Source organism: Choloepus didactylus, chromosome 5, assembly GCF_015220235.1.
Source record: "Choloepus didactylus isolate mChoDid1 chromosome 5, mChoDid1.pri, whole genome shotgun sequence".
NCBI lineage: Eukaryota > Metazoa > Chordata > Mammalia > Pilosa > Megalonychidae > Choloepus > Choloepus didactylus.
Window position 1 is genome coordinate 104,856,926 of NC_051311.1, and position 72,089 is coordinate 104,929,014.

Here is a 72,089-nt window from a genome sequence, read left to right on the forward strand (position 1 = left end):
GAATAAATTGAGGTAAAGTGCTTAACACGAGTTTGACACGTGGTAAGTACCCCATAAAGGGTGGAACTTGGCAGTCACAGGAGCCTGTTGTGGCACTCATACAAATAGATCTGTTACGAGTTGAACAACATTCATCATGGGACTATGAGACATCATTAGAATCTGAGGGAGTGACCAGGCATCCTAACAGCTTTTTATACCTTCCTATTTAAATTAAAAAAAAAAAAATGTGCAGAATTTTCGAATTCTCCCTGACGAAATGCTTGGGTGGGGAGAGGGGGGCTTGGGGGGTATCATTACAACCTTCTGACAGGCAGGAAGCTCAGGGGCAAATCAAATCATGCCACTTTGAAACAGCTTCTCAGTCAGTGAATTCTGGTTCTTTCTTTAAAATCTTGTCCTAAGAAATCTTTTCAACAGCTGATTTTCAAAGAGGCAAGGGAAGAGCAAGTTTGTTTTCCCTGTTGCCTTGAACAGTGCTTATGTTACCACAGTCTAGTTAAAGTTGGTGCCCTAAAAAAGTGATTATGAAAGGAATCATAGAGATAAGTACAGAAAGAGATATTTTGAATAGAAAGAAAATATACAAATGGAAAGAAAATATATATTATAGTTACATAAATGTAGTCCTCTTGGGAACAATGTGGCATGTTAAACCAGTGTAATTGAAGAAAGGGATGAGAGGTGAAACTATTTTTTAAATCCCACTGTCCTTATCTTTTTTACACTTTGGCCTAATTCTTTCATCTGCAATTAACTTTCATCCATAAATTAACGGGGAAACACATGGATAGCGATATTAGAAGACAAAGGAGGTAGAGCTTGAAGTATCTGCTAATATATTTACATGAAAATGAATGGAAAAAAATGGTTCTTAACACAGAAAATGGCAGCAGATCTAAACTAAATGTGAATATTCAACCTAAATTCCATCTTCTGTGTCCAGGCAATGAAGAAATGGGGAGTTCTGGGCTCTGCCTTTAGTGACAGAGTTATCAGGCATGTTGTGGGGTGAGGAAGCCCATGGAAAGTGTCCGGCGCTTCTCCGCCCCGCCTCGAGTCCTCGGTCGGCCGGCGATGGGGACCAGAGAGATAAGGGGAGAGAGGGTGCGGACAACGTCTTACCCGGAGCACTTGTGATCACTCAGGACTCGCGGTGGTAAAGCAGATAAACTTTTAATGGGACTAGGCAATCATCATCTTTACAGGTTCCACCCGGGGCGAGACACCTCGGGGGAGAACAACCTCGATGCGGCCGTCAGGTACGGCTCCTTGTGGGCTGTCTCTCCGAGCTTTGCCCGGGAACTTTCTTATAAACCTTGCGTGTATCCAATGGGCTAACGCCACGCACACAAGCATGATTGGTGAATACAGCGGGTGGTTACATACATCAGAAGCCGGAAGCAGGATGTGGGCGCCATCTTGGCACCACTCGATGGGCGGGGGGAACTCAAGGGCAGGCTGCAGCTTGTCTACTAGGCCAAATCCGGAAGGTGGCTGCTCACATCTCCCCCTTTTTTGTTTTTTATGCCCCAGTGTCTCCAGTGATGAATGTGCTCCCGTGGACCAAGATGGCCCACAACGTATTTTTTGGTGCTTTGGGGAGTCTGGACTAGGTCCCGGCCATACCAAGGTGGGACCTCTGGCACCGACCAGAATGCTCACTTCATATAGAGACCGGAGAACCCGTGAGCCGGAAACCACGTGGCCCTCCTTGCAGTACTCAGTCTCGCAACTGGGGGACAGGAGGATTAGGAGAAGGTAGCCAGTGCCGAGGGCGTCACTAGGAGCCTCTGTGCAAACGCCAAGGGTCCCGTCTGGCCACAACTAGGACTCTGCGTAAGAGGTCCACCTGAGACAAAAATTAGGGCCACTGGTACCGAATGTTTATATACGAGATTTTTTCATATACTTAGCTGCGAACCTTACCCCCGAATGCCCAGCTTCGAGTGGTTGGGATGGGTGCTGGGCAGAGGGACTATAGTTATCAGGAGGGTTACAGGCAGAGGACATGGCCATCATGGCGGTAACACGTAATTGCTGTTGTCTTTGAAACAAACGCTCCAGCAAACTCTTAACAATGATCAAACCTACTAATAACCCCACAGCAAGAAGAACCCAGTTGGTCAGATTAGGCCAAGAGAACCAGGAGGGAAAAAAGGTCAATATTCCTGGCCCTCTTCCCGGTCTGCTGGGGAGTGGTCGACACCGTCGACATCATTTGACCGCTCATCACGCGAGTTGAGGACTGGATCCAACAGGTCACGTTGGGGGTTTAACGACCCGTCAGGCTGCAGTTCTTTGGTGTTCTCAGGCGACTGCACGGTTCTCACCAATCTCTCCGGTACCCACACTGGTTGGCGTCCTGGTTCCTGGGGAAAGACACAAACAGAGCCTCTGGCCCAGCTGAGCACTGGGTCAGGACCTTTCCATTGCCCCGACAGAACATCCCTCCAACGGACCAGGCCTCTATGCGGAGGACCTGGGGTGGTATGTTGTAGGGCAGGCGTCATGGTTGATGCGTTTTCATTTAAATAATTGTATGTAAATAGGGCGGCAGACAATTGGGCCCTGGGGGACAGACCATGACCTATTCCCTCCTTTTGCTTTTGCAATAGTTCTTTAATGGTCCTATGCGCTCTCTCGATGACACCCTGCCCCTGAGGGTTGTATGGGATGCCGTGTTTTAGGTTAACTTCCATAACATCACAAAACTTTTGAAAAGCTTTGCTAACGTAAGCCGGGCCGTTGTCTGTCTTAAAGCAAATTTTGAGGCATCCTCAGGGTGAAGTGGGATAGAAAAGAAGCAATCTCTAATGTCTATGACAACAACAGGCCACCGCTCCGGCAGAGTTGAGAGAAGGGGCAACCCCATCTGGACAGGTCCTAGAGGCTCCATGCAACTATTTATGGCCCTCAAATCATGTAAAAGCCTCCACGCACCTGATTTCTTTTTGATGACGAAGATAGGGGTGTTCCAGGGTGACGTGGAAGGGACGATGTGCCCCCTCTCCAACTGATCTGACACCAAAGCATGCAATGCTGAAAGTTTTTCCTGAGGTAAGGGCCACTGAGGTACCCAGACTGGAGCCTTAACTTTCCATGTTAACTTTATAGGTGTAGGCGGGTATGCACCCTCAGTGGCCCCTAGGAAAAACCCAGGCCTTGTCTACCGGGGTTAGAGTCAGCCTGAATGGGCTTCACGCGCCCTTGCAAGGAGGCTCCCAGCCCCCTGCCCGGGACATATCCCATTCTATTCAGCAACTGTTTAGAAGTTGGAGAGTAACCAGTGGTTAAAGTCACGTCCATTTGAGCTAGAATATCTCTTCCCCATAACGAAACAGGCAGGGCCAGCACATAAGGCTGAAAACTGCCTTGATGCCCTTCCTCATCCTCCCAATGGAGAGTAATGGCGCTCACCATGGGCGCTGAGATTTGGCCGATCCCTCTGATGGTGTCTTCTGCTTGGTTCGTTGGCCAAGCGGGGGGCCAATCTTGCTGTCTTATAATCGACCTATCGGCTCCAGTATCTAACAGACCTAGGAAGGCTCGGCCTTGTACTTTAAGAGTCAGCATGGGTCGAGACTCTAGGGACATCTGAAGACCCTCAAAAACTTCTCCGGAGGACCCAAATCTTTTATTCCCCCTCTGTCCTGGCTTGCTTGGAAAGACTGAATGCAGGCTGGGCAAGAGCAGAAGCTGTGCCAACCTATCGCCCTCTGCAATGACCAGAGTGCCCTGCAGAGACTGCACCATAACCTGGACATTACCCGTGAAATCTGAGTCTACAACACCTGGCACAATTGTTAATCCTCTTAACGCTATGGATGCTCTCCCTAATATAAGCCCCACGGTTCCTACTGGAAGGGGCCCCCTGAAAGAGGTCCCCACCAATTGGACTCCCATAGCTGGGGTTAGCACGAGCCCGGAGGTGGCACGGAGGTCCAATCCTGCTGATCCGGGAGATGCGCGGGTCTGGATGGGGGCCGCATCGTCCGTTGGTGTGTTTGGGGGCCCACCGCAAGGGTGGACCCCCCCTGCCCGTTTTTTGAATCTTGCTCAGGACGACCAGAAAGGCGTACTCCTTGCGCATTGAAGACTAACTTACAGTCCTCGGCGCGGTGAGGCCCCTTGTGGCAGCGGCCACACAGCCTAGTGACTGCACGTGGCCCGCGGAGGTGCTGAACGGCAGGCGGTTGATCTTTATTGGGGCAGTCTCTCTTAAAATGCCCAGACTGGCCACAGCCATAGCATCTTTTTGGCTTTACCTCTAAAGCTCTGGGGTCCTTTGTGTTTACTTGTAAGGAGCTGGCTAACATAGCAGCCAGCCCCGCATTAGTTAACGGGCTGCCAGCGTCCCTGCAAAGCCGAACCCACTCTGTCAAGCTCTTTCCCTTATTCTGTGCCAGGATAACCTTGCACTCCTTATTGCATTGCTCAAAAATCATCTGCTTAACCACAGTTTCTGCAACCATTGGATCTGAGAAAATCCTCTCAGCCGCAGTCTGCATTTTCGCTACAAAATCTACAAAAGGTTCTGTGGGACCCTGGTGTATGCCGCTAAGCGAAGCCTGCGCCTCTCCTTCCCCTGTCAATTTTTTCCAAGCCCCTATGAAACAGCGAAAAATTTGGGCATAAACCTCCTGGGGGTATCCTGTCTGATTCTGGGCGTGAGCACCTTTCCCTAAAAGCATATCCGCATTCCACCCGCCGTGCCTTGCCACAGCGTTTCTTGCGGCTTGTTCCTCAGCTAACTCCTCAAACCACGCCTTCCAATCGATAAACCTGCCAGGAGGCAAGCAAGAGCGAGCCAGCTGAAGGATATCTGCAGGTGTATGATTTAGGGCGGAGAGGTTTTCAACCATATTCAGGGTGTAAGGGGCGTTAGGGCCGTACTGATGGACGGCTTGCCTCAGCTCCTTCAAGAGCTTGTAATCATAGGGTTCATGATTACGAGCTTGCTGATTGATAATGACTGGGAACATCTCGGAGGCTGGTTCGGGTTCATTGAGCAGCGGTCGGTAGCCGCCAAGAACGCCAAAAGGTCTGAATGTGGTAAAAGGGCTCCACCTCCAAAAATGCCTCCTATTGGGTGAAGGGTGCGGAGGGTCCGCGTAGTCGGGTGGGGATTCTGGGCATTGCGCGGGAAGGTTAGGGTATGTACTCGGCATGTCCGCCAGAGGGAGCCCTCTATAAGGGCCCTTTACGGAACCGCTGAAACCATCCACCGGATGCAGGTGCATCCTCTGAGGCGCAGCAGCCGTTGCTGGTGGGGCGGAGGGCCGCGTGGGTGAGACAGGAGGCCCCTCTAGGTCAATCAGCGGAGGCGCTTCCGGCCCTTCATCTGCCTCACTTTCAGATTCTGAGTCAGAATTATCAGAACTAGCACTCGACTCCGGCGGCTTGCCCTTATGGGAGCCCTCCGCAGATGAAACAGACTGAGCCTCTTGGAGTGCATGTCGCGCCTGCAACAAGGCGGTAGGCGTAGTTAGGCCTGTGGCTGATTCTAACTCAAGTACTGCACGAACAGTCTCCCATATAAGGACTAGAATCGGGTCCAAACAGACACCCGTTTGGCGCGCTCGGTCTATATCACGACCAAGTTTCATCCAAGAGGGCAGATTAAGGCTGCCAGAACAAGGAAACCAGGGGGCAAAAGTGGCCACATCATCAAAAAATCGCTGGAGAGAGCTTCTCTTAACTGAGATACCCCACTGTTTCAAAAGGGTCTTTAAGGGGGTTAGTAGGGGTGAACTCCCGGACTGCCCCATGCTTGCAGCCGGCACTGTCTTGTAATCACTCGGAGAGCTCTTCCGAGTCCCCGGGGCTACCTGAACGCCCACGGGCCCTAGTCCTCGTATGGAAAGGGGGTGCTTACCTTCTCGCGGTGATCAGTCGCGGAGGTCAAACCACGGATCCCGGGAGCACGTCTCCGTCGGGGCGAGGGGAACGCAAATGAGGTTGCGGGTTCGAAGTTCCCCGTACGGGCCACCACTTGTCCGGCGCTTCTCCGCCCCGCCTCGAGTCCTCGGTCGGCCGGCGATGGGGACCAGAGAGATAAGGGGAGAGAGGGTGCGGACAACGTCTTACCCGGAGCACTTGTGATCACTCAGGACTCGCGGTGGTAAAGCAGATAAACTTTTAATGGGACTAGGCAATCATCATCTTTACAGGTTCCACCCGGGGCGAGACACCTCGGGGGAGAACAACCTCGATGCGGCCGTCAGGTACGGCTCCTTGTGGGCTGTCTCTCCGAGCTTTGCCCGGGAACTTTCTTATAAACCTTGCGTGTATCCAATGGGCTAACGCCACGCACACAAGCATGATTGGTGAATACAGCGGGTGGTTACATACATCAGAAGCCGGAAGCAGGATGTGGGCGCCATCTTGGCACCACTCGATGGGCGGGGGGAACTCAAGGGCAGGCTGCAGCTTGTCTACTAGGCCAAATCCGGAAGGTGGCTGCTCACAGGAAAGTCCAGGACAAGAGCTTTTACTGCAGGCCTGCTAGATTCAGTGTCCCTGCTGCACGTCCTGCTCCACTCAGCGCTGCTGAACATGCCTAAACCCTGCCCTCTTCCTCCCTACCTCTGGTGGCGAGAGGATCACTGGTCCTTGTGAGCCTGAAACAGCAGCTTCTTCCTGCCAAACAGAAGTTTCTGTTGCCCAGACCAATGAGGGCTTCTCTGTCAGTACCCTTTGACATGTTACAGAAAAGGGAAACAATCCCTGTGTATTTAGGTTTTGAAGACTGTGGAGATATTGCATAGGCTTCAGTAGATCCTGCTGTAAAGAGTGGCTTAAATTCATTCATTCAAAATGTGGTTATTTTGTAACTATTATGCACTGTGCTGGGTACTAGACATGCAAAATAGAATAAGACATGGCTCCTGGTCTCAGACTTTAACGGGAGAGATGGGCAGAAACAAAGAAGTTATTACACGGCCTGCACACCTGATATATAATTAGCCTACTGTTTTCCAGGAGTCATTCTCTTTCAGAGCTGTGGAGGTTGGTGATGAATTAAATGGTCAGGTGGTGTGCTGGGGCAAGGGAAGAAAAAGGAAGTAATTTAAACCCCACACATTATGTCAAGAGATACTCAGCATTGCACATCACAGAACAACCTTTCTAGCAAAAAAAAAAAAAAAAAAAAAAAAAAGTGGAGAGTGGGCCCTACAATTTATTTTATTAGTATCCATGATGACTCTGATGATTCAGAAATGAATAATTTTTCTTTGTCAATTACTGTCTTTCTCTGGAACACCCATCACTGTATTTACTACGTATTTTCTAAAATAAGAACCAAGATCTTAAGGAGGAAAATACAATTTTCATTTCCTCTATTCAACTGGAAGGAGGAGAAGGAATTGGTTAGGATTTGGGGATTCTAGGGTCACTGATTTATTGTTATGGATACCTGGTATGTGTGATTTTTGAGAAATTTCTGGGATAGCTCAAATTTTCATTTTCCATTTTGAAATGGAAAATTCAGATATGTGAATAGGATTAATTTTCTTATAATAGTATAATTCTCAAAACATCCTAAATAAAGGTCAGTGTTGGTACAATATTTGGTAGTAGGTTTTTGGGATAATGTCATTTCCAAGTGTGGGGTTATTGTTTTGTCCTCCCTTTTCTCATAGGTAATCATAATTTTACTCTACACATCAGTATTATTTTAGTGTTATTCATGTTGTTTTGAATGAACTATTAAACACTGAGAAGATCTAGGCTACCATCTAGGACATTAGAGAGAAACAGAATCAGGTTACCTAGGTACATAAATAAATAGGGACCATCCATCTTTCTTGCAGAAACCCATACAGAGGTTGACTTTTGGATGTTGAGAACAACTGACTATGAGCAATATGCTTATATATATTCTTATATTCCAAAAGTCAATATGTTTCTGCTGCCTTTATTAAAAGCCTTTAAATGTAAAAATATGAAGAAACATATTTATCTGAAGCATGGAGCAATCCCCCAGGAAAATCTTTCAAAACTTCATCTTCATCATAACACCCAGGAAGTATCAAGTCATTCATCGTGTATAATTAATACATCCTTTCTTCTATTTCTTCCCCTAGTGCAGGCATTGCAAAATGAGTCATGCAGGTTTATAGTAAATAACACTGTTTTCAACAATTTGTTTCCATGTCTGGACAGATGTATCACTTAATTTGTCAGTTCTGAATATTTATTTATTCTGCTCGTTTTTTGTTCTAGGATGCAAACATAAAACTATACAAACTTGCTACTGAAAATATGGAATAAGCATCTTTATTTTATAATATGAAAAATAGCATTGTTTACAAATTCTTTCATTTTAGTATGACAACATGATTTTTCAAAAGCATCACTATATTTAAGTAAGGTGGGACATTTTTATGAAATGCAGGAAGGCCTTCTAGTTGAAGAAGGTTGTGGAACTAGTATGAGCATTTAGTCCATTCAGTTTTCTGTTTGTGTGAGTGATTTTCCTCCTCCAGAAAGGATTTCAAATCAGAAGTAAATTTCAGCATTTAGTGTCTTAAATTATCATGGAGAATATGTGCTCACTCATACTTATTTAAAGTCAATTTTGGTTAATCTTCCTTTAGGGAAAGTAGCATTTGTATAGTTAATCCACAAGTATGGTATCTGAATGTGTGTTCAGAAGTTTATTTATTGGAATATGTGGGAATTCAAAACTTTGTATACAGCAATTCAGTCATCTCACTGAAAATTTAGTTGGTTTCTTGGCTTCCCAATCCATGTTGGAATTCGTGTCATTTCTTAGGGAAATACCAGTTGTCAACCTAAACTCTGCTCATTACGCTTTTAACCAGGTAAGAGTAGGTGACAAATGTTCTAGTTTAAAATTATAAGCAAAGGAACAGAAATACAAACATAATAGAAGAGTAGTTGGCAAATGATTCTGTTAAATCATGGCAGTGAAAGTCTAAAAGTAAAACAGATTCTCACATTGTTAGTGTTTTTTCCCATGAATAATTAAAAAGTAGCTATATTATTTTTAAAGTTCTTCCCAGGCTTTAGGAAAAGGAACCATAAATGATAGTAGGTAACTGAAGCAGTTATTTTGCATTACACTATCAAATATTCTAACCAGTTATATCCATGGTACATAATTGAGGCAAAGGCAGATATTTTAACTGAAATAGATAAATGGTATTTTTGGTTTGCTAGTGTGATTAACATTTATCTGTATCTGAAAAGTGCATTCTTTTTTTCAATAAGTTCTTATTAACTTCAGAAGGAGCGCTCTTGTTTTTAGAGAAATATGTAAATTAAATTCAGTGTTTCATTTGTCCTTAAAACACAACTGCGGGCCATCTAGATGACAAGTACTATCAACCACGTGCTATTGAAAGGTGAAATTGGATTTTATAAACTGCCTTGAAAATTAGAACACATTGAATTACTTGCTCTAGTGGATAGCCAAGATCTCACACTACTATGTCAAATGAATCTTTGTCTTGTCTGTTGGATGAGTAACTCCTTTTCCTAGAAACCTTCCTTGGTAACCCCAGAATTATAAATTACAGGAAGGAGGGCCTGAACAAAGTTTCCCCCATACATTTCTCCCATTCTCTAGGGCTCAAACTTGGGGTTCTGCTCATATCCCCTGTGTTCTGTTCAGATATTTTGAACTGAATGTTTAGCCAAGAATAAAGAAAGAAATGCAGAATTCTCATAATAATATCTAGAAGTTATGTTGGTGTGCATTGGTTTTATGGTTCTAGATTTCCATAAGAACATGGAGAATACATAATTAGTCAAAGGAAGACATTGTTATAAAAATGTCTTTCTCTCTGACCCCGAATAGTACTGTCCAGAGCTGTAATCACTGATAATAGGCCCCATTCTCATCCCTTCCACATGGCTGGCTTTGATTTTTCTGCAAGTGGGAAAATCCCAATTGTGTTCTGACTGATATCTTGGTGTATTTTTAGGACCCTGGGTTTCTGACAGGGTGTGGCAGGCAGTTTGGTTTTCTTCTCTTGAATCATTTCCCTTTCGAGTCCCTGCTTAGGAATGGCTCATTATCAATTTCAGCCTTGACACTGTGTGAACTTTTGGCCTGCAGCATACACTAGGGTTGCTTGTCCTTCATTCACAAAGATCCCCAGGTCAGAAATGATCTGAACTCTTTTTTCCTTTTGAGTGTATATACTTTTAAATGAACAAGTGCAAGTTCCTGTGTTTTCATAACTTCCGAATGGATGTCATAGAGGATACATGGCTGACGTGTCTATGACCCCAATTTATTACTCGTAGTCTGTTCTCACACTTTACCAATAAAAAAGGAAAATAATTCTATTACTTGATAGCATGCTGCATTTAGGAGTCTCAGATATATGGATGAATTAATGTCCTAAGGACAAGTTGCATAAACTGGAGTCATGAAGAAAGTATACTGCTGAGACTGTCCTTGAAAATGTACAGCATAGAATAAAGGGTCTGACTTTGTCATGGCAGTGAAATTGCAGCAGGTCAACTCCCACAGTTTTGATTGCTGCTTGGAATTTCAGAATTCAGATGTTATGAAAATGCAGGAGGTATCACGTGTGCACTTAAAAGCCATACACTTTAAAAGGAAAAAAAAAAGAGTTCAGATTACCATTGAATATCTACTTGTGCAAAATGTAATATTCTCTTATTTATTTATTTATATTTCAAACTGGGCTTTCTTGAACCTTGGCAGGTGAGAAATTGAAAGGCATGGGAATTGCATAATTTAACATTAAACTTTTTCATTTGCCAAGACTAGGAAAATTTCATATGGAAACAGGACAGCTAAATATTACATTATATAATACCATACTTCACACAATAAACCAATTTCAGCTTAAGGAATTAGTTTTGCATAAGCCCAGTTATTACTGTCAATTTTCAGGAGACTGATGTGTTTCATTATTTTTATTCTCCCTTGTTGAGATTTTACTGTAGTGGGATTTCTGCACATGAGCACTTGAGTGAGTAGAAAAAATGGTGAAGGGTGGAATGTATTTCTCTGAAAGGTATGAAGATTGCAGAATTTGACCTTGGCCTCAGTGGAATGCTTAGAGAGATCCCAACATTATAGGGTGCAACAAAATTCCTTCACACCAAAGGCTAACTACTGAAAAATCAGGAACTTTCCCTATGGAAAAAATGCATTGTTAGGTAAAAAAAACAAGCAAGTTGACTATTCATCTTCAGTGTTCCCTCAGGAAATGGCTGTGTTTTTTTGGATATTGTATCCTCAGGAGAGGGAATTAATCAGTAGCAAAGGAATCTGGCTCTTGACCGGGCTCCGCCTTTTTGGTTCACTGTTTCATTTGAAGCAAGCTTACATTTAAAAAAAAATGCTATCTGGTGATGTTACCATGGTAACCAAGTCTTGGCAACCATCTGTGAGTACTGCCCAAATAGTGTTCAAAAATCAGAGGGTGGAACCATAATGCCAACATAGAGAAACTGTCCCCTCCCTCACCTATGGAACCTCCAGACAACAAACTGCAGAATGTAAAGATGGCGAAATGGGCGAGTCTGGGGGATTATAAATCTTGAGTAGAGACAATCAAAAGCCAAAGAGATTGAAAAAGAAAATGGTTCTTTCCCTTGAAGTAATCATGAGATTTTAAAAGTTAAACTGGAGCTAGTCAGAAAAACTGCATGGTGTGGTTATGGCATGGACACTTCAAAAAGCAATTTCAGTAAAATGCCTGTGGAACTAGCCAGGCTGGGGGTGGTTGATGGGGGGAGAGAATGCCTAGACCACAGTATGGGTAACGTGGTTTGAATAGATACCTTTCCTGGTTGGATTTTAAGGAGACAATCTAATCATATTGCATGTGAATGTGTGTGTGCACATATGCACAAGTACGTGGAGGGGATGTTTCTCTAGTTGAGTCCAAACTGGGCTTCATGGTACGGTTGTGTTTGACAGAGGTTTGTATTCCCTTTTCTTCCCAAGCATACATTTACATGTGGGTGTAATTCAGGAGGAATTTATTTTTATTTATTTGTTTGTTTTGGTGCAGGGGTGTTAGGAGAAGGCTATGAGGCACTTGGTTGTTATTTCCTAATGTAGAGTTCCCTGGTAGAAAGGACGATCTGCTAATTATGTCCCATGTATCCCTTGAGTCCATTCTCTTTTCTTTGTTCACACCATCATTACTTTTTAGATTTGGTTCTTACACCTTCTGCTAACAATTGGTTTTCTTGTCTTCAGCATTTTCTCCCTAGAATCCATCCTTCTATCAGTTGTTGCCAAAGTGATTGCTCTATAATGCTAGATTGCTCATGTCACTGACTTAGTTAAAATTTTTTAATGGCTTCTGACCATTTAGGACCCTATCCTTATCTTGCCCCTTCATGACTAGTTCTGGCCCCATGGCTTGGTTATTCCCCTCCCCTCATAATTTACTTTTTTTTTTAAATTCATTTGATTGAGATATATTCACATACCATGCAGTCATACAAAACAAATTGTACATTCAATTGTTCACAGTACCATTACATAGTTGTGCATTCATCACCAAAATCAATCCCTGACACCTTCATTACCACACACACAAAAATAACAAGAATAATAATTAAAGTGAAAAAGAGCAATTAAAGTAAAAAAGAACCCTGGGTGCCTTTGTTTGTTTGTTTGTTTGTGTTCCTTCCCCCATTTTTCTACTCATCCATCCATAAACTAGACAAAGGGGAGAGTGGTCCTTATGGCTTTCCCAATCCCATTGTCACCCCTCATAAACTACATTTTTATACAATTGTCTTCAAGATTCATGGGTTCTGGGTTGTAGTTTGATAGTTTCAGGTATCCACCACCAGCTACCCCAATTCATTAGAACCTAAAAAGGGTTGTCTATATTGTGCGTAAGAGTGCCCACCCGAGTGACCTCTCGGCTCCTTTTGGAATCTCTCTGTCACTGAAGTTTATTTCATTTCCATTCACATCCCCCTTTTGGTCAAGAAGATGTTCTCCATCCCACGATGCCAGGTCTGCATTCCTCCCTGGGAGTCATATTCCACGTTGCCAGGGAGATTCACTCCCCTGGGTGTGTGATCCCACGTGGGGGGGGGGGCAGTGATTTCACCTTTCAAGTTGGCTTAGGTAGAGAGAGAGGGCCACATCTGAGCAACAAAGAGGCATTCGGGAGGAGGCTCTTAGTCACAATTATAGGGAGGCCTAGCCTCTCCTTTGCAGCAACAGTCTTCCCAAGGGCAAATCCTGTGGTAGAGGGCTCAACCCATCAAACCACCAGTCCCCTATGTCTGTGGGCATGTTAGCAAACATTGCGGTGGGGCAGGCCATTACCCCTGGATTCTCCACCAGCTCCTCAAGGGGGCTCTGCATATTTTTTTCCTTGTTTTTTTTTTTAACTTTTTTTTTTAAATCAACTGTATGAAAAATAATAAAAAAATAAAAAAAACATACAATAAAAGAACATTTCAAAGAGACCATAACAAGAGAGTAAGAAAAAGACAACTAACCTAAGCTAACTACTTTACTTCCAACATGTTCCTACTCTACCCCAAGAAAGTAACCTAATATAGCAACATTTCTGTGAACTTGTTCCTACTATACGCATCAGAAATTAACAGACCATAGTCATTCCTGGGCATTCCCAGAACATTAAATTTACCCACGATAGCTTATCTGTTCTTATTGGATTATTGTTCCCCCTTCCTTAATTACTCTCTATTGCTAGTTCCCCTACATTCTACATTATAAACCATTTGTTTTACATTTTTCAAAGTTCACATTAGTGGTAGCATATAATATTTCTCTTTTTGTGCCTGGCTTATTTCGCTCAGCATTATGTCTTCAAGGTTCATCCATGTTGTCATATGTTTCACAACATCGTTCCTTCTTACTGCCGTGTAGTATTCCATCATGTGTATATACCACATTTTATTTATCCACTCATCTGTTGAAGGACATTTGGGTTGTTTCCATCTCTTGGTAATTGTGAATGATGCTGCTATAAACATTGGCATGCAGATATCTGTTCGTGTCACTGCTTTCCGATCTTCTGGGTATATACCGAGAAGTGCAATCACTGGATCGAACGGTAACTCTGTATCTAGTTTTCTAAGGAACTGTCAGACTGACTTCCAGAGTGGCTGAACCATTATACAGTCCCACCAACGATGAATAAGGGTTCCAATTTCTCCACATCCCCTCCAGCATTTGTCATTTCCTGTTTGTTTAATGGCAGCCATTCTAATCAGTGTGAGATGGTATCTCATTGTGGTCTTAATTTGCATCTCTCTAATAGCTAGTGAAGCTGAACATTTTTTCATGTGTTTCTTGGCCATGTGTATTTCCTCTTCAGAGAAGTGCTTTTCATATCTTTTGCCCCTTTTATAATTGGGCTGTCTGTACTATCGTCATTGAGTTGTAGGATTTGTTTATATATGCGAGATACCAGTCTTTTGTCAGATACATGGTTTCCAAAAATTTTTTCCCATTGAGTTGGCTGCCTCTTTACCTTTTTGGCAAATTCCTTTGAGGTACAGAAACTTCTAAGCTTGAGGAGTTCCCATTTATCTATTTTTTCTTTTGTTGCTTGTGCTTTGGGTGTAAAGTCTAGGAAGTGTCCGCCTAATACAAGGTCTTGAAGATGTTTTCCTACATTATCTTCTAGGAGTTTTATAGTACTTTCTTTTATATTGAGATCTTTGGTCCATTTTGAGTTAATTTTTGCGTAGGGTGTGAGGTAGGGGTCCTCTTTCATTCTTTTGGATATGGATATCCAACTCTCCCAGCCCCATTTGTTGAAAAGACCATTATGACCCAGTTCAGTGACTTTGGGGGCCTTATCAAAGATCAGTTGGCCATAGATCTGGGGGTCTAGCTCAGAATTCTCAATTCAATTCCATTGATCTATATATCTATTTTTGTGCCAGTACGATGCTGTGTTGACAACTGTGGCTTTATAATAAGCTTCAAAGTCAGGGAGTGTAAGTCCTCCCACTTTGTTTTTCTTTTTTAGAGTGTCTTTAGCAAGTCGAGGCATCTTCCCTTTCCAAATAAATTTGATGACTAGCTTTTCCAAGTCTGCAAAGTAGGTTGTTGGAATTTTGATTGGGATTGCATTGAATCTGTAGATGAGTTTGGGTAGAATTGACATCTTAATGACATTTAGCCTTCCTATCCATGAACATGGAATATTTTTCCATCTTTTAAGGTCCCCTTCTATTTCTTTTAGAAGAGTTATGTAGTTTTCTTTGTATAGGTCTTTTACATCTTTGGTTAAGTTTATTCCTAGGTACTTGATTTTTTTAGTTGCTATTGAAAATGGTATCTTTTTCTTGAGTGTCTCTTCAGTTTGTTCATTCTAGCATACAGAAACATTACTGGCTTATGTGCATTAATCTTTTATCCTGCTACTTTGCTAAATTTGTTTATTAGCTCTAGTAGCTGTATCGTTGATTTTTCAGGGTTTTCCAGATATAAGATCATATCATCTGCAAACAATGACAGTTTTACTTCTTCCTTTCCAATTTGGATGCCTTTTATTTCTTTGTCTTGCCAGATTGCCCTGGCTAGTACTTCCAGCACAATGTTGAATAACAGTGGTGACAGCGGGCATCCTTGTCTTGTTCCTGATCTTAGAGGGAAGGCTTTCAGTCTCTCACCATTGAGTACTGTGCTGGCTGTGGGTTTTTCATATATGCCCTTTATCATATTGAGGAAGTTTCCTTCAATTCCTACCTTTTGAAGTGTTTTTATCAAAAAGGGATGTTGGATTTTGTCGAATGCTTTTTCAGCATCTATTGAGATGATCGTTTGATTTTTCTCTTTTGATTTGTTAATGTGTTGTAATACATTGTTTGATTTTCTTATGTTGAACCATCCTTGTATGCCTGGAATGAACCCCACTTGGTCATGGTGTATGATTTTTTTAATTTGTCTTTGGATTCGATTTGCAAGTATTTTGTTGAGAACTTTTGCATCTATATTCATGAGGGAGATTGGCCAGTAGTTTTCCTTTTTTGTAGCATCTTTGCCTGGTTTTGGTATTAGATTGATGTTAGCTTCATAAAATGAGTTAGGTAGTGTTCCATTTTCTTCCATGTTTTGAAAGAGTTTAAGTAAGATTGGTGTCAGTTCTTTCTGGAAATTTTGGTAGCATTCCCCTGTGAAGCCATCTGGCCCTGGGCGTTTATTTGTGGGAAACTTTTTGATGAGTGATTGGATCTCTTCGCTTGTGATTGGTTGGTTGAGGTCTTCTGTTTCTTCTCTGGTCAGTCTAGGTTTTTCATATGTTTCCAGGAAATTGCCCATTTCCTCTACATTATCCAGTTTGTTGGCATACAGTTGTTCATAGTATCCTCTTATAATTTTTTAAATTTCTTCGGGATCCGCAGTAATGTCACCTTTCTCATTCATTATTTTGTTTATATGGGTCTTCTCTCTTTTTGATTTTGTCAGTCTAGCTAGGGGCTTGTCAATCTTGTTGATCTTCTCAAAGAACCAAGTCTTGATGTTACTTATTCTATTTTTTTTTTTTTTTTTGTTCCCTATGTCATTTATTTCTGCTTTAATCCTTGTTATTTCTTTTCTTCTGTTTGGTTTAGGATTGGTTTGCTGTTCATTTTCTAGCTTCTTCAGTTGATCCATTAGTTCTTTGATTTTGGCTCTTTCTTCCTTTTTAATATATGCGTTTAGTGCTATAATTTTCCTCTTCAGTACTGCTTTTTGCTGCATCCCATAGGTTTTGGTGTGTTGTGTTCTTATTTTCATTTGTCTCTCTATATTTAGCAATTTCTCTTGCTATTTCTTCTTTAACCCACTGATTGTTTAGGAGTGTGTTGTTTAACCTCCAGGTATTTGTGAATTTCCTAAGTCTCTGATGGTTATTGACTTCTAATTGTATTCCATTGTGGTCAGAGAATGTGCTTTGAATGATTTCAATTTTTTAAAAATTTATTGAGGCTTGTTTTATGTCCCAGCATATGCTCTATTCTGGAGAAAGTTCTGTGAGCACTAGAGAAGAATATGTATCCTGGTGATTTGGGATGTAATGTTCTATATATGTCTGTTAAATCCAATTCATTTATCAGATTGTTTACATTTTCAGTTTCCTTATTGGTCTTCTGTCTGGTTGATCTATCTGCAGGAGAGAGTGATGTGTTGAAGTCTACCACAGTTACTGTGGAAACATCAATTGCTTCCTTCAGTTTTGCCAGTGTTTCTCTCATGTATTTTGTGGCACCTTGATTGGGTGCATCAACATTTATGATTGTTACTTCTTCTTGTTGAATTACCCCTTTATTAGTATGTAGTGGCCTTCTTTGTCTCTCATACATCCTTGCATTTAAAATCTATTTTATCTGAGATTAATATTGCTACTCCTGGTTTCTTTTGGCTGTAGCTTGCATGAAATATTTTTTCCATCCTTTCACTTTCAATTTCTTTGAGTTCCTGTGTCTAAGATGAGTCTTTTGTATGCAACATATTGATGGTTCATATTTTTTGATCCATTCTGCGAATCTATATCTTTTAATTGGTGAGTTTAATCCATTTAAGTTCAATGTTATAACCGTGAAGGCATTTCTTGAATCAGCCATCTTATCCTTTGGTTTATGTTTGTCATATATGTTTTTTCCCTCTCTCTATTAATATCCTTTATTGTGCCCATACTGAATCTCTTTAGTACTGAACCTTTCTCCTTGTCTCTCTCTCCTTTCTTTGTCTGTTGGTAAGTCTCCCTTTAGTGTCTCCAGTAGGGCAGGTCTCTTGTTAGCAAATTCTCTCAGCATTTGTTTGTCTGTGAAAAATTTAAGCTCTCCCTGAAATTTGAAGGAGAGCTTTGCTGGGTAAAGAATTTTTGGTTGGCAATTTTTCTCGCTCAGAATTTTAAATATGTCATGCCCCTGCCTTCTCATCTCCATGGTGGCTGGTGAGTAGTCCATATTTAGTCTTATGTTGTTTCCTTTGTATGTGGTGAATTGCTTTTCTCTTGCTGCTTTCAGAACTTGCTCCTTCTCTTCTATATTTGACAGTGTGATGAGAATATGTCTTGGAGTGGGCTTATTTGGATTTATTCTGTTTGGAGTTTGCTGGGCATTTATGATTTGTGTATTTATGGTGTTTAGAAGATTTGGGAAGTTTTCCCCAACAATTTCTTTGAATACTCTTCCTAGACCTTTACCCTTCTCTTCCCCTTCTGGAACACCATTGAGTCTTATATTTGGACGTTTTATATGATCTATCATATCCCTGAGATCCATGTCAATTTTTTCAATTTTTTTTCCCCATTCTTTCTTTTCTTCTTTCGTTTTCCATTCTGTCATCTTCCAGGTCACTGATTTGTTGTTCAGCTTCCTCTAGTCTTGCACTATGAGTATCCAGAATCTTTTTAATTTGGTTGACAGTTTCTTTAATTTCCATAAGATCATCTATTTTTTTATTTACTCTAGCAATTTCTTCTTTATGCTCCTCTGGGGTCTTCTTGATGTCTTTTATATCCTGTGCCATGCTCTTCCTAATGTCCTTTATATCCTGTGCCACGGTCTCGTTGTTCATCTTTAGTTCTTTGATTAAGTGCTCCAGGTACTGTGTCTCGTCTAATCTCTTGATTTGAGTGCTTGGGCTTGGGTTATCCATATCGTCTGATTTTTTCATATGCTTTAAAATTTTCTGTTGTTTTTGGCCTTTTGGCATTTGCTTAACTTGATAGGGTTCTTTCAGGATTTGTAGACCAATTGAAATCCTTATCTCTGATTTGTCAGATCTACAGCTTCATGGAGTACACCAGCAGGTGGCGTCCACGAGCCACCTATTCCCCTCAAGCCAGTTGTTCCTGCTTTGTCTTTGTGGTGAGTGGGGGAGTGAGTCTTGTGGGGTCCAATTGGTGTACCAAGCTTGCGTGTGTAGTTGGTGTTGCCCGCTCTGTAAATGGGGCATGTGTCGGGCAGTCAGGGAGGGGGGGTGGCTCTCACAATCAAATCTCCCTGGTGATCCTGGAGATTTAAAGCTGCTGCAGTAATCTAATCCTTCAATTCAGTCCTGCCACAGTTTTTCTCTGCCACTGACCCACAAGTCCTTGGTATTGGCATGTGGCCCCTGAGACATGCGAGTGGGTCCCTCTTCCAGGCCTTGCACCCCCAGGTCCTCTGTTGAGGGATGACTGTGCTATGTCACAGGTGAGTGCCATCCCCCCAGGGCAGTTCTGGGCTGCAGGGCTGTGTAGGGAGGCTCCCAGTCTGCTGAAAGGATGGCTGAATGGGGCGTGTTAATTCACACTGCTCCACCTTCCCAACTCTGGGACAACCAGCTGAGGGTGCAGGGAAGGCTAATGTCCACGCCCGATTTTGTGGTATGTCTGTGTATTATTGGAAGCACTTCCCATCACACTGGGTTGTCTGGGGCAGCTCTGAGCTATGGGGCCAGCAACAGGCATGGGCAGGAGTGTTTCCTGTCCACCAGGATGATGGCTGTGAGCGGACACCCCCCTTTTCTTGGGAAGTTGTGGTGTTTAGTGAATTTTCTCAGCCACTGGACTTATTGCCTTGTGTCTCAGAGCTCTCTTAGTTTTGCTCTTGTCTTGACCTGCCCAAATTGCAAGTCTTTGAGGCTTTCTAGATTGGGCTTCTTTGAGTAATTGTTTTAGAAAAAGATAAAAAAAAAAAAAAGGAAAGCCCCTCCTTGCAGATCTAATGGGTTATTGAAATGCTAAGAGACAAAGCAATTAGGACCATTAAGGAATGGTCCAGGGGGCAGAGAAACCGGTTGTTCTTCTGGATTTGCACATGGGCCTGACTCTGCCTGAGCTCTGCCCTTCCCCCTTCTATGTTCACTAGAACTCCAAAAAGCCTCTGCTTTCATTTTTGGGTTTTTCTTGCTGTTTTTGGTATCCCTATCTCCTCTCCATGGGGCTGGCTGCTGTCAGATTCTCTGGTGTCTGGTCTCAGTCTATCTATGATTGGAGTCTGGATCAGTAGAATGAGTTTCCGATAAGAGCTGCAACTGCAGTTCTCCCTCCTCATTCCCAGCGCTGACGGCCTCTCCTCCCACAGGACTGAGCCTGGCAGGGAGGGGCACGGGTCCCCTAGCCACAAAAACTTACAGATTTCGCAGATCTCAGCAGTTCCGTGTGTTCATGAGTGTTGTATGAAGAATGCCCAAAGTCAAATTGCTCTGTGGTGTCCGGTCCATGCAGTTCCTGGCTTTCTACCTACTTCCCTGGAGGAGTAACTAAAACCTACACCTCACCACTCCGCCATCTTGCCCTGCCTCCCATAGTTTACTTTTAATGGTGTTAAATCTCCTTCTGGTTCCAAAATCCATCTGATTTCATGCCTCCATTTCCCTCTAAGCCTGGACTGTTGCTTGTTTACTTCCACACCCCACCCTTCCTTCTCCAATTAGCCAGCAAGAAGAAAGCAGTGAAAAAGGAACCCATTTTGCTGGTGAGTTTTAAGTCTGTGTCTTTGTCCTTTATTGAAATGGCAAGTGTCAGAAAATCTTTTCTGACTCAATTTCTAGTTCAGTTTATAGAAACAGCCTAATGTCCTTTTTTAATTTTGTAGGGAAATCAGTTCCATTTGTTAAAGTACGTTAAGCTTTATTGATAAAATGTTATTCTTCTACTAATAAGAAGAGTATTTGAACAAAGTAATATAAAATACTAATATTTCTTTTTGTGAGAAAATATATCTGTGATTTTGCAATATTTAAAAAATATGGGCAAACCAGGAAGCTCAGGTTGAAGTACGAAAGCAATGTTTATCTTCATCTGGTGGTATCTAGCAGAGGTTGTCACAGGGAACAGGTAGGGGGTATATTCCTGGGAAGGGAATGATCAGATTATCCCCAGGTTATCAGGTCAAATTCATATTGTAAGAGCGTGTACTCTGGATAATATCTGGGTGTACTTTCCGTATCAATTTAGAAAAAACTAGATGGAAACACTGAACATTTCATTCAGTGCTGGTCTTTGAAAAAATATCAGTTAGAGAGTTAGTGCCTATAGAAATGGGATGCTGAAAATGGGGAGAACCTGACTTGATGCAGCTTCTAACCTAAGAAAAACTTTGGCTAAGTCCTCTCTCCTTTCAAAATATATTTCAGTCTACAACAGTCATTGTAAAACTTGATTGTGCCTGAGAATCACTTGAAAGGCTTGGTGAAACACATTTTTGGGACATGTGGAGATTAAGGCGGACATTCTGGAGGTCTGGTATGGGGCCTGAGAGTTTGCATTTCTAGCAAATTCCTGAATGGTGCTGATGCTGCTAGTCTGGGGGTTGGTATTTGAGAACTAATGGGCTAAAGAATATATTAAAATGCTCACATTTTACTGCATGAATTAAGGGCAGAATTATAAACAGGCCAGTGCCCTCTGAGTTGGAAAATTACTTCTGTGAGATGTAGGTAGGAAATGGTTACAAAGCACTGTATAAAATGAGAATTAACACCTTTTGTTAGTTTCAGCAAAATTGCTTAATATCTTTTCCTTAAAAAGGAGAAAAATTATTCAAAGGGAAAAAAAGCAAGAAAAAATTGTGTCAAAAAATCCCCAAATACTTGAGTTTAGGTTGCATATGTGAGGTACTATAAACACACACGACACACAGACATACGCACATACACACACACCACTTTTTAGCCCAAATATTGCTGCTTCTTAATTGGCTGATGAATACAGTTAAGCAACAATACACTTAAGCATTTCCAGAATTATAATAGAGACTTGTGTGATTTTGAAAATAGCTGAGAATTATAATAATACTAATTTGAAAAGGAAGATTATTTTTCCTTTTTAGGGAGAATAAAATTAAATATCATTGAAATTATAATATCAAACAAGTTCTTTTCTTCCCTCTCAGTTATGTGTCATACAAGAGCAGTTTAACAAGAATCAAGCCCGTTTTCTTTTTTAATGTAATTTTATTGAGATATAATCACATAACATACACTCAAAGTGTACAAGCAGTTGTTTACAGTATGTCATAAAGTTGTTCTTTCATCACCACAATCAAACTTTCAACATTTTCATTACTCCAAAAAATAAAATTAAATAAAAATAAAGAAGGAATATTCAAAACATCCCATTCCCCTCCTCCTCCATTGTTCATTTACTTTTTTAATACAGTTTAATTGAGATATATTCACACACCTCACAGTCATCCACAGTGTACAATCAGTTATTCATAGCACCATCATACAGGTGTGTGTTCATCACCAGAATCAATTTTTGAAACTTTTCCTTATCCAAAATAAAAATAAAAGCAAAAAAGAACTCCTAATCTTTCCATCCCCTCCATCCCACCCTATTTGTCATCTAATTTTTGTCCTTATTTTTCCACTCATCTGTCCATCCACTGGATAAAGGGAGTGTGAGCCACAAGGTTTTCACGGTCACACAGTCACACTATGCAAGCTGCATAGTTATACAATCATCTTCAAGAATCAAGGTCACTCTGTCAACTTCAGGTATTTCCCTCTAGCCATTCCCACACACTAAATACTAAAAGGTGATATCTATATAGTGCATAAGTATACCCTCCAGAGTGACCTCTCGACTCATTTGAAATCTTTCAGCCACTGGAACCTTATTTTGTTTCATCTCCCTTCTCCCTTTTGGTCAAGAAGATCCTCTGAGTCCTATAGTGCTGGGTCCAGGCTCAACCCCAGGAGTCATTTCTGCATTGCCAGGGGGATTTACACCCCTGGGTATCATGTCCCACTTAGGGGGAAGGGCAGTGAGTTCACCTCCCAGGTGAAGCCCATTTTCTTTTGCATTTCAGTTTTTGATAATGGGGCAAGTGATAATAGAATGAATTGACATTAGTATTTTTAAAAAAAGCAAGTTGTCAGGGTATATCCTGGAGTTTATGCACATTCAACTCAATTTTGTGCTCTTCAGGCACTTCCTTTTGCAGTACTGTAAAATAATTTTTGTTTCCATATGATGAACATTTGTGTCACCCATCCTTACATAGTAATTGAAAAGTTATTTACTAAGGGAAGAACATCTACAGATATATTTTGTAAATGTTTTCAATTCTAGGGTAGAGGGGGTAAGGCTTTTCTAGCTAATTCTTAATTAGCTATAAAATGCAATTAATCAGAGCATCTGACTTCCTCTCAGTTTGCTGCTTATAAGGGCCTTCACGTATGAAGATGAAATTATTGGTCACCAATGATTGAGTTATTTTCCAAATCTGATTATAGATTACATTGAGGGACCCAATGTAATGGTACCCATAGAACAAAGTGGACTATAGATCAAACCTATAAACCTGACTCTATTAGCTTAGTATTCAAACCAATTGAGGTAATTTTATATATTGTAAATTCTAAAAAAGAATTCTGTAAAGGAAGTGAGTTTAAAAGGAAAATAGTTACTTTTATTATTCTCTTTAGGAATTTTACAATTTAGTAAATTTATGATTTATGTATAATGTAGTCATATAAAATTTAAAATAAATGGTACCACAAACAATAACATCTATAAAAAGAAAATATTCAGTAGTATTGAAATCCTTTTCATAATAGTGAAGGATTCTTAAATTTATATGATTAATAATATCCTCACCTTAGGTTAGTAGGTGACAGATCATTTAAGTTATTGGAAATAATTTTATTTAGGAAAGTTCACTTCAGCTTATTGCAGACACACAGCATATGACATTCCTTTCAACTCAGAACATATTATTTCTTAGCCTAGAAATTTTGTCAAACCTCCTGACTAGTCAAAAATATGTATTTGAGTGATTTGCTGTTATGAATTTAGCCTTTTGGAACTTCCTCCCCTCTTTTCAGTTTCAGTTTTGGACTGTTCTGTTACTTAATTCCCATCATAATCAGTTAATTTATAAATAATTTTTACCCCGTCTTCTCCCAAGAAAGGATTTAAGGAGTCTGCATTTGGCTAGGAAACTACCATAAATATATAATGAGGTGGATTTCAGTTTGCTCTCTTTGCTGACTGGAAGGTCATTCCTCCTTGACTAGGAAAATAAAGCAACACTGCCTCCTCCACTAGGACCCTCTTCCGCCTGCTCAGCCAGGCTCACTGTGGGGGGCAGGTTGTCCTAGTTGTTAGAGACAGAGACAGGGTTCAAATTCTACTTCTTCCAATTATGAGCATTGGGATCTGGGACAAGGTATCTAAAACCTCTGCACCCGTTCTATAGCTTTAAAACAGGGATAGTAAATAAACACCTATCTCTCAGGTTTGTTGGGAGGACTGAAGGAGTTCTTATATGAAGAACTTTGGAAAAATATTTGCAGATAGTAAAGCTCTATGGGACTGCTAGCCTTTATTATCACACAGCTTTTATTCTCCAGGTGTCATTTCCTCAAAGATGCCTCACTGGACACCACCTCAGATTAGTTCCAATGCTATAGTATCATGGCAGTCTGTGTTTTCTTTCAAGACACATCATCATTTGCCATTGATACTTCTTTAAGTGTATTTACTCTTTTTCTTCTACAGCACCATAAGCTCCGGGAGGGCTGGACTCCATCTGTCTGGCTCAACACTCTGATGTCTGAGACAGTGCCCAGCACAAAGCAGGTGTTTGTTAACTAACTGTTGAGTGAATGAATCCAGAGAGATCTGTGAGCATGTGAACTGAGATGGGATTCGGGTGAATTTTTTTTTTTTAATTTATACTTTCTAATTTTTTTGGCAATTAATAATGCATTTCTCTTTGTGTAATAACAAAAGTAAAATCTCATTATACCATCTTTATGTACTACTGTAAAACACTTCAGTAAGATCTCAGTGGTGCTTCAGGATGGATTTCACATTTTATTTTTTGGGTATAGACCAGTGGTTCTCAATCGGATGTGATCTTGCCCCCAGGGGACATTTGGCATTATTTAGAGATATTTTTGGTTGTCACATTTGCAAGTGGGTACTACTAGTATCTTGTGGTAGAGGTCAGCAAAGCTGCTAAATATCCCATAAGGTGCAGGACATACCTTCCTCCCCCAAAAAAGAGTCATTTGGTCCAACTTGTTGAGAGTGACCAGGTTAAGAAACCCTGGGTAGATGGATAAAGTTGTGTAAAATAATAACTTCATCTAACTCCTAAAATTGGTTGAGCTGCTAAATAATAGGGCTTCAGAAATTGAAAGTTAATTAATAAAATGTAGTGATTTCTTTTTTTTTTTGACTGTCCTAAATTGTTTATTAGGTATGAATTTTACAAACGTTACATATATTAGTGGTAACAGTGGAGCTGGAGAGCCATCTTCCTTCTCCAATCTGCACGGCGAGAACCATCAATAGTGTGTTGGAAATTGTGGCCCTTTCCAAGGCCACGACTCTTGTGGCCTGCAGACTTCTGCCCATGCACCTCCCTGTGCTTGTGGACTGGCTTGGTGATCCACTGGGTGTCAGGATTTCTTCTGATGGCTTTATGGAATGGATCAATGAGGATAACCTCAAAGAAATTTTATGTGAAATCTTCTCTAACCCAGTAAGAATTCAGGACTCTCAGTGCCCCACAATGTTGTCCAGCTTGCTCCTCAGCAACAGACTGAAGGCTTCGAGGAAACTTCATCTGGTTAACACCATGATGGACAGGCTTGCCATAGGTTGCATCCTTAGGAACTGGGTGTTTGCTGCCACCACGGTGCACTTTAATCCTATAGATGACATAACCTTGCTTGGCCTTTTATCCCAGTCTGTGGGTTTTATCAGGCTGGATGGGATGGGGGGCCCTGTGGAGAGCAGAGAGCTGGCAGTGTTGCTGGCAGCGGACCCTCAGAACAAAGCGCATCACATGGGACTGCTTCTCCCTCCATAACTCCTGTATGTACTTGGAAGCACCCATTTTGGCTTACCTGATGGCTGCTGCCAGATGGAAAGGAAGGAGCCTTGTGATTTCTTTTTGAAAGGGCTTGTGTTTGCTTTGGTATGACTTACTGATAGTTAAGTAGAAATGAATGTTTAGTATAGCATATTTGCCAGTATTGTCTATGTCAGTAGAGGACTTTGCTGTGTGCTGTGTTTCTCTCTTTGTGATCATTGGAAGTGGTTTTACAAAAAAAGTGTTAACTGACTGCTTGTTTACACACTTCTTATAGCCAATTCGACTTTTTTTTTTTTTCTGAAGAACAATTTATGAACCAATTTAGCCAAAACTGTTGGGCAGAGAATACAAAGAACCATATTCTTTGTGGATTGTTGTTTTACAGCTCTGGACTAATAGAGCAGAAATAAGATAGAGCTGTTTGATGTTTTTGGAGCTTGGTATGTTTGAATTTGAGTTTATCTTGAATACTATAAGCCAGGACATAGTAGTGCTGCAGTAACAACATCTTAGTGGTTTAACAAAACAAAGATTTATCTTTCCTTCAGAGTCCACTGTGTGTTTGGGTGACTCTCCCAGACAACTGTCTCTGTGTGGCAATGCAGTAATCCAGGCTAAGAAAGGTGCCACCCTCCTGAAACAGCACTATATAGGACATATGGCCTCAACATTCAGTGTGTCACAGATGAGAGAGCATGGGAAATTGCATGTTAACACTAATGTTTTCACTTGGACTTCACACAGATGACTTTAGTAATATTTCTTTGACCAGCAGATTATAGGGCCATGCCCAGATTCAGACACTCAGGGAAGTTTAATCCTCCTAAGTTGCACAGGAGAACCAGAAATATTTGTGAGCACAAGTAATATCCATCATAGCTAGCTTTAATAAGTGCTTTTTGTGTGGCTGTTCAGTTTGTTTATTAAGGAAGGGCCTTTGCTAAGTGTGCAGATGCCATATCTCACACCAAATTATCCTAACGACATTATGCTCATTTGGGGCCTGTATCTATATCACATGTGACATATTTTTAGTCTGCTTATAGATGTTTGGGTTTCTAAATGAGAATCTTTACAATATGCTATGGTACCTGATTTCTCAATGGGCTAACATATTCCAGACAGTGCTGAATGCCAAAGATAAATATGTTATCCCTTTTGTTTTACCTGATGGTAAGTAATCAAAACTTTATTTTTTGTGGAAAAACAAAAATGAACATAGAATAAGAAAACATTGATGAATTTTTAAGATAAAATATGAGACCTTGATGAAATTTTGCTCCCAAGGCAGGCTGCTTCCAACTATGCTCCAGGGGAAAGTATTCATTTTCTTTTGCTACTAAGATTACTTTTTTGGGCAGGAATGAGAAGCACTTGATAGGAGAAGCTGGAAAATACACTTGCTCATGTGCTTATTATTCTAGACCACTGCAGGGAATTGAGAGGAGATGGAGAATTATACCCACCCTTCCCCATTTTACCATGTGATAATGCCTATTTGTGGTACCGATTACCTATAGGTATCTGTATTCATTCACTGATTCATTCATTAAGCAATTACTGAGCATCTCCTATATGTGACTGGCATTGTGCTGAGTGCTGGGGATTAGGACAAGATGAATAAGATCAGTTGTATCTCTGTCTTACATCTAGGAGGTGATGGCCACAGGGGTTGTGAAATTTGTCATTTGTTTCACATATATTTATTGAGCACTGATATGTGATAGGCCCTGAGTTACACTACAATGAACCAGAGGCAGTAGAGTGTGTTTAAGAGTAGGTTCTCAGCAGCCAGTCTGGAATGAGGTTGCATTGTGGGGCCTCATGTAGCTCTTTAACCCCTTTGCACCCCAGTTTCCCCATGTGTAAAACTGGGATGATGCAAGTTTTACTCATGTTATGGAATTCTTTGAAGGACTGAATGAGTTAGTATATGAAAAACATTCTATGTGTTAGCTCCTACTATTATTTGTCCCTTTTTTTCTCATGCTTTCTTCCCTCTTCAAATCTATTTTCTTTCCCATTTCTCCTATTCATTCCCTTAGTCCGAGTACTAACCTGTAATTTGCTATTAACTTGAATATTGTAGTTTATTAGTAACTTGTTAAAAATATTGCCATGAAAATATGCAGTTCTATTGTTTTCTTGGTTTTGCATAACCTTTTCTTTCATTATTGTTTTTTAAATCATGGAAAAACCATTGCAAATTACATTCTTCAAAGGATTTATCCAGTTAAGACGTTTGATCCAAGGGCAAGACAACCCCAATGAGGAGTTGCATTTTTCAGGAGCCTCTTCCACTTTTCCAGGCTCTGAAATACTGGAATGTCTCCTGTCTCCCTCCATTACCAGAGCCTTGTTGTTCTGTGAATGGGCATTCATCAGGGGTGCACATAATTGTCAACAACCCGTGGGGCTGCCTTGGCAGCAGAGCAGCAAGTATCCGCTACTTAGGAATTTTATACTGCCTTTGTGAAAGTGCTTCACCAGTGTGATTTAACTTTGCAAAGAAATAGGTGCAGAGAGAACTCAGAGGAGACCCCTTCTTAGGCAATATTTGCATTTTATAGGAAGCATATGTATAAATTTCCCATTTCTGTAGTAATGTGACTTTAATCTTAATGAATACCACTTGATGTTTCTCTTCAGAGAGTGGAATTAACATTCACATGTGAACTGGAAATGTTAAAGTGTTATTAGTCTCCTGAGGGTTTTGCTTCTGGCTATGCACTTTTAGAGATTTCATCATAGTTTAGGTGTAGCAAAATACCACCATTTCTGCTTATTAGAAATGAAACTCTTCAAGGTGTCTGGATTCTGTATACTTCAGACCAGATTTGATTTTTTGGTCATAAAAAAAAAAAAAATGTTAAAGTACTTGGCCACAGCTTTTACGTGGCAAAGCTGGGATTTGATTCTGTCATGGTTAGCTCCAAAGGCAGCACTCGAGGAATGTGTTCCTTAGACTAGCAGCCTCACTGTCAACTAGGAGTGTGTTAAAAATGCACAATCCCAGGCCTTAGTCCTATGGTATCAGGAGGTCCCCGGAATTAAGAAGATCTCCAGGTGGTTTGTAGGTACATTAAATTTTGAGAAATGCTGCTCTTCACTGCTGCTGTTAAAAAATAGGTTCAGGTGGTTAAATACAGGGCATTGAGAGAATCCCATTTGAGATGGTTTTCAGTCTCTGGGCCTTTGTACCTTTTATTTAATTACAAATTAGATTACAATTTATTATCCTTGAGCTGTTCTGCTTCTGCGTCTGACTTTGAGCTAGTCTAACAAGGGTCACAAGTTGTGCTGGGTTCTATGACATTTCTTAGTGATCTATTTTGGTTGTATTATTGTTAGTTAAAATGCCCTTGTGGTTGTAAAGAAGAAAAATCGATTCTGTCCTATTTGATCTTTCCATGAATCCAGGTAATCTTGTCGCATTCCCTCCTAGACTCATCTTTGCTTGTTTCATTATTTTTAAAATTTGACTTATTCCTTGCCTATCCCTTCAAAACCATAGAAGTGACTTCCAGTGATAAAACCCACTTTAAACAGGCAAGATAAAAAGAAAATTATAGAAACAAGTTTAAGAAGATGAAACATTCTTATATCAGGCATATGAAACGAATTAGCTGCTGCAGTTGAAAACTGAATTTAATTCTCATCTCTTGGGCAGTGAAGTCAAACAGGGAAACATAAGAGGCTGCAGAGTTCACAGAGTAGAATGAATGCAATCACTTGTTTTCATCTGGAGAGAAACACATTTTTCTGCTACGGAATGCTCAAAGGAATTCATTAGCTGTCTCTTTGTATAAAAGTTCGTAAAGTAACCTAATGTGACGTCATTATACTTTTGCAAAGGAAAATGAAAAACATTATCAAAAACACACCTTTCTTGTGTCAGTCCTCAATAAATGCTAAGGTCTTCTCTTTGAATTTAGGTTCTGTGAAGTGATTTTTGGAGGAATTAAAATAATATGATGGGAGTAGATTGTTTCTTGATGATCTAGCAACTGAATACAGTGACAAGAGTGACAAGAGTTTTAGAGCCTTTTCTAATGTGTAGTTTAATATACTTCTTAGACTGAGGCTCCCTCTTTCCTTAGGCGTATCTGAAGTGGGGTCTTTGGCAAGTGCTAGATCTCAGTAAAAAGAGTTTGCATTTTATGATGAGTGTGTGAAGTAATAAAATTTTCTGCTGTTGGTTCAAAAGGCTTTAGATTACCAGGCATATTGGCAGGAATGTTGGCATCCCACTGTGAAAAACATTTTTCTCTTCTTAGTGGAAACTCTCACTGTTGTAAACATCTTCTGATTAGAAAATGGAGGAGACTGTTTTTTTTGAGAGTGTACAGGTGAGTCTTTAGCTCTGTAACAAAAGATACAAATTTGAAGTATCTTTCCCAGAATTACTATGGGTGATTGTTATTTTTTTAAACATATTACCTTTATTAAATTACCACTTCAGTCCTCACACTGATTGATTTTTAGAATATAGTTTGAAATACCAAAGTAAGTACACATAATAAATAGAAAACAGGGAGACGTAGTGCTGGAGATGTATCAGTCATCTTCATCTGCTGAAGACAAAATTTGACACATAGTATTGTTGAAAGAGCAGCCAAAGTACCTGGGAGAGGGTAGCTTAAAGTCTGGACCACTCACCAAAAAAATATATTCACTGTGTATGTGGAAGCTAACCTCACTATAGCACTGAATACTACACCCCATAAAAACAATAAAAAAATATCAAAAGTCCCAGGGGACTTTTACTGACAGTTTTTTAACTCAAAGTTTTAAAATATCTTACCATTAGGCAAATATACTAAGCCACAGGGCAGCCGCTGTAACAGTAAGTTACACGGTGTGAATTTAATAACTTCAGTGTGACATGGTTAATATAATACATACTGCATGAATATCTAAACTAATCTCTTTCAAGTAAAGTGATAATTAAAAGGTTTAAACTTAGTTTCAATTTCTGCTTGGAAGAGGGATGTCAGTATTCTAGCAACAGTGATGACACCCCATTATTGTAAATGCAGAACATGCTGATGTACACATTGCTTTGAACTATACTTGATTGAAGAAAATACTTCTATGTACATGTGGTTCAATATTCTGTGTGCACATTTTAAATGGTGCAAGTTTATAATCAAAGCTGGGCTTAACAAATACTTTCTGACTTCTAAAAGTTAATAATGAAAGCACTTACAAAATGTGAACACACTTAGTTTTAAGTAGGTGACACCAGTTCTTCTTTCTCCTCTATGTGTGATGAACTTCATGTAGCATTAATTCTCGAGGTGTGTTTGTTTCTGGACCATACTGCTTACATGTTCTTCTTTGAAAGGCAGCTACCATCTGCTTTACAACTTCATTGAAAAACAGTGTGGCAAGCTGCGAGTGTAGAAGTGAGCAAAATTCAAAAGAAATTGAAAAATCTAAAGTACAAGTTCTTGGGGAGCCAAGAAGACTTGGGTTAAAACACCAAACAGTCTCCAAATGATTGAAAAGTCTCCAAATCTGTACAGGATGCCTTTACCAAATGTGGTTCCACCAAGGTTACTCCTGAGGTATATCGCTCCAACTTGGTTGGAAACCCAATTTCTAATCGTGTTTTGCAGTGTCCAGATCTCTTTGATATTACATCTGACTTTTTGCACCAAGGAACAAAATGCTTATAATCCTCCATTCCTGATACCACATCATACATTTCCCACATAGAATATCCTATCATTTCTCCTCTCTGAATATTTTTTTCTTTTGTTTATTAACGGTGCAGCAATTTTGAAGAAAGTTCTTGCATATATCTCCTTAGGCACAATTGAGGTATGTAATGGAAGAGTTCTGCTTATCAATATACCACGGAAAGCTAAATATCTGACGTTGCGTGCAGGTTGGTGCAACCGAGCTGAGGCTCTGGCCCCTGCCCAGGACTTGGACAGCATCCCAAGACCACCTTCCTTAAGACCCTCTGACCAATCCAAGCAGCCATGATAGTCCCACTAAAGCCGGTTGCCACCTCCCTGGATGATTAAAGATTATGGCTGCATGCAATTTATATGTTATGACTGAAAGTATTTTTTTAAATGAAAAATCCAGTCAGTCATGTTTAAGGTCATTCAATCATTAAATAGTTTTGAGGCCCAGTTATGTTCCAGTTTCTTTATTAAACAGTGGAATAATTATTAAATAAAGCCTGCTCTCAGCTCTCAAGGTGTAACTAGACTGGTAGGGAAATAAAATTCTCTTAGCTATAATTTAAGGCAGAAATAATGTTCCATACACTCGTATTATGAATAATGGACAATCCTAAGAATTAGGTTTACCCCAGAATCCCTTGGAAATGCTTGCTAAAAATGCAGAAAATAATTCAGCTGTTTCTGTTACCAAAATCTTCATTTTAAACAAAAACCCTAGGTGCTTCAGATGCAAGAGTCTTTGGTGGACACTTCAGGAAATAATGGATGAGAACAGTAACCTTATATTTAATGGATTGACTGGTCATTTTGGCTGTGTGGAGACCCAGTTAAAAAGTGCAATGACTAAGGTCATCTGTAAAGACTGATTTTAATAATCACTTTACAATTTTACTTGAAAGGAGTTATCTGTGTTAATCTCCAGGCGTGAAATGTAATGATCTGTTTTATTATTGTTAATTTATGCTCAAACTTCCTTTTGCTCTTCTTTTTAACCAACATAACAATTATACAGGCCAACTCTTTGCCTTAGGGAGATTCTGTAATAGAACTAATTAAATATTAAATATTTTATAGGACTTAAACAACCTTGTAAGTAATACATTAAGAAGAGATAAAACCATGATGTTCCTTTAGTAAGAGGAATGTTAATCAAGCTTTGGGACCAGGCATCTCTTTAATACCCCTGTTCTGTATCTGCCAGGAGGCAGAAGAGCATAATGGTTAAATTAATGGCTTTAGCAACCTGTGACAGTTCTTTTACTTCCTAGTTGTGAGGCCTAGAGCACATTTCTTTACCTCTCTATGCCAGCCTCATTTTTCTCACTTATAGAGTGGGGATAAGAATGCCACCTACCTTTTTGGATTGTTGTGTTGTGACGGCATATAATATGTGTGTCCAGGAAGGGGAAGTAGTTTTCATTGATATGAGCTAATCCCATATTATGGGATCTGAGACATAGTTTTGTGTGTGTGTGTGTGTGTGTGTGTTTTTTAATTTTTTTTTTTATTGAGATTGTTCAGATACCATACAACTACCCAAAGATCCAAAGTATACAATCGATTGCCCATGGCACCATCATACAGCTGTACATACATCAACACAATTAATTTTTTTTTCAATTTTTAGAACATTTTCACTACTCCAGAGAAGAAATAAAGACCAAAAAAAAGGAAACTCAGATCCTCCCATACCCCTAACCACACCTCTCCTCCATTATTGATTCATAGTTTTGGTATAGTACATTTGTTAATGTTGATGAAAGAATGTTAAAATACTACTAACTGTAGTATATAGTTTGCAATAGGTATATATTCTTTTCCCTATATGCCTCTTTATTATTAACTTCTACTTATAGTGACATACATTTGTTCTAGTTTGTGAGAGAGATTTCTAATATTGTATAGTTAATCACGGACATTGTCCTCCACAGGATTCACTGTTTTATACATTCTCATCTTTTAACCTCCTACTTTCCTTCTGGTGACATGCCTGACTCTGAGCTTACCCTTTCGACAACTTCACACACCTTTCAGCACTGTTAATTATTCTCACAACATGCTACCATCACCCCTGTCCATTTCCAAACATTTAAGTTCACCCTAGTTGAACATTCTGCTCATAATAAGCAACTGCTCCCCATTTCTTAGCCTCATTTCTATATCCTGGTAACTTATATTTCATGTCTATGAGTTTACATATTATAATTAGTTCATATCAGTGAGACACTGCAGTATTTGCCTTATGCATTTGTCTTATTTCATTCAATACAGTGTCCTCAAGGTTTCTTCATCAACCCATTTCTTTTAAGATGGTTTTGTTCACATACTGTACATCCCATCCTAAGTAAACAATCGTTGGTTCCCCGTATAGTTACATATTTATGTTTTGAGCACCATTGCCACTCTCTATATAAGGACATTTCTTCCACAAAGATGGAGAAAAGTCAAAGAAGGCAGAGAGGCAAAAGAAAAAGAAAAGAGAAAGAAAAACAAACAAAAAAACACAAAATTTGATAGCTAGAAATTGGCAAAAGGAAAGATAGCATTAACCTAAAGTAGAATAAAGAGCCAGACAATTTCACCAATGCCAGGAGTCCCATACCCTTCCCCTATTCCCCACCCCCCATATGCATTTAGCTTTGGTATATTACCTTTGTTACATCAAAGGAAGCATAATACAATGTTTCTGTTAATTCTAGCCTCCAGTTTGCATTGATTGTATTTTCCCCCCAATCCCACTGTATTTTTAACACCTGGCAATGTCGACATTCATTTGTTCTACCTCATGTAAAAACATATCTGTACCTTTAATTACAATCGTCGTGCGCTCTAGGTTTCCCTGAGTTACACAGTCCCAGTCTCTATCGTTCGTCTTTTGTCCTGGTGTCCCTCATGGTCCCAGCCTTCCTCTTTCAAACATGTTCACAAGTCATCTTTGTTCAGTGTACTTACATTGCTGTGCTACTATCTCCCAAAATTGTTTTCCAAAGTTTTTGTTTTTTAAACTAAAAATATATGTGGGATTTTAGAAATGGATATGCATTTTAGACCTAAACTCAAATCTGGAAAGGAGGAGGAGGTGGAGGAAGAAGTAAGAAGTAGAGAGGAGAAGGGGGTAGAAGGAAATATCCCTAAACTCAACCTCAAACAGGGGCTAAAAACAAAGAGAAAGCAATCTCTGTGCAGAAGAGTGAGACCTATTTTAGGTACGTATACTAAATGTAAAAATGATCTCATTAATGTGGATAAATATTAGAATCATGAATTTCAGACCATCGAGATCATATAGGAAATAACTTCCCTTTCTAGATCAGAGGTTAGTGACTGAATCTGAATTAGTAGAAAGTTTTAAACATAACTTTTAAAAAATGGCATCCTAATTTTTCAAAGTTCACACAGAAAAAGAAATCAGACTAACAGAGATTTAGAAAAAATTCGCCCTTTAGAAACAAAATCAGAATTGATTTGTAAGCATTTCAAATCTAGATATATATAAACAGGTATACCTAAAATGTAAACAAGTACATCTAAAATGTTTTTGAAAATTTGTTTACCCATGTACTAGGTATTCCCTGAAAGCTTTCTAAAGGTAAAGTTTAGCCACATGAGTTTTCCTGATGATATGAGTTGCAAATTTTGGGGGACCCCAAATAAAGAGATTTCCTTGTACATTGCAAGTCTACCATCCTGTAATTTGCTTCATATTCTATAGGCAAAATAAACAGTGGTCCCAACTCCATTCATTGAACAAATATTTATTGATTGCCACTGTGCTCTAGGCCATAAGAAAAGAGAACGGAGCTTAAATTTTCGCAATTGTGTATTTTTTTCTTATCTCCTTAATGAACCATCGGTTAATGCTATTGATTAAACATTTATTAGCTACTTACTGGTTTTATAAGGACTTTCTGAAAAACCAGTAATTGAGGCTCTACTCTTTTTTCATTTAGGACAAGTATTTGCATTTTTTGGGAATTTGCTAAATACTTGTTGACTAAATTGTCCTTTGTAATGTAAGGCAGAAAGCATGGTTGCTTCTGACGAGTAGGCAATGAGTGAATAAATAGAGGGATGGAAAATAAAAATCACTGATGAGTCTCAGCCATGATCTTTGTCTCTTTCTGTATAAAATTTCAAAAAAGTAAAACTGCTTCTAATGAAGAGCAAATAAACCTGGAAGATTTTGAGGTCTAGAAATCTTGCCAGGGGATAGTGATTTGTCTGGCCTTTTGCTACTCTATCACCCATGCCCATGGCAGTCTATGGAGTGGTCAAGTTATTTTTTTTTAAATAAGTTGCATTGGATCAGACGTTAATTGACATCAAGACTTGAAAGGGAAAAAAATTAGCAATAAAAATAAAAGATGGAACAATAAAAGGGCATTCTCGCTTCAGTTAGAGAGTAGAGATGAGGAGACATGCCTGTGTCTGCCGTAGGATTAGCAGGAATCCTCTGATCCTGGGTCTGGAACATGACTGCATTTGCCTCCACCAGCTCTTCCTTACCTGGGTTTGTGTAATCTGAATCAAATTGACCTGCTTTTTCAGGTCTTGACTTCTAATTCTTACCTTGTTGATAACCTTGTTTATGAGACAACAGAAAAAGACATTTTCAAATTTTTGCAAATTTATATCATCAAACACCTAAGAATATAGGGGCCCTAAGAATCCTGGGGCCCTAGACTGGGGATTGGAAGGGGAAACACAATTTGAATCAAACTGAATTTATTTCTATGAATTAAGTGTCCTGTCTTGAGCACCTGGGAGTAGGGCAAACCTGTTCGCTATTTGGTTGATTGAAATTTGTATGGCCTACGTCGGATGAGGTTGACGGCCAAAAATTCCTTGGTAGAATGTAGAGAAAGGAATCCAAAGACTTGAGGAGATGGAATATTGGAGTAGATTTATCACTAGCAACCACTCACCTTCCATAGTATGACACCCAGGTGGCCAATAATACACCTTTTGGGAAAAAAATGTCAAAGGAAAAAGGAGGAAAGAAACACTATAACAATAGACGTACATTTTTCTTTGTTGTTGTACAGTATATTTACAACTAGAATTTGAATCTAGACCATGTGAAAAATAAACAATTTAAATAAGATTTGGAATCCCTTTTTGTGAGGCAGAGTCACACCCAGCACCTGAGTAAGCTACTACTTCCTGACATCCGTATTTGGCATTATGACCTTTTAAAAGCACCTTTAGTATTGTAATAAGGCATGCCAAAAATAACCTAGGCTTTCTTGGTATTGGTATTTAGTTTACTTGTGGTTTCTTTTTTACTTTAATGGAACTGTCTTTTTGGACATTAAATGTCCCTTCAATGTCAGCTAGAAGCTTTTGCTATATAGATGTTCAGTGCTTTGTGACAGGCCTTCATCACTTCAGTTATAAACTACACATACAACAAATCTTAGCTTTAAAATAACTTTCACACAATGATTTTTTTTTCAAATCTTTATTCTAGTGCAATATTTTTGAAACCATTTTAATGGACAACCAGAGTTCCAAACTTACTGTAAATTCAGTACAACTAAAAAAATAAAGTACTCAGCTGAAGTGATGATTGGCTGAATCATCATCATGTAAGTGCCTGACTGTGACAATTACTCCTCTGCATTGATGCTCTTCTAGTTTGCTAATGCTGCCAGAATGCAAAAACACCAGAAATGGATTGACTTTTATAAAAGGGGGTTTATTTGGTTACACAGTTACGGTCTCAAGTCCATAAAATGTCCAAGGTAACACATCAACAATTGGATACCTTCACTGGAGGATGGCCAATGGCGTCTGGAAAACCTCTGTTGGCCGAGAAGGCATGTAGCTGGCATCTGCTCCAGGCTTTTGGTTTCAAAATAGCTTTCTCCCAGGACGTTCCTCTCTGGGCTGCAGCTCCTGTTCAAAATGTTACTCTCAGTTGCTCTTGGGGCTTTTGTCCTCTGTTAGCTTCTCCAGAGCACGAGTCTGCTTTCAATGGCCATCTTCAAACTGTCTCTCATCTGCAGCTCCTCTCTCAGCTCATGTGCATTCTTCAAAGTGTCCCTCTTGGCTGTAGCAAGCTGGGTCCTTCTGTCTGAGCTTATATAGTGCTCCAGTAAACTAATCAAGGCCCATGATGAATGGGCAGGGCCATACCTCCATGGAAATTATCCAGTCAGAGTTATCACCCACAGTTGGGTGGGGCACATTTCCATGGAAACAACCTAATCCAAACATTCCAACTTAATCCCCACTAATATGTCTGCCCCACGAGATTGCATCAAAGAACATGGCTTTTTCTGTGGGACATAATATATACAAACTGGTACAGATTCATTCAAGTTTTTCTTTATATTAAACTTAAAAAATTATTCCAGATTTCAGAAATGGTGTTGTTATTTCCTCTCCTTTTAAAGTTAGATTAGGAAGTGAGTTTTAGGCTTAAAGAGGTGTGCTGGTTTGAATCTGTTATGTCCCCAGAAAAGGCCATGTTCTTTTAACCCATTCCTGGTGGTGCAGACCTATTGTTGCATTCTAGGTGGGTCATAATCCTTTACTGGAGCCTTTATGAGAGGATAAAGGACACAGAAAAAGCCCAGAGAGCACAGAGAGAAACACACAGAGAAGTTTGGAGAGAGCTTGGAGAGAAAAGCCCCAAAGGAGCTAAGAGAAGACCCACAGAGGAAGCCACTGGAACCAGAGCTGAAGGCAGTGAAACTAGGGAACAGAGGACCAGCAGATGCCTGCCATGTGCCTTTCCATGTGACGGAGGTGTCCCTGATGCCAGTGGCCTTTCTTCAGAGTCTGGGTATCATCCTGTTGATACCTTAATTTGGACATTTTCATGGCCTAAGAACTGTAAATTTTAAGTTAAAAAATTCCCATTGTAACAGCCAACCCATTTCAGATATGTTGCACTGAGGCAGCATTAGCAAACTGAAACGAGGTGGATTAACTTTCTCATGGTCACAAAGCTAGTATGTGATGGGCCTGGGTTTCACATCAGCAGGTCTGTCTGACCTGACACCCAATCTTGTAACCACTACCATACTTTCAGCTACAAAATAAGGAAGTGGACCGGGTAATCTTTTCCTGCTCAGAAGTTCTGTTTTGCCATTTCATATTCTCTTTTGTTATTGCTCAATATATGTACAAACATATGTATTTGCAAACTCTAATTCTGTTTTGTGTTCTGCTCTCTTCCTTTTAAGTTTGTTTAAAAAACAAACAAAAAAAAAGTAAAAAAAAAAACCAAAACCACACCACACTCAAAATCTTAGTTGTAGTCTTATATTCCCTAATGTATTTGAGAAACAAAACATATATATCTAAAAATGAGTCAAAGTGAATTTGAGAGTAATATTCCCTCATTATGCTCTGATATTATCTTTATTTTCCTATATATTTGTTAAACACTGAGAAAGAATCATTAAATATTAAAGGGTGTAGCATATAACAGATCTGCTCACTAGTGGCAAATATGGTGGTTTGACTCTCAACATCTGTTCCATTCTCCCTGCAGCTGGAGATCCGATGCAGTTTAAGTTCTGCCAGTGAGGTACACCTGCAGGAGACTTGAATTTGGAGATGTAACTTGAATTTGTTGGTGCAACTTTGTCAGGTGGAGTGCCACTGTTCTTTGGCAGCTTTTTGTTGCCTGGATTATGGCTAATTGTGCTGTGATCTTGGGCCCAGCTTCCTGCTTTCACAATAGTCAAGGCTTCCTTGGCAGGACGATTCTGTGCCAATATTCTGGGAGTCATTCCTGCTCCAACAATTTTGTTAGGACCTAATTCCCGGAATTTAAATTCATTTCTAGCTCTAAAGGTGCTAGAATTTTTTTTTTTTTCCCATTATCTGCAGTTGAGTCCTGATTGATGCAATTCCCACCCCTGATTTTTAGATTATTTCCTCCATCCTTCATAAGTTTTGGGGTTTTGGGGCAAATAGTTACTTTCTCAAACTGAATTCATGTACTAAAATAACAGAAACTTCCCTTTATGTCTGGATGTACCTAAGTTAAGATGGTAACAAATAAACTGCCCTCCCTAGGAAACAACCTGAACAAAAATCTGATATATGGAAGGCTTTGGAGTTTAATTTCTTAAATGCTTTTCCTTTTTCTATTCTTTTGTCTTAGACCTGTGATTTGTGGGTGTGTAAAAGACAATTTATCAACAATGTAGAAGGTTAGCAACTATGATTTGGACTAAACTAATTTCATAGAATCCACAGGTAGTGAAGATAAATGGGACTTTTACCCTTCATTAAGTTATCTACATTAACTTACAGAAGAAGTAGAGTAAAATATTTTAACTGCCTTAATAGACTCAGGAATCATCTGGGCCCTTTAAGAGATTTTCACAATTATTATTTAGCATATTATTGTGGAATTTTGACAGGTTAATACCTTTTAAACATTGTAGAGAAATGTTTATGCTGTTATTATTTCTTAAATGTCATATTCAAAGACATTTTAATCTGTTCTCTTACTTTTAAATTTTGAGTGACAGAGTCAAATATGTAGAGTAATTGTGAGAGGCCTAGCTATTTTGTTGACATTTTGTGTCCCGTTATTGTTAGAATCAAACATTTTTATCTTAGTGTGAAAAAAATTCTATCTAAATTTATTTTAAAGATTAGGAATTATTATAACAACATATCAATTGAAGTTACAAGTGTGGCCTCCAACTCTATTGTTATGCTTCAATACAATAATTGGAAAAAAGTAAGCATCCTTTTTAAAGGTATCACTGTTGACCTTTAGCAATGAGTATTTGTAGCCTCATTTTGTCACCTAAGACATTGCTTTACACGGGCTTAAAGTCAAATTGTCTTAAAAGAGATATTCAGTAATGAGTTGATTATGGATCATAGCTTCAAAGCAGTTCAATTTAGGTTTTTCAGCTGAATCTTGGTTTCCTTTCTTTTCAAGTGTCTAAAATTGCTTTATCTATAGAGGTAGGTAGTCAAAGGCAAGGAAGTCTTTATGATCTGCTGGGTAATGTCAGTCACAGGGATGCTGAGCTTCTGCTTCCCATTTTATGCTCAATGCACAGGAGTTTCCAATTCCATTCCTAGAATTCTTTCGTTCAGTTTAAAATTTATGCAATGGGTTCTGACAAATGAACGCACCTAGACCCTCTCTTTTACTCTATCCCCTTTGCTTCCTCTCACCCCCATAGAAACCTAATATTAATTCTCACACACACATTATTATTGTTTAATCATGTCCTATATACCAGTTACCTGTGTAACATTTTATCATATTTACATATTTCTTTATTGTTGAGCAGAGGGAATGCCTCAAAATTTTCACTGCCATGAATAGTTGTAAAGTATCCTATTTTTCTTTTCGGTTAATTCTTTTCCCATACTTCCCAAAGAGGAATTGACAAGACAATGGGTATCAACCATTTGGTTCATTCATTTTTTTCATCAAATATTTATTCATCTCCCGATATATATCAGAAATTGTGCTAGCTGCTCAGGATGCAATAATGATTATTAAAAAACAAAGATGTAGTTTCTGTCTTCAATTTTTTTTTTTTTTTTATCATCATTTTATTGAGATATATTCACATACCACGCAGTCATACAAAACAAATTGTACTTTCGATTGTTTACAGTACCATTACATAGTTGTACATTCATCACCTAAATCAATCCCTGACACCTTCATTAGCACACACACAAAAATAACAAGAATAATAATTAGAGTGAAAAAGAGCAATTGAAGTAAAAAAGAACACCGGGTACCTTTGTCTGTTTGTTTGCTTCCCCTACTTTTCTACACATCCATCCATAAACTAGACAAAGTGGAGTTTGGTCCTTATGGCATTCCCAATCCCACTGTCACCCCTCATAAGCTACATTTTTATACAACTGTCTTCGAGATTCATGGGTTCTGGGTTGTAGTTTAATAGTTTCAGGTATCCACCACCAGCTACCCCAATTCTTTAGAACCTAAAAAAGGTTGTCTAAAGTGTGCGTAAGAGTGCCCACCAGAGTGATCTCTCGGCTCGTTTTGGAATCTCTCTGCCACTGAAGCTTATTTCATTTCCTTTCACATCCCCCTTTTGGTCAAGAAGATGTTCTCCATCCCACGATGCCGGGTCTACATTCCTCCCCGGGAGTCATATTCCACGTTGCCAGGGAGATTCACTTCCCTGGGTGTCTGATCCCACGTAGGGGGGAGGGCAGTGATTTCACCTTTCAAGTTGGCTTAGCCAGAGAGAGAGGGCCACATCTGAGCAACAAAGAGGCATTCAGGAGGAGACTCTTAGGCACAAATACAGGGAGGCCTAGCCTCTCCTTTGCAGCAACCGTCTTCCCAAGGGTAAAACTTATGGTAGAGGGCTCAATCCATCAAACCACCAGTCCCCTATGTCTGTGGTCCTGTTAGCAACCATGGAGGTGGGGTAGGCGAATACCCCTGCATTCTCCACAGGCTCCTCAAGGGGGCACTACATCTTTTTTTTTTTTTTTTCCTTGTTTGTCTTTTTTCTTTTTTTTTTTTTTTTAACTTTCCCTTCTTTTTTCAAATCAACTGTATGAAAAAAAAAGTTAAAAAGAAAACAAACATACAATAAAAGAACATTTCAAAGAGACCATAGCAAGGGAGTAAGAAAAAGACAACTAACCTAAGATAACTGCTTAACTTCCAACATGTTCCTACTTTACCCCAAGAAAGTTACATAATATAGCAACATTTCAGTGAACTTGTTCCTACTACATCCATCAGAAATTAACAGACCATAGTCATTTCTGGGCATCCCCAGAACGTTAAATAACTTATCTGTTCTTCTTGGATTATTGTTCCCCCTTCCTTAATTGCTCTCTACTGCTAGTTCCCCTACATTCTACATTATAAACCATTTGTTTTACATTTTTCAAAGTTCACATTAGTGGTAGCATATAATATTTCTCTTTTTGTGCCTGGCTTATTTCGCTCAGCATTATGTCTTCAAGGTTCATCCATGTTGTCATATGTTTCACCAGATCGTTCCTTCATACTGCCGCGTAGTATTCCATCGTGTGTATATACCACATTTTATTTATCCACTCATCTGTTGAAGGACATTTGGGTTGTTTCCATCTCTTGGCAATTGTGAATAATGCTGCTATGAACATTGGCGTGCAGATATCTGTTCGTGTCACTGCTTTCCGATCTTCCGGGTATATACCGAGAAGTGCAATCGCTGGATCGAATGGTAACTCTATATCTAGTTTTCTAAGGAACTGCCAGACTGACTTCCAGAGTGGCTGAACCATTATACAGTCCCACCAACAATGAATAAGAGTTCCAATTTCTCCACATCCCCTCCAGCATTTGTAGTTTCCTGTTTGTTTAATGGCAGCCATTCTAACCGGTGTTAGATGGTATCTCATTGTGGTCTTAATTTGCATCTCTCTAATAGCTAGTGAAGCTGAACATTTTTTCATGTGTTTCTTGGCCATTTGTATTTCCTCTTCAGAGAACTGTCTTTTCATATCTTTTGCCCATTTTATAATTGGGCTGTCTGTACTATTGTCATTGAGTTGTAGGATTTCTTTGTATATGCAAGATATCAGTCTTTTGTCAGATACATGGTTTCCAAAAATTTTTTCCCATTGAGTTGGCTGCCTCTTTACCTTTTTGAGAAATTCCTTTGAGGTGCAGAAACTTCTAAGCTTGAGGAGTTCCCATTTATCTATTTTCTCTTTTGCTGCTTGTGCTTTGGGTGTAAAGTCTAGGAAGTGGCTGCCTAATACAAGGTCTTGAAGATGTTTTCCTACATTATCTTCTAGGAGTTTTCTGGTACTTTCTTTTATATTGAGATCTTTGGTCCATTTTGAGTTAATTTTTGTGTAGGGGGTGAGGTAGGGGTCCTCTTTCATTCTTTTGGATATGGATATCCAACTCTCCCAGCCCCATTTGTTGAAAAGACCATTATGGCTCAGTTCGGTGACTTTGGGGGCCTTATCAAAGATCAGTCGGCCATAGATCTGAGGGTCTATCTCTGAATTCTCAATTCGATTCCATTGATCTATATGTCTATCTTTGTGCCAGTACCATGCTGTTTTGGCAACTGTGGCTTTATAATAAGCTTCAAAGTCAGGGAGTGTAAGTCCTCCCACTTCGTTTTTCTTTTTTAGAGTGTCTTTAGCAATTCGAGGCATCTTCCCTTTCCAAATAAATTTGATAACTAGCTTTTCCAAGTCTGCAAAGTAGGTTGTTGGAATTTTGATTGGGATTGCATTGAATCTGTAGATGAGTTTGGGTAGAATTGACATCTTAATGACATTTAGCCTTCCTATCCATGAACATGGAATATTTTTCCATCTTTTAAGGTCCCCTTCTATTTCTTTTAGTAGAGTTATGTAGTTTTCTTTGTATAGGTCTTTTACATCTTTGGTTAAGTTTATTCCTAGGTACTTGATTTTTTTAGTTGCTATTGAAAATGGTATCTTTTTCTTGAGTGTCTCTTCAGTTTGTTCATTTCTAGCATATAGAAACATTACTGACTTATGTGCATTAATCTTGTATCCCGCTACTTTGCTAAATTTGTTTATTAGCTCTAGTAGGTGTATCGTTGATTTCTCAGGGTTTTCTAGATATAAGATCATATCATCTGCAAACAATGACAGTTTTACTTCTTCTTTTCCAATTTGGATGCCTTTTATTTCTTTGTCTTGCCGGATTGCCCTGGCTAGCACTTCCAGCACAATGTTGAATAACAGTGGTGGCAGCGGGCATCCTTGTCTTGTTCCTGATCTTAGAGGGAAGGCTTTCAGTCTCTCACCATTGAGTACTATGCTGGCTGTGGATTTTTCATATATGCTCTTTATCATGTTGAGGAAGTTTCCTTCAATTCCTACCTTTTGAAGTGTTTTTATCAAAAAGGGATGTTGGATTTTGTCAAATGCTTTTTCAGCATGTATTGAGATGATCAATTGATTTTTCCCTTTCGAGTTTTTAATGTGTTGTAATACATTGATTGTTTTTCTTATGTTGAACCATCCTTGCATGCCTGGAATGAACCCCACTTGGTCATGGTGTATGATTTTTTTAATGTGTCTTTGGATTCGATTTGCAAGTATTTTGTTGAGGATTTTTGCATCTATATTCATTAGGGAGATTGGCCGGTAGATTTCCTTTTTTGTAGCATCTTTGCCTGGTTTTGGTATTAGATTGATGTTAGCTTCATAAAATGAGTTAGGTAGTGTTCCATTTTTTTCAATGTTTTGAAAGAGTTTGAGTAAGATTGGTGTCAGTTCTTTCTGGAAAGTTTGGTAGAATTCCCCTGTGAAGCCATCTGGCCCTGGGCATTTATTTGTGGGAAGATTTTTGATGACTGATTGGATCTCTTTGCTTGTGATGGGTTGGTTGAGGTCTTCTATTTCTTCTCTGGTCAGTCTAGGTTGTTCATATGTTTCCAGGAAATTGTCCATTTCTTCTACATTATCCAGTTTGTTGCCATACAGTTGTTCATAATATCCTCTTATAATTTTTTTAATTTCTTCAGGATCTGCAGTTATGTCACCTTTTTCATTCATTATTTTGTTTATATGGGTCTTCTCTCTTTTTGATTTTGTCAGTCTAGCTAGGGGCTTGTCAATCTTGTTGATCTTCTCAAAGAACCAACTTTTGGTGATATTTATCCTTTCTATTGTTTTTTTGTTCTCTATGTCATTTATTTCTGCTTTAATCCTTGTTATTTCTTTTCTTGTACTTGGTTTAGGATTGGTTTGCTGTTCATTTTCTAGCTTCTTCAGTTGATCCATTAGTTCTTTGATTTTGGCTCTTTCTTCCTTTTTAATATATGCATTTAGTGCTATAAATTTCCCCCTTAGCACTGCTTTTGCTGCATCCCATAGGTTTTGGTATGTTGTGTTCTCATTTTCATTCGTCTCTATATATTTAGCAATTTCTCTTGCTATTTCTTCTTTAACCCACTGATTGTTTAGGAGTGTGTTGTTTAACCTCCAGGTATTTGTGAATTTTCTAAGTCTCTGATGGTTATTGACTTCTAATTGTATTCCATTGTGGTCAGAGAATGTGCTTTGAATAATTTCAATCTTTTTAAATTTATTGAGGCTTGTTTTATGTCCCAGCATATGATCTATTCTGGAGAAAGTTCCGTGAGCACTAGAAAAGTATGTGTATCCTGGTGATTTGGGATGTAATGTCCTGTAGATGTCTGTTAAATCTAATTCATTTATCAGATTGTTTAGGTTTTCAATTTCCTTATTGGTCTTCTGTCTGGTTGATCTATCTATAGGAGAGAGTGATGTGTTGAAGTCTCCCACAATTATTGTGGAAACATCAATTGCTTCCTTTAGTTTTGCCAATGTTTCTCTCATGTATTTTGTGGCACCTTGATTGGGTGCATAGACATTTACGATTGTTATTTCTTCTTGCTGAATTGCCCCTTTTATTAGTATGTAGTGGCCTTCTTTGTCTCTCAAAACATCCCTGCATTTGAAGTCTATTTTATCTGAGATTAATATTGCTACACCTGCTTTCTTTTGGCTGTAGCTTGCATGAAATATTTTTTTCCATCCTTTCACTTTCAGTTTCTTTGTGTCCCTGTGTCTGAGATGAGTCTCTTGTATGCAACATATTGATGGTTCATTTTTTTTGATCCATTCTGCGAATCTATATCTTTTAATTGGGGAGTTTAATCCATTTACATTCAACGTTAAAACCGTGAAGGCATTTCTTGAATCGGCCATCTTATCCTTTGGATTATGTTTGCCATATTTTTCCCTCTCTCTATTAATATCCTTTATTGTACCCATACCGAATCTCTTTAGTACTGAACCTTTCTCCAAGTCTCTCTGTCCTGTCTTTGTTTCTCTGTCTGTAGGGCTCCCTTTAGTATCTCCAGTAGGGCAGGTCTCTTGTTAGCAAATTCTCTCAGCATTTCTTTGTCTGTGAAAAATTTAAGCTCTCCCTCAAATTTGAAGGAGAGCTTTGCTGGATAAAGTATTCTTGGCTGGAAATTCCTCTCACTCAGAATTTTAAATATATCGTGCCACTGCCTTCTCGCCTCCATGGTGGCTGCTGAGTAGTCACTACTTAGTCTTATGCTGTTTCCTTTGTATGTGGTGAATTGCTTTTCTCTTGCTGCTTTCAGAACTTGCTCCTTCTCTTCTATGTTTGACAGTGTGATCAGTATATGTCTCGGAGTGGGTTTTTTTGGATTTATTCTATTTGGAGTTCGCTGAGCATTTATGATTTGTGTATTTATGTTGTTTAGAAGATTTGGGAAGTTTTCCCCAACAATTTCTTTGAATACTCTTCCTAGACCTTTACCCTTTTCTTCCCCTTCTGGGACACCAATGAGTCTTATATTTGGACGTTTCATATTATCTATCATATCCCTGAGGTCCATTTCGAGTTTTTCAATTTTTTTCCCCATTCTTTCTTTTATGCTTTCATTTTCCATTCTGTCATCTTCCAGGTCACTGATTCGTTGTTCAACTTCCTCTAGTCTTGTACTATGAGTGTCCAGAATCTTTTTAATTTGGTCAACAGTTTCTTTAATTTCCATAAGATCATCCATTTTTTTATTTAGTCTTGCAATGTCTTCTTTATGCTCTTCTAGGGTCTTCTTGATTTCCTTCATATCCCGTACTATGGTCTCATTGTTCATCTTTAGTTCTTTGAGTAGCTGCTCTAGGTGTGTCTCTTCTGGTCTTTTGATTTGGGTGCTTGGGCTTGGGTTATCCATATCGTCTGGTTTTTTCATATGCTTTATAATTTTCTGTTGTTTTTGGCCTCGTGGCATTTGGTGTCCTTGATAGGGTTCTTTTAGGGTTTGTAGACCAGTTGAAGTCCTTATCTCTAATTTATCAGATCTACAGCTTCGTGGAGTACACTTTCTCTAACTAACCAGCAGGTGGCGTCCACGAGCCACCTGTTCTCCACAAGCCAGATCTCCCCTGCTTAGCCTTTTTGGTGAGTGGGGGAGTGAGTCTTGTGGGGCCCAATTGGTGTACCAAGCTTGCGTGTGTAGTTGGTGTTGCCTGCCCTGTATGTGGGGCGTGTTTCTGGGCAGTCGGGGAGGGGGGGTGGCCCTAACAATCAAATCTCCCTGATGATCCTAGAGTTTTAAAGCTACTGCAATAGTCTAATCCTTCAGTTCAGTCCTGCCACAGTTTGTCTCTGCCACTGACCCACAAGTCTTTGGTATTGGCGTATGGCTCCTGAGACTTGCAAGTGGGCCCCTCTTCCAGGCTGTGCACCCCGAGTCCTCTGTTGAGGGATGACTGTGCTATGTCACAGGTGATTGCCGTCCCCCCAGGGCAGTTCTGGGCTGCTGGGCTGTGTTGGGAGGCTCCCAGTCTGCTCAAATGATGGCTGAATGGGGCTCTGTTAATTCACACTGCTCCCCCTTCCCAGCTCTGGGACATTCAGCTGAGGTTGCAGGGAAGGCTAATGTCCACACTCAGTTTTGTGGTGTGTGCCTGTTATTTGAAGCACTTCCGTCACACTGGGTTGTCTGGGGCAGCTCTGGGCTATGGGGCTGGCGATGGGCAGGAGTGTTTCCTGTCCACCAGGATGGTGGCTGTGAGCGGACACCCCCCTTTTCTTGGGAAGTTGTGTTGTTTAGTGAATTTTCTCAGCCACTGGATTATTGCCTTTTGTCTCAGAGCTCTCTTAGTTCTGCTCTTGACTTGACGTGCCCAAATTTCAATTCTTTGAAGCTTTCTGTATTGAGCTTCTTAGAGTAATTGTTTTAGAAAAAGCAAAAAGGATTTAAAAAAAAAAAAAACAAAAAAAAACGGCCCTCCTCAGAGATCTAATGGGTTATTGAAATGCTAATAGACAAAGCAACCAGGGCCATTAAGGAAAGGTGCACAGGGCAGAGAGATCAGCCTTGCTTCGGGATTTGCATATGCGCCTCAAGGCCTGATCTCCGCCCTTCCCCTTTCTGTGTTCACCAGAACTCCAAAAATCCTCTGCTTTTATTTTGGAGTTTTTCGTGTTGTTTTTTTTCTATGCCTGTCTCCTCTCTGCTGGGCTGGCTGCTCTCAGAGTCTCTGGTGTCTGGTCTCAGTCTATCTATGGTTGGAGTTTGAATCAGTAGAATGAGTTTCCGATAAGAGCAGCCACTGCAATTCTCCCTTCTCCTTCCCGGAGCTGACAGCCCCTCCTCCCCCGGGACTGAGCCTGGCAGGGAGGGGCGTGGGTCCCCTGGCCGCAAAAACTTACAGATTTCGCTGATCTCAGCAGTTCCACGTTTTCATGAGTGTTGTATGAAGTATGCCCAAAGACAGATTGCTCTGTGGTGTCCAGTCCATGCAGTTCCTGGCTTTTTACCTACTTTCCTGGAGGAGTAACTAAAACATACAGCTCACCAGTCTGCCATCTTGCCCCGCCTCCTCTGTCTTCAATTTTATAGCTCTTATCACACAGGTCAGGTTGCTCTCCAGAAAGACTGAATGAATTACAGAATCTCCAACCTTTTCCATTCCATCTGACTTTACCAGTGTTGGTTTTTAAGCTTTATCTCCTTTTTGTTAGTTTAATAACTGTGTGTTGTCACCTTAAATGATTTTGATTTGCTTTTGCTTACTTCCTAGTGAATATGTGCATTTCTTCAGAAATCGATTCTTCATCTTTTCTCTTTGTTTCATTTTAAATTGGTAAATTATGTCCACTTTTGTTAAGTAGGAATTTAAAATTTTCTCTATTTTATTAAAATACTATTTTGAGTTTTAAATAGACAGTAATCTGATACAGTAGAAGAATAAAGTTTCATAATTCTAATAAATCCTCTTCTTGGAATAGGACATACAATGAATTTAAAGGCCATTAAAGTAAACATAATGCTGTTGGCTTAAATGATTCAAAAACCTCATGAATTTTTGCTTAGCTGTAAATATATATTACTAATTTTATAAAAAATGTAGCTAAAAGAAGATAATGAGTCCTTTAGGAAATAAAGCTAAATTAAACAAATGTTTATTTACTTAAAATAAAAACTCAAAGCAAAAATGATCTTTATGAAATCATCATTGAGGAGGACATATTTGTCCTCTTCTTTAGGAGTCTACAGGAGATATTTTTGAACTAACAAAACTCTTAGCCTGATGGTAATTTAAATTGGTTTCCTGACTCATTAACAATGTCACAGCCACTTTACTTACATAACCAAATACCCAGCAACTTTTTTTAAAAAGCAGTTTTATTGAGATATGTTTATATATCATACTATCCATCCTACAGGTGCAATCAGTGGCTTTTAGTATAATCACAGAGTTGTGCATTCATCACCACAATCAAATTTAGAACATTTTCTATACTCCAAAATGAAAAACCCTATACCCATTAGCAGTCATCTGTCAATCCCTGTATCCTTCCCCAGCCCTGCATAACTACAATCTAATTCTGTCTCCATAAATTTATTTATATTTACATTTTATGTTAATGGAATCATACAATATATAGTACTTTGTGTCTGGATTTTTTTTCCTTAGCATGATCTTTTTAAAAATTATTATTATTATTATTACTTTAATTAGAGAGGTTGTAGGTTTATAGAAAAGTCATGTAAAAAATACAAGGCATCCATATACCCCTGTATTATTGACACTTTGCAATAGTGTGATACTTTTGTTACAATTGCTGAAAGAAGATTAAAATATCACTGTTAACTATATTCCATAGTTTACATTAGGTATATTGTTTCCCATAAACCACTTTATTATTAACACCTTGTAATGGTGTCAGACATTTGTTATAATTCATGGAAGAACATTCTAATATTTGTACTATTATCCACAGTCCATTGTTCACAAGAGGGTTCACTGTGTTATTCAGTCTCATGTTTTATCCTCTAACTTTCCTTCTAGTAACATCCATGACTCAAACTTCCTGTTTCAACCACATTCACCACCATAATTTAGTGCTGTTAATTATACTCACAGTAATGTGCTAGTATCACTACTGTTCATTTCCAAACATTTACAATTAACCTAAATAGAAATTGTGTGCAAATTAAGCATCAGCTCTCCTTTCTCTACCCTTACCCTGTCCCCTGGCAGCTTATATTCTAGATTCTGACTCTATGAGTTTGCTTATTATAATTAGTTCATATCAGTGAGATACTACTATATTTGTGCTTTCGTGTTTGGCTTATTTCACTCAACATAATGTCCTCAAGGATCATCAGTGTTGTTGCATGCATCAGGACTTCATTCCTTCTTACAGCTGAATAGTATTCCATCACATGTAGGTACCACATTTGGTTTATCCATTCATTGGTTGATGGATACTTGGGTTGCTTCCATCTTTTGGCACTTATGAATAATACTGCTGTGAATATCAATGTGCAAATATCAATGAGTCTCTGCTTTCATTCTTCTGGGTATATAACTAGCAGTGGGATTGCTGGATCATGTGGCAATTCTATAGTTAGCTTCCTGGGGAATCACCAAACTGTCTTCCATAGAGACTGTACCATTCTACCTTTCCACCAGTAGTGAATAAGTTTTCCTAATTCTCCACATCCCCTCCAACACTTGTAATTTTTTTTTAATAGTAGCCATTCTAGTGGGTGTGAAATGATGTCTCCTTGTGGTTTTGATTTGCATTTCCCTAATAGCTAGTGATATTGAGCATCTTTTCATGTGCTGTTTAGATATTTGTATATCCTTTTTGGAGAAATGTCTATTAAAGTCTTTTGTCCCAGTTTTGTACTGGGTTGTTTACCTTTTTATTTTTGAGTTGTAGGGTTTTTTTTTTTTTTTTTTTGAATATTTTGGATACTAAGCCCTTATCAGACATGTGGTTTCCAAATATTTTCTCCCATTGAGTGGGTTGCTTTTTCACTTTCATGACAAAGTTCTTTGAGGTAGAAAAGATTTTAATTTTGAGGAGGACCCATTTCCTATTTTTTCGTTTGTTACTTGTGCTTTGAATGTAAAGTCTAAGAAACCATTGCCTAAAACAAAATCCTGAAGATGCTTCCCTATATTTTCTTTTAGGAGTTTTATGGTCCTGGATCTTATGTTCAGGTCTTTAATCTATTTGAGTTAATTTTTCTATATGGTGTAAGGTAGGGATTCTCTTTCGTTCTTTTGCATATGGATATCCAGTTCTCCCAGCACCATTTGTTGAAGAGACTTTTCTGCCCCAATTGAATGGACTTGGCAGCCAAGTCAAAAATTAATTGACCAAAGGTGTGAGAGTCTATTACTGTTTTTTGTCCGCTGTAGCACTGTAATATGCTTTAAAGTCAGGGAGTGTAACTCCACCAACTTTGTTCTTTCTCAAGATGTCTTTGGCTGTCCAGGGTCCCTTACCATTCCAAATAAATTTGATAATTGGCTTTTCCATCTCTGTAATGTAGGCTGTTGGAATTTTGATTGGCATTGCATTGAATCTGTTAATCATTTTAGGTAGGATTGGCATTTCAATGATATTTAGTCTTCCAATTCATGAACACAAAATGTTTTTCCATTTATTTAGGTCTTTCATTTCATTTAACAATGTTTTGTAGTTTTCTGTCTACAAGTCCTTTACATCCTTGGTTAAATTTGTTCCTAGGAATTTGATTCTTTCAGTTGTTATTGTAAATGGGATGTTTTCCTGATTTCTTCCTCAGCTTGCCCATCACTAGTATATAGAAACAATACTGATTTTTGCATGTTGATCTTGTACCCTGCAACTATGCTGAATTTGTTAGCTCTATTAGGTTTGTTCTAGATTTATTTTTGGACTTTCTATAAATAGGATCATGTCATCTGCAAATAATGAAAGTTTTACTTCTTCCTTTCCAATTGGGATGCCTTTTATTTCTTTCATATGCCTTAATTCTCTGGCTAGTACTTCCAGTACAATGTTGAATAACAGTGGTGACAGTGGATATCCTTGTCTTGTTCCAGATCTTAGAGGGAAGGCTTTCAGTGTTTCACCATTAAGTATGGTGTTAGCTGTGGGTTTTTCATATATGCCCATTATCATGTTGAGGAAGTTTCCTTCTATTTCTATTTTTCTAAGTGTTTTTTTTTTTTTTTTTTTTAATCATGAAAGGATGCTGAAATTAGTCAAATGCCTTTTCTGCATCAACTGAGATTATCATGTATTTTTTTCTCTTCATTTTGTTGATATGATATATTACATTAATTGATTTTTTTATGTTGAACCACCCTTGCATACCTGGCATAAACCCCACTTGATCATGGTGCATAATTCTTTCAATGTGCTATTGGATTCAATTTGTAAGTATTTTTTTGAGGATTTTTGCATCTGTATTCATTAGAGACATTGGTCAGTAATTTTCTTTTCTTGTAGTATCTTTAACTGGCTTTGGTATTAGGATAATGTTGGCTTCATAGAATGAGTTAGGTAGTGTTCCCTCCCCTTCAATTTTTTAGAAGAGTTCAAGCAGGATTGATACGAATTCTTCTTGGAGTGATTGGGGGAATTTACATGTGAAGCTGTCTAGTCCTGGGCTTTTCTTTGATGGGAGGTTTTTGATGTCTGATTCAATACCTTTAATTGTAATTGGTCTTTTGAAGTCTTCAGTTTCTTCTAGAGTCAGTGTAGGTCATTCATGTGTTTCTAGGAATTTGTCCATTTCATCTGATTTTTCTAATTTGTTGGCGTAAGTTGTTCATAGTTTCCTTGTGCTGGTTTGGATATGTCCCCCAAAAAGCCATTTCCTTAATGCCATCTTGGGGGGGGGGTGGGCAGAGTTATTAATCTTTTTGATTAGGGTGTGACCTCTTGATTGAATGTTTCCATGGAGATTTGACCCCATCCAGTCAGGGTAGGTCTTGATTAGATCACTGGAGTCCTTTAAAGGGAGCTCACACTGAGAGCAGAGAGGACAAAATGCCCCAAGAGATGCTTGCTGATGCTTAGAGATACTTGGAGATGCAGACAGAAGGATGTTTGGAGATGCTAAGCTAAGAGATGAAGTCCAGAGTTTGCTCTGGAGAAGCTAAGAGAAACCCAGAGACATTTTAGGGAGTGCCATTTTGAAATGCAGCCCAGGAGCAAAGGACCAGCAGATGCCAGCCGTGTGCCTTCCCAGTTGACAGAGGTGTTCCGGATGCCATTGGCTGTTCTTCAGTGAAGGTATTCTCTTGTTGATGCCTTAGTTTGGACACTTTTATGGCCTTAGAACTCTAAATTTGTTACCAAATAAACCCACTTTATAAAAGCCAATCCATTTCTGGTATTTTGCATAATGGCAGCATTAGCAAACTGGAACATTCCTCTTATGATCCTTTTTATTTCTGTGGGGTCAGTAGTAATGTCCCCCTCTCATTTCTGATTTTACTTGCATCTGCTATCTTTTTTTCTTTGTGAGTCTAGCTAAGGGTTTGTCAATTTTATTGACCTTCTCAAAGAGCCAACTTTTGATTTTGTTAATTCTCTCTTTTGTTTTATTGTTCTCAATTTCATCTATTTCTGTTCTAATCTTTGTTATTTCTGTCCTTCTAATTGCTTTGGGATTAGTTTGCTGTTCTTTTTCTAGTGTCTCTAGTTGTGCCATTGGGTCTTTCATTTTAGCTCTTTCTTCTTTTTTAATTTAGGCATTTAGGGATGTAAGTTTCCCTCTCAGCACTGCTTTCACTGCTAGTTTGTTTGTTTTTTTTTTTTTTTTGAGTGGCAAGATATTATTTTTTAATGCATTTTTTATTTTGAACTTTAACATATATACACAACAGTGATAACTTTCGAAGTACGATTTAACAAGCAGTTAACAAATTTCAAAGAATGCCATGGGTCACACTTCCACAATGTTAGCTGTTTCCATCATTGTAAAATATAATGTACATACAGAAAGGTGTTAACTTTCAATGTACAGCTCAATAAGCAGTTATATAGGTAATTTCAAAAATTGTTATGGGTTACAGTTCCACAGTTTCAGTTCTCCCCTTATTATGCAATATAGGGTATATACAGAAAGGTGGAGACTTTCAAAGCACAATTCAATGAGTACTACAGAGCAAATTTCAAAGGATGTTATAGGTTACAGTTCTACCATGTCATTTACCTCCTTCCAGCTATGCTAATACCCCAGCATCTAATATATATACAAAATTTCAGTATTCATAGACTTTTGTTTAATCTTATCTCATTTGTTCTACCCCTTCCTCTCACTTAATCCCTTTCTCCACCTTCAGGGGTGTCTAGAATGTGAGCACCCTAACTTGCTTATATTGAAAGGGGGTGTTGAAAGCATGAGGAAGGAGTCTGCATCTGATTGTTGTTCTTAAAGATGCTGTTGCATTTGGGATTTAGGACTTGTCTGGCATGGGAACACTCTGGTGGATTTAAGTTTCTGAGAGATAAAACTTAGTGAGTGAATCTTTTATAGAATCTCAGGTGGGGACCTAGGTATTTGGGGACTACTTTTGGTAAGGGTGTGGCATACTGTGGCCATTTGGGATGCCTAGCTGGAGCTTGCATAAGGGAAGCCTCCAGGATAGCCTCTCAAATCTATTTGGGATCTCTCAGCCACTGTGACCTCAGCTTGTTGCCTTTCTTTTTTTCCCCTTTTGGTCAAGTAGGCCTTTTCCATCCCTTGCTGCCAGGGCTAGGCTCATTCCTGGGAGTCATGTCCCTCATTGGGGGGAGGGGGCTACTTAATGAATTTATTTGCTGAGTTGGGCTTAGAGAGAGGAAGGCCACATCTGAGCAACAAAAGAGGTTCACTGGAGGTGCCTCTTAGGGATAATTATAGGAGGGCTCAGCCTCTTATTTACAACCCTAAGTTTCACAAAAGCATGCCTGAAGTCAAGGGCTTGGTTTATTAAGTAGTGGGTTCCTAATTTCACTTAATATATATTTTATCCTAAGATAAATGGTCCATTTCTTATATTATCTTCACTTAGTTGTACAATCATCATTACTCTCAACTTTAAACAATTATCATAACATAATACATCCCAGAGCTCTTATCAGCTACTAATTATTCATCCCTATTATTAGTTGGTAAGGTATTCCTATTAAATATAGTCTATAATATGTAACGGGTAGTTTTTCCATATACCACAATCTATTGTTAACCCTCTACACCAGTGTCATACCTTGTAAGTATATCATGCTAACACTTATTTAGATTTGTGGTGCTACTCTGTGGGTTATATGCCTTTAAACAACCATTTACAAACATGTTCACGTTCAATGCATCACTGGTACTTATAATCCAGTGAACGAACCATAGTCACACCTGCCCATTCCCAGACCATTAAGTTCACCCTCATTATCTTTTCTGTATGTATTTGATTACCATTCTGCCTTCACTAGCTTTTGTCTGTCTCTGTGTCCCCTATATTCTACATTATAAGGCACTTATTTTACATTTTTCATGGAGTTCACATTAGTGGTAACATACAGTGTCTCTCCTTTCGTGTCTGGCTTATTTTACTCAGCATTATGTCTTCAGGGTTCATCCATGTTGTCATATGTTTCATGACCTTGTTTCCTTGTAGTGCTGCATAGTATTCCATCATATGTATATACCATATTTTGTTTACCCACCCATCTGTTAAAGGACATATGGATTGTTTCCATCTCTTAGCAATTGTGAACAATGCCACTATGGACATCAGTGTGCAAATATCTGTCCATATCACTGCTTTCAGATCTTCTGGGTATATACTGAGAAGTGAAATTGCTGGATCATAGGGTAACTTGATATCTAGTTTTCTGAGAAACTGCCAAACTATCTTCCAGAATGGCTGTACCACTGTACAGTCTCACCAGAAATGAATAAGAGTTCCAGTTTCTCCACATCCTCTTCAGCATTTATAGTTTCCTGTTTGTTTGATAGCTTCCATTCTTATTGGTGTGAGATGATATCTCATTGTAGTCTTGATTTGCATCTCCCTAATAGCTAGTGAAGATAAACATTTTTTCATGTGTTTTTTAGCCATTTGTATTTCCTTCTTGGAGAAGTGTCTTTTCATATCTTTTGCCCATTTTATAAGGGGGGTGTTTTTACTATTGTCATTGAGTTGTAGGGTTTCTTTATATATACAAAATATGAGTCTCTTATCAGATACATGGTTTTCCAAATATTTTCTCCTATTGAGTTGGCTACCTCTTCACCTTTTTTGACAAATTTCTTTGAGTTACAGAAGCTTTGGATTTTGAGGAGTTCCCATTAATCTATTTTTTCTTTTATTGCTTGTGCTTTGGGTGTAAGTTCTAAGAAGCAACCTCCTAATACTAGGTCTTGAAGATGTTTCCCTTCATTATCTTCTAGGAGTTTTATGGTACTGTCTCCTATTGAGGTCTTTCATCCACTTTGAGTTAATTTTTGTGTAGGGTGTGAAGTAGGGGTCCTCTTTCATTCTTTTGGGTATGGCTATCCAGTTCTCTCAGTCTGATTTGTTGGAGAGACTGTTCTGTCCCAGTTCTTTGGATTTGGATGTCTTATGAAAAATCAGTTGACTGTAGATCTGGGGTCTATTTTTGAATTCTCAGTTTGATTCTGTTGATCAGTATGTCTGTCTTTGTGCCGGTACCATGCTGTTTTGACTACTGTGGCTTTACAGTAGGCTTCAAAGACAGGAAGTGTAAGTCCTCCCACTTAGTTTTTCATTTTTAGAAAGTTTTGTAGCAATTTGAGGCTCCTTTCCTTTCCAAATAAATTTGATAAATAGCTTTTCCAAGTATGCAAGTAGATTGTTGAAATTTTTATTGGAATTGCATTGAATCTGTGGATAAATTTGGGTATGATTGACATCTTAATGACATTCAGCCTTCCTATCCATGTATACAGAATATCTTTCCATCTCTTTAGGTCCCTTTTAATTTCTTTTAGTAAAGTTATATAATTTTCTGTGTAGAGTTCTTTTACTTCCTTGGTTAAGTTTGTTCCTAGGTACTTGATTTTTTCATTGCTATTGTGAATGGAATCTTTTTCTTGAGTGTCTCTTCAGTTGGGCCATTTCTAGTGTATAGGAACATTACTGATTTATTTGCATTAATCTTTTATCTCACCACTTTGCAGAATTTGTTTATTAGCTCAAACAGCTGTGTCATTGATTTCTCAGGGTTTTCCAAATATCAGATCATATCATCTGCAAATAGGGAGAGTTTTACTTCTTCCTTTCCAATTTGATGCATACTAACAAGTTTTGATATTTTGTGTTCTCATTTTCATTTGTCTTCAGGTTATTTACTGATTTCTCTTGCAGTTTCTTCATTGACCTACCGATTGTTTAAGGGTCTGTTGTTTAACCTCAATATATTTGTGAATTTTCCAGTTTTCCACCTGTTAGTGATTTCCTACTTTATTCCATTATGATCCAAGAAAGTGATAAGTATCATTTCACCTTTTAAAATTGATTGACCCTTTTGTGACCCAACATGTGATCCATCCTGGAGAATGAGCCATAAACACTTGAGAAAAATGTATATCTTGCTGATTTGGGGTGCAATATTCTGTAAATGTTGTTAGATTTGTTCATTTATCATATTGTTCAAATTCTCTGTTTCCTTTTTGATCCTCTGTCTGGTTGTTCTATGTATTGTTAGGCATGGTGTATTGAAGTTTCCAACTGTTATTGTAGAGACATCTATTTCTTCCTTCAGTTTTGCTAGTGTTTGCCTCAGGTATTTTGGGGCACCCTGGTTAGGTGCATAAATATTTACGATTGTTATTTCTTCTTGTTGGATTGCCTGTTTTGTTAATATATAGTGTCTTTATTTGTCTCTTACAGTAATTTTGCATTTAAAGTCTATTTTGTCCAATATTAGTATAGTGCCACAACTCTTTTTTGTTACTGTTTGTGTGGAATATCTTTTCCAACCTTTTACCTTCAACCTATTAGTGTACTTGGGTCTAAGGTGATTCTATTGTAGACAGCACTTAGATGGATCATACTTTTTTTTTTTAATCCATTCTGGCAATCTGTGTGTTTTGATTGGAGAGTTTAATCCATTAACCATCAATGTTATTACTGTAAAGGTAGTACTTACTTCAACCATTTTCTCCTTTGGTTTTTATATGTTATAAATTATTTTTGTCTCTCTTTTTACCCTTTTAGTTACCATTACTCATAATCTTCATTTCTACAGTCTCCTCCAAGCCTTTCTTTCCTGTCTTTTTCTTTCAGCCTACAGAACTCCCTTTAGTATTTCATCTCTTGTTGAACTCTCTCAATTTCTGTTTATCAATGAATATTTTAAACTCTTCCTCATTTTTGAAGTTTTTGCTGGTAAAGAATTCTTGGTTGTCAGATTTTCTCTTTCAGTACCTTACATGTATCCTACTACTGCCTTCTCTCCCTCATGGTTTTTGATGAGAAACTGGCACTTAATCTTATTGCCATTCCCTTTTATGATGAATCACTTTTTTCTTGCTGCTTTCAAGATTCTCTCATTGTCTATGGCTTTTGACCTTCTGATTACTTTTTGTCTTGGAGTAGGTCTGTTAGGATTTATTCTATTTGGAGTACCTTGTGCTCCTTGGGCATGTATATTTATGTCTTTCATTAGAGTTTGGAAATTTTCAGCCATTATTTCCTTAAATATTCTTTCTGCCCCTTTTCCCTCCTCTTCTCCTTCTGGGATACATGTGATGTGTTAGTTTATATGCTTTTTTTCTGTCATTCCATTCCCTGAGACCTTGCTCAATTTTTTCCATTCTTCTTTCTATTTGTTCTTCTGTCTGTGAGATTTTGATTGTCCTCTGTTTCAGTTCACTGATTCTTTCGTCTACCTGTTCAAATCTGCTTTTGAATGCTTGTATTGTTTTTTATCTCTTCACTTATGCCTTTCATTCCCACAAGTTTTATTTTTATATTAATACCTTCAAATTCTTCTTTATGCATACTCATTGTCTTCTTAATATCCTTTATCTTGTTACCCATATTTTCCTTCATCTCCTTGAATTGAATTAGGAGATTTATTTGAACATCTTTGATTAGTTGTTCCAAATTATGTGTCTCCTCTGACTTTTCAATTTGTTTCTTTGGGCCATATCTTCCTGTGTCTTAGTATAGCTTGTAATTTTTTGTTGATGTTGAGGCATCTGATTACCTTGATGAATTTACTCTCAAGGTCAGCTTCTCTGTCTTTCCTGAGTTTTATTTTTGCTGGCTTTATGTTGAGGCTCTTCTTTGACTCTTGGTTTAACAGTTTTAGACCTTTAGAATTGCCCATGTTTGATTGATCACAGTTTTTCAGCTCTTCATCTAATTCTTGTCCTGGCTATGTGGTACAATTTTTAAGATTGCAGTATTTGTGCAATTGTTTCTTCCCTAAGGGAAAACTTCCTTTCCTCTGTTCCTTCTCTGGGAATCTTCATCTGTTCTGTTTGTTTTTGTTTTGCCTCTATAATTTTTGTTTTGTTTTGTGTTTTACTCTCCTTTCTTTGCCTCTTGCTGCTTTTGCCTGGAGGGAAAAATTTGGGAGGAGGGTCACCCAGGAGAGGATTTTCCAAACTGGTATTTTCCAATCAAAAGAGGGCCAGGGATCCACAAAGGGGGTGCAGACCAATTCCAAAGTCTGTTGGATGGCTCCTTGAAGCTGTGCTTTCCTGGCCTGCCCAGCAGATGGCGATCTTCAGCAAACTTTTTCCTGCAGCCTTTATGTCTCCACTGCCTTTGCCCCTGTTGGGGGCAGGCTTGAAACAATGGTACAACTGTCCCTGTCCAGGGTGGGCTGATAGAGCTGGGACCCAGTGAGCTAAACTCACTGATCAAGAGCCAAGATCAATATTTGACCTCACCCCTCCCTGCTCCTGGGGAAGAAGGCTTCCCCATCCCCTTTTGTCTGCAGAAGATGGCTAGGAACTAGACCCCAGTTAGCTAGCCTCGAGAGTAGGGGATGGGTGCCAGCAGTTGCCACTAAGCAATTTATTCACAGTTTTTTACTGCAGTGCCTCAGCCTCCTCATCCTGCTCTCCCCTAGATGCTGAACAATACTTCCCTGGGCTTCCCAGACAGTTGTTTCAGACAGTGCCTGCCTGTCCACTAGCTGTTTTGGAGTAGGCATGAGCACTGCAGCCCCCTACTCTGCCATCTTCCTCAGAAGATCTCCCATCCAGCAACTTTTAATGGTTGGTTCAGCAGAGGCAGCCCAGCTTGCAGGTAAGGTCTACACCAGCTGACTTCATGTGAGTCAGTGCCTTTCTTTCCTATAGCTCAAAGGGCTTTCCTAGACTTTCTTCCCTTAGGGGTTCACAGTCCCTTGGCCTCCTTTTTCATAAACTCTCATCCACAGGAGGTCTTGACTTGTGTTCTAAGGGAAAAGTGAATATGGAACTTCTTCCATAGGAGATCCAGAGGGAAAAACAGCAGTATCCTGCCAGTAACAGAAGTTCATTTGTTGGGATTTTTGGGATTTTAGGAACAGGCAAAATGCTACTTGAGCAGATTACTTCACTTCTTACTTCAGAGTTTCTCTGTAAAGTTTCAGATTTTCTTCCAAGGACCCACACAAAATCACACTCCCCCCACCCACACACACACACCACATTTGATGTGATGGAGCTGAAACTGATGAAATCATACAAAAGCAGTTCTTAAGTTGAACCACATGAAATTACTGATATTTGGTCATTGTTTAACCCAATATAAAGGCCAACTGCAGATCTTCTATTAATAGGAAACCTTATAAGTTTGTAAATGCTAATGGGGAGCAGCAAATCATGGTGATAGAATCAAATATAAACCACTATGTTACTCAGGTTGATACTGCCAAATAACAAAAACTCAAATACATCAAAATATATTACATAGCAGAACTTTTCAATTGCAAAGTGGGCATGAGTAGAAGTGTTACTTTTTCTTTCTGATTACTAGAATAGAGGGTCTTCAGAGTAAATAGGTTCTTTTGTTCTGTTTTTTCATTCATTATTTCAGAGAGATTTATTGAGTGACACCTGCTGGGCTCAGATTCTGCTACGAGGTGTGAGGAATACAAAAGATGTGATAATTTCTCCCTGCCTGTCATGGTCTAGTTGAGGAATGCAAGACAGAAATCCATAGAATGATCTGAGGATTCTGATAGTAAAGAACTAGGCAAGTGCCTAGGTATGGTAAGAATTCGAAGTAGGAGAAAGGTCACCATGAGCAAAGGTGATCAGGGCCTGGGGAGACGTCTTGGAGAAGAAGAGATTTAAGCATGGAAGCTGGCCAGACACTATGTTCAGTGGTAAACTCGTGCTAGGAAATGGATTAGAAAAGAAAGAGTAAGTTTAGACTTATCCATTAAAGCTAGTATGCCTTTTAGTTCAATATTCTAAGTATTTAACAGCTTCCATGATGCTTCCCTAAGAGGCCGATTGATGGCTTCGGGAGAGTTGAGGTATCTTGAAAACCTATTCCGTGGATACTTCTTGATTATATATTTATCTTCTTAGCATTTTCAATCACATTTTCTCGGGGGTTGGGGGTGGTATTAAAGAAAAATAAAAAAAATATTATCTGTATTTATCAGGGCTTATGCTAGATTTTTTAGAATGTATCAAAAATAATACTGAAACCTAGCCAAGGAGCTTCCACAATTTTCTTGACATTCTGAATATTCTTGGGTCCCCTCCAGAAAGAGACTATTTTTTTCCAGTCCCAGCTATCTAAACAGAAATTATATAGCTTAGTCATTTAACTATTGGATAAAAGATCAACTCCCAGAACATAAAAAAAATAATGTAATAAATCAAGAAGATTTTTAGGGCTGTGCTTTGTATTGAATAGTGAATACAAATAAGATTGAGTGGATTTCTCCTTCCCTAAACTTTTAAAAAATGAATAATAGGACTTCTTTATAGTTTCTCATGAATACAGATTACATACAAATACTAGAAGAGAAAAACAAGTGTGTCTTTCAAATTTTAGCATTGCCTTTTAAAGTATATGACTCATCAGGAGAGCACAAACTATTGAGTTGTCAGTTCCATAAAATGGGCATACTGCTGTTGTTCTGATATTGAATAAACGTCTAGATATTTGCAGATAGAAGAAAAGATAATAATACCTAAGGGTCTTTAAAAATAAATTAGACTCATATACCAAGTTGATTAGGAGCAGTCAAATAAGAAGACAAAGCTTATTGCTTGTTGTAAATTTTCCATATCATTCCAGTTCTAGGATATTTTATTCTTACACAAAATGTGTTTTCATTAATAATCTCCAGGATGGGTAGCAATGGAAATTATTTAATCTGCAAACTCTGTATTACTTGTAAATCATTTATATGATGACCAATGATTTGCCACAACTGGAGATGAAAGTTCCTGGAGTTGAAATCTGTGCATCATTCCCCCTCTATTTCCACTTTCAGATTTGTATAAGCCTCACTTCTTCCCGTCTTTAGCAGAGAACACTCAAAACCTTGAAGCATCTGATGGTTTAGTGAAGCTTATTAAAATGTCTAGATCCACCTAAAAAAGGCAAGGTATTGCATAAACCAGCACTCTTTATATGCTGTCTTCCTTCCTCAAGACAGCATATATGCATATGAATATACCCTCCCAGATTGAAAATCTTCTGGGGACAAAGACTGTCTTGTACTTCTCTTTATTTTCCTTCTCCCCTCTTCCCTTTTTCACCCTCCCTCAAATTCTGAGGATATAGATCATTCTTAATATTTACTGCTGAATTCTTAGTGAATTAAATTCAAAATTAACTTGACTATAGAGAGTAAAATCTGTGCCAACAGTATCACTGTATGCTGTGCTCTTTGGTTTATTCATTGCACATTTGAGTTTTATGGACCTTAATCCCCTTATGGGGAAAAAAACACCAACAAAAGGATAAAGCTGAGGAATATCAAGACTTGTAGCTACAGGCTGCATCTAAACCTTTGTGGGAAAGATTGTGCAGGCAAGCCAGATGGGATCCCGAAGGAGCAATTTCAGGGCAGAGAGAGGCAAAAATTAATCCCATTCAGGTGAATAGAAAAACATTTGTTCATTAAGACATAAGTTTTGGGTGAAGAGGAAGGAGGCAATAGTTATTGACTCCTAGGAAGATATATTGTGGGAAATTTTGAAGTCTAAAGTACCAGCTGAGAGCATTGTATTGCTTCCACTTGGGGAAAAAAGGCCTCAGGGTTCAATTCATTTGTTTTGGACTAATAACACAAAAGCTCTGGCACAACTCTGTGATTTTAAGTATGAAGAAAACAAATCCATGGGGGAAAAAGCAGGCTACAGTTTGTGACCACCATTGTACCAAAGAACATTAAATTACTAATCAACAGGTGACTTGAAAGACAATTAAAATTTGTGTTTGTCCATCTATTTTTAAGCTTTTCTTATATAATGCTAAGAAAGGTGGTTATATAAAGTTTAGCCAGCTTTTTGTAAGATAATCTAAATGTACCTTTTCCATCTTCTGTTCTCAGATTTGGCAGTGAAAAACTGTTCTGATCACAGTTTCTTGAAGTATAATTACTTTGTCAAAAGAAAATATAATTAGAACTGATATTTTAAAATGTACCATAATTGTATTTAAAGATTTGATAATTTGCTCACGTACAAAATGTTCTGTTAATTTAGCAACAACCCACAGTACTGAAGTCAGGAAATGATCTGACAATTTTTCTCTTTCCTGTTTTAAAAATACTGTCTATTCTACTCTTTTGCCTATTCAAAGATAGTCAATTTCAGTGGACGACTGAATTAAATACTTGACACAGCTTTATGAGCATCAGGCCCTTTTATTTCACCTGTTCCACTGCATTTTTTCACTTCTCTCATACCATTACTGCAGAGAATAACAACAGGAATACCTTTAGATTCCAATACATTCCTTCTAATCTCTTTATTCTTAACCTCAATCAGTATAAATCTGTTTCTTGTTCCTCATTCCTGCCCTGGAAACTGGAAATTCCCTCTTCCCTTCTACTATTCTCATTTATCACTTAAAAACGTCTATTTGTCAGCAATTTTAGAGTTTGAATTCTTATCCCTCATGCATGGTGAGTTCTTGTCATGTTACTCACACGCAGATTTGGATCTATAAATGACATCTTTTTGGAATAAAATATTTTGTATAGATAAAATTTATTACTATATTTCAGAAAGACCCAGAGACACCAAGGTTTAGAGTGGAGGTAGAAAACAAATTAAGTGAATTAATTATTCTTGGTCCACAACATTTAAGGCAAGGATTGTCAAAGCCAAAAGAAATAGACGACTTTCTCCTCTTTTTCTGCTGAACGTGCTTTTCCTAGTGCCTACCTGACTAAAACTCAACTTTGGCATTGAGAGGAGCACTGGATCTGAGAGCTTGTGCTGTGTGGTGGGGTTTAGAGGACTGGTTGAGGATAGAGTGAATGGAGTCAGGTGCCCTGACCTTGAATCCCACCCCCATATGATCCTAGGCAAGTTATTTATGTAAAAGAGTAATGATAGTCTCTATATTTTTCCATTATTGTGAAGGATTTAGAGTGATTAGTTAGTACCATTATCACACAGGATTGAATACTTTCTAGTCAAATATTTCAAACAAGCTTTGAACTAAGATGGCTCCTTGGGGACTGGAACATTTTCTCTTAGAATTTAACTTCTTTTAATTGATAATGGTCCTTAGTTAAAATCACATACATTTCTAGTTAAAATTTTTTTCTCCTGTCTCCCTTCAACCAGTTTATAATGGGAATAAATTCCGCAACAGTCATTTTCCAACTTCACATTTGAAGTGAAAATATGTATAGGTGTTATTTGGTTAAAATATAATTTCCATAGTACTGAATTTTGTTGGATGGTCTGAATTACAAGTTGAGGTCAGATAACTGGAAGAGTACAAAAATACTTTTGAGATATGATACAAATTTCAATCTCTTATTCTATCTAGGCCTTTCTTTCACCATGATTTGATATTGATTTGCAGAAGTGAAATTGATGGAAAAAAAGAATGATGATCAATTTAGATAATTAAAATAGTTGGGCAGAAAATAGAAATTCAATGCTGACTCCAGTTACAATGCAGTGCTGAATTCTCACTTGTGACATACATTGTTTAGCAAGAAATTGATAAAGAATTGGGCATTCTTTTTACAATGTTTTATTCTTTCTGAAAACTTAAGCCATTTATTCAATATTCTCTTGTCCTTCAGGTTTAAATTTTTTTCAATTGCAAAATAAATTCATGTTTTATATCAAATCCTAATGACACTAAGTAAATTTATAGGCAACTAAGTATTTGTGTGATCTTGTTGGATGATGGCATTTCAGAAGTTTTTATTGTTTCTAGCTCTTTGAAATTCTGTTCCAATTATGTTCATTTGATATTCTAAATATGCATATTCTAACAAGGTAAAACTGTGAAAGCTGGACTTTGGTTTCTACGTAGGTACAATATCCTCATCTGGAGTTGAAAGACGGGTCCTTAGAAAATGCATGAAAACATTTTCCTATAAAACCTTGTTTGTTTCCGAATAATGCAGGCCAATGGATTGGCCATGAAGATGACCGTGAATAGAACAAGGTGAAAGATGATTGCTCAGATATAACTCTTTTTGGAAGAATTTAAGAATTTTCATAGTGGTTGGTTTAATTTAATTTAGCACCTTGAGATTTGACTAAAGAGAGTGACTTCAGACATGGAGTATTCAAACTAGAATTATGAAGAGTTAAACAAAAAGCCAAAGAAGCAAAACAGGGCTTCGTGTTTGAGTCTGACCATTAAGAGAGCCATCACTGACTGTCTGGTTGTCAGTTTTATGGGATAAGTTAAATACACCTTGTAACTAAGGGAAGTAGTGAATGGGTAAACCTTCAAGGACTGAAGGGTTCGTAATAATGTTGACTTGGCTGGAATTCTTAAAAGGAACACAGAACTGTTTTTATTTATTTGACTCTGCAGCCTTAAGCTTGAGAGGCGCTGCCTGCTATAAGTATATGTGTTATTAAATGCTGTATCTTGCCTTAGACCATAATGTGACTATCACTTAAAGCTAACTGTATGCTACAACTCATTGCGAAAAGGACTTGGATAATTCTGTAAGAGTCTGTAAAAGAAGTGGGTTGTGTATATAGACTGTATGTCCTACTAATTAGATTGAACAGTGGCAATATTTGCTACTGCATCTTTTCTCTTTTAGTCAAAATCTGGGGGCAGATTAATTTTTTAAAAATGATTTTCTTCTCTAACAGCATCTGTTCAATGATCCCAATCTCTGTCACAGTAAATCAGGGTGAGAGTATTCCTTTCAGTTTAGTTCAAATTTAGCAAATATTTATTGAGGCCCTATACTTTGCAAAGCATTTTGCTTGGCATTTGGGGTTACAAAAATGAATATGGCTCAGTCTAGCCCTAGAAGAGTGATACAGACTCCTAAAAAACAAAAACAAAAATATAAAAAAAACAGTAAGAGTAACACCCTCTCTCCCCCATAAGTATGAGGTGATTTACCAGCCTAAAGGGAGATTTAAAAGAGGAAGGCTCACTTCAGTTGTGATACATTTTTTTCCAGGTAAAGAAACAGTAAAGGAGATTCCCAGTTGAAGAACAGAATGTGTCATGGATAGAGGTGTGACAGTTCATGCTGTAATCAGCTAACAGTGTGAAGTCCAATGCGTGGCAAATTGTAACATAGCTTGTTCAGCACATGGATGGATCCCCAACCAAAGACTGGATCATCTTCTTTAAAGGCTACATCTAGTACATTTTCCTACTACATCTCTTATGAGTGCTGCTGGTGTACCCCTTAAACCACCACCTGAATATCTATTCAAACGATGTAGGATGATAATCACAAGAATGATGAATTCAAATTTGATCTATTGGTGTCACCCAATTTTTGTTGGAATGTGCCATTTGAGTTTTTTTAAGCATATTTTTTATTAGAGAAGTCGTAGGTTTACAGAAAAATCATGCAGAAAATACAGAGTACAAATACTACCCACAAGGTTTTCCTTATTATTAACATTTTGCATTAGCATGGTACCTTGGTTGCAATTGATGAAACAGTTATTATAACTATACTATTAACTATAGTCTATAGTTTACCTAAGAGTTCAGTTTGTGTTGTACAGTCCTAAGTTTAAAAAACATTTTTTTTGTACTAGTAACATATAACCACCCTAAAATTTCCCCTTTAAACCACATTCAAATATATAATTCAGTGGTGTTATTTACATTCACCATGTTCTGCTACCATCACCACCATCCATTACCAAAACTTTTCCATCACCCCAAACAGAAACTCTGTACCGATTGAGCATTAACGTCCCATTCCCTACCCACAACACAGCCCATGGTAACTAATATTCAGTTTCTCACTTTACAAATTTGGATATTTTGATTGTTTCAAATCAGTGAGGTCATACAATATTCATCTTTTTGTGTCTGGTTTATTTCATTCAATCAAGAAGATGTTTTCAGGGTTCATTCATGTTGTTGCATGTATCAGTACTTCATTCCTTTTTATGGCTGAATAATATCCCACTGTATGTATATACCACATTTTGTTTAGCATTCGTCAGTTGATGGACACTTGAGTTGCCTCCGTTTTTTGGAAACTGTGAATAATGCTACTTATGAACATTGCTGTGAAAATATCTGAGTCCCTGCTTTCAATTCTTTTGGGCATATGCCTAGAAGTGGGATAGCCGGACCATATGGCAATTCTATACTTAACTTTCTGAGTACTGCCAAACCGTTTTCTGCAGCAGCTGTACCATTTTATTTTCCCACCAACAATGAACAAGTATTCCTATTTCTCCTTTTCCTTTCTGACACGTTTGGTTTTCCATTTTTTTAATAGTAGCCATTCTAGTGGGTGTGAAATAGTATTATGCTGTGGTTTGATTTGCATTTCCCTAAAGGCCAATGATGTTGAGCATCAGTTTATGTGCTTTTTGTCCATTTTCATACCTTTTTGGAGAAATTTCTCTTCAAGTCTTTTGCCCTTTTTTAAATGAGGCTGTTTGTCTTTTTGTTGTTGAGTTGTAAGATTTTAATATATTCTGGATATTAAACCCTTATCAGATATATGGTTTCCAAATATTTTCTCCTATTCTGTAGGTTGTCTTTTTACTTTTTCATGATGAACTCCTTTGATGCACAAAAGTTTTAATTTTGATGAAGTCCCACTTATCTATATTTTTTATTTTGTTGCTTATGGTTTTTTTAAGAGCGGGTTCTGTAATTTTCACATATTTTCCAGTTCTTCCTTGTTTATTGATGTTTAGCTTCATTCCATTGAGGTCAGAGAAGATATTGGTAGGATTTCTATATTTGTAAATTTATTGAGATTTGTTTTGTGCCCTAATGTATGGTCCATCCTGGAGAATAATCCATGTGCACTAGAGAATAATGAGTTTTCTTCCACATGGGTTCTACACATTTCTTTTAGGTTTAGTTGGTTCATAGTACCAAGTAAGTCTTCAATTTTCTTATTAATTTTCTGTCTAGTTGTTCTATGCATTCTTGAAACTGTTGAAGTGTTGTGTTGAAGTCTCCTACTATTATTACAGTGCTGTCTATTTCTCCTTTCTTATCTATGAAGATTTTGCATTATATATTTTGGGGCTCTGTCATTAGGTATGTGTGTATATGTATATATGTATGTATGTATATATATTTATTTATTTATAATTGTTATGTCTTCTTGTTGGATTGATCCATTTATCATTATATAGTTGGTGAGTTCATTTGTCTCTCATAATAGTTTTTTTATTTAAAGTCTATTTTTATCTGATATTAATATAGCTACTCCAGCTCTCTTTTGATTACAGTTTGCATGTTTCTTTTTCCCCATCCTCTCACTTTAAACCTACTTTTGTCCTTGAATTTCAGGTGAGTCTCTTGTAAGAAATATGTAGTACATCATAACTTTTTTATCCAGTTTGCTGATATCTGCTTTTTGACTGGAGAGTTTAATCCATTTACATTTAAAGTAACTACTGATAGTGTAGGATTTACTATTGCCATTTTTCTATTTAGTCTTTGTAAGTCATATCTTTTTAGTCATTTATTTATTTCAGTAATGCCTATTTCCATATTTATTTGATTTTTTGTAGTGTACCATTCTGAGTCCTTCTCATTTCCCTCTCCATATAATTTTTCAGATATTTTCTTTGTGGTTACCATGGGGCTTAAATTTAATACCCTAAATCTATAATAGTCATGTTTGATTTGATAAAAACTTAATTTTAATAGCACAATTACTGTTCCTATGCCCCTCAATCTCCCACCATTTTTCGTACTTGTTGAAAATTTTCTATGTATGTTATGTCAAAAACTATAGATTTATCACTTTTTATGTGTTCAATTATAGAAACCATAAGAAGTAAAAAGTGGCATTACCTACCAAAAAAATACAATAGCACGTGCATTTATAATTAATTACCATGTGCTTACCTTTACTAGAGATCTTTATTTTGTTATGCTACCTGACCCACTGTCTAGTGTCCTTTCCTTTCATTCTGAAGAACTCCCTTTAGCATTGCTTGTAGGGCAGGACTAGTGATGATGAACTCCCTCAACTTTTATTTTCTGGGAACGTCTTAATCTCTTCCTCATTTTTGAAAGGCGGTCTCACTGGCTATAAAATTATTTTTTGGTAGTTGTTTCTTTCAGCAATATTTTGTCCCACTGCATTCTTGCCTCCATGGTTTCTAATGGGCCCCTTAATCTTATTGGGGGTCCATTGTATTTAACATGTTGATTTTCTCTTGCAGCTTTGATAACTATCTCCTTGTCCTTGGCATTCAGCAGTTTGACTGATATGTATCTGGGCATGGTTCTCTTCAAGATTATCCTATTTGGGGTTGTTGGGATTCGTGAATGTGTATATTTGTGTCTTTCATTAAACTCAGGAAGTTTTCTGTCATTATTTCTTTGAATATTCTTTCTGCCCCTTTCTCTCTTTTGTGTCCTTCTGGGACTTCCATAATGTGTGTATTGGTATGCTTGATGGTATCTCACAAGTGTCTTGGGCTCTGATCACTTTTCTTCATTCTTTTTTCTTTCTTCTCAGCCTGCGTCATTTCAGTTGTCTTGTATTTGAGTTCACTGAATCATTCTTCTGTCACCTCCAGTCTGCTATTGAAACCTTCTAGAGAGTTTCATTTCAGTTATTGTGGTCTTCAACTCCAGTATTTCCATTGGGTTTCTTTTTGAAATTTCTCTCTCTTTATTGAGATTCTCATATTGTTCACTCATCGTTTTCCTGATATCTTTTAATTCTTTCTGCATATTTTCTTTTATCTATCGCCTTGAGCATATTGAAGATCATTTTTTTTATAGACTTTGTTCAGTGTGGCCAATGTCTCGTCTTTTTTATTGATGTATTGTGAATTTTTATCTTGTTTCTTTGGATGGGCCGTAATTTTCTGTTTCTTTCTTTGTCTTGTAATCTTTTGTTTCATACTGTATATTTCAATATTTTAAAGTGTTAACTCTGGGATTTAGTCATTGAGCTGCCTGTGCCTTATGTTTGTATCCAGTTAGTGATATGATAGAAATTTCCCTGAGTGCCAGGAACTGAAAAAACAAACAAACAAATGCAAAAATGCCTTTCACAGTCTTTGTAAATTGGTTCTGCATTGGCTTATGCTGTCCTTCAGAGTTCAGCCCTCCTATCAACATCAGCCCAAGGTATAATTAGAGTGCAGATTCTTCTCTGTCTTTTCTAAGCCTCCATCTTGTCCTGGCCTTGTACTAGCTCATGGCCTTAGGAATTCCCCTGTTTAAACCAGTCTGCAAATCCCCTCTACTCCCTATGAATAGACTCCATATCCCCCGCCCCCTTGCCACCAAATACTCTATTGTATGTCTTAAAGCATACACTACTCTGATCCCTGGGCTGATTTGACTCAGTTGTTTCTTACACTGCTTTATCTGTCCCCAATATGTTTCTGCCTACAGGTTAGTTCTTGGAGAGTAAGCCAGAGAAGAATTTCCTGGTTCAGTATTTCAGGCTGCCACCTGCTAGATTGGCGTCGACATGTAGGCAGCCCTGTATGCACATAGGCATTAATCTTCTCCCTCTGGATCAGGACCAGGGACTGACAATGAGTGTGCTGGCTGACTCCATACCACACTAGGGAAGGGGAAGGGGAGGGGCCAGCAAGCCATGAGCCTCTTCTACTCCTTTTTTTTTTTACTGTGAAAAAAAGAAGTTTTTTTTTTTTTTTTTTTTTTTTTAACAAAAAATGTAATAAAAAGAAAACTAAAATATCATACAATACAATATAATAGTAGGGTCAGACAACAACACCACTACCAAGAATACCATATCCCTCCCTTATATCCCCCTCTCATACATATTTAGCTTTGGTATATTGCTTTTGTTGCATATTAATGGAAGCATATTACTATATTACTGTTGACCATAGACTCCAGTTTGCTTTGATTATATTTTTTTCCCAATACCATCCCCTTTCCAACACTCTGCCTGGTTGACATTCATTTGTTCTCCCACATGGAGGAACAGTTTTATATTTGTACATTTAGTCACAATCCTTGACCACTCCAGTTTTTGCTAAGTTAAACAGTCCCAGTCTTTTTCTTCTATCTTTACTTCAGGTGTCATTCATGCCCCTAGCCCACCTCTTTCAGCTTTACTCATGAACATCTTTGTTCAGTGTAGTTACAAAAATATGGAATGCTTCACGAGTTTGCATGTCATCCTTGTGCAGTGTTCTAGTTTGCTAATGCTGCCGGAATGCAAAACACCAGAAATGGATCGGCTTTTATAAAGGGGGC

The 72,089-nt window shown here is 38.4% G+C and overlaps 2 pseudogenes; both read right to left on the reverse strand.

Annotated features, from left to right (window-relative positions):
- Nucleotides 1-25,185: 25,185 nt before the first annotated feature.
- LOC119535399 lies at nucleotides 25,186-25,800 on the reverse strand (annotated as a pseudogene).
- Nucleotides 25,801-31,041: 5,241 nt separating this feature from the next.
- On the reverse strand, nucleotides 31,042-31,771 carry LOC119534937 (annotated as a pseudogene).
- Nucleotides 31,772-72,089: the final 40,318 nt, after the last annotated feature.